This window comes from Rattus norvegicus, chromosome 1 (genome assembly GCF_021556685.1).
Source record: "Rattus norvegicus strain SHRSP/BbbUtx chromosome 1, alternate assembly SHRSP_T2T, whole genome shotgun sequence".
Taxonomy (NCBI): Eukaryota; Metazoa; Chordata; class Mammalia; order Rodentia; family Muridae; genus Rattus; species Rattus norvegicus.
Window position 1 is genome coordinate 265940526 of NC_141534.1, and position 70685 is coordinate 266011210.

At 49.0% G+C, this 70685-nt stretch overlaps 2 protein-coding genes, 2 long non-coding RNA genes and 1 pseudogene across 7 annotated transcripts; 3 read left to right on the plus strand and 2 right to left on the minus strand.

The window, feature by feature from the left end:
• Nucleotides 1-7706: 7706 nt before the first annotated feature.
• LOC134485250 (uncharacterized) lies at nt 7707-20735 on the minus strand. 2 transcript variants are annotated; one of them, XR_015653633.1, is made up of 4 exons: nt 16572-18142; nt 16135-16235; nt 14866-14984; nt 7707-11446 (listed from the first exon to the last, which is right to left on the minus strand). It is a non-coding gene; the product is annotated as an uncharacterized LOC134485250 (long non-coding RNA). The 2 variants fall into 2 exon arrangements; XR_015653631.1 differs by lacking the exons at nt 7707-11446; nt 14866-14984 and adding an exon at nt 18736-20735 and having other exon boundaries at nt 15402-16235; nt 16572-17756.
• On the plus strand, nt 13631-15503 carry LOC147997156 (uncharacterized). Its single transcript, XR_015653636.1, has 3 exons — nt 13631-13870; nt 14153-14273; nt 15227-15503. It is a non-coding gene; the product is annotated as an uncharacterized LOC147997156 (long non-coding RNA).
• Nucleotides 20736-20900: 165 nt separating the features above from the next.
• Nucleotides 20901-34346, plus strand: Dusp5 (dual specificity phosphatase 5). 3 transcript variants are annotated; one of them, NM_133578.2, is given in 4 exon segments: nt 20901-21453; nt 25736-25884; nt 29866-30085; nt 32826-34346. In NM_133578.2, coding segments are annotated over 4 exon segments (1155 nt in total). In that variant the 5' UTR covers nt 20901-21074; the 3' UTR covers nt 33233-34346.
• Nucleotides 34347-38102: 3756 nt separating this feature from the next.
• Nucleotides 38103-40346, plus strand: LOC148007930 (uncharacterized). The gene is made up of 3 exons (XM_087604399.1): nt 38103-38127; nt 38715-38995; nt 39590-40346. The coding sequence occupies exons 1-3, from the start codon at nt 38103-38105 to the stop codon at nt 39725-39727; spliced, it is 444 nt and encodes a 147-aa protein (XP_087460525.1). The 3' UTR covers nt 39728-40346.
• A 17546-nt stretch (nt 40347-57892) lies between these two features.
• Nucleotides 57893-58971, minus strand: LOC147997158 (pseudouridylate synthase RPUSD1 pseudogene; annotated as a pseudogene).
• Nucleotides 58972-70685: the final 11714 nt, after the last annotated feature.

Consider the following 70685-nt stretch of genomic DNA (forward strand, 5'->3'; position numbering starts at 1 on the left):
CTCCTTCCTTCCTTCCTTCCTCCCTTCCTTCCTTCCGTCCTTTCAAATAGTTGCTCACGCAGCCCAGGTTGTCTTCTGACTCCCTAAGTGACCGAAGATGACTTAGATTCCTGATCCTTCTGTCTCACCTCCCAAGCAAGTCCTGGTATTACAGTTATCCCCCACCTGAATTGCCTTTCTCATGTAGCCCAGGCTAGCCTTAGACCTGAAGATGACCCTGCCTCCATCTCTCCAGCATAGGATCCTAGGTAGATGCTCTTATGCCCGGCTTGGTCAGGAACTAAGCACTGAACCTTACTGTTTACTACTTAGCTAGTTCACCCTGACAGCTGTACAAAGGATGGACAGAAGGGGACAAACGTTTGTCAGGTTGCTCCTGTGACCTGGCTACTATACTGTCTGTGGAGAAGGAGGAAGGCAAAGGCAGAGATGGTGTGTGAAAACACCTCAGACCCAGCATGGGCCTGAAGAGACAGTCAACACGCTTGGGAGTCTGAAGAGGGCTGCTGGAGGCCACATGTGGCCATAACAGGGTTTGGGTGACTGGTTTCCCTTGCCTTAAAGCCACATGGAACTTTTGGAGGCACACTCACAGGCAAGATCTGTGGACACACATCCTTCTTTGGTTCCCAAAAGTGTGTGGCTGATTTCCATTCTTTACAGGTCACGGACAGAGCCGATATCTGTATCACACGAATGTTCTAGAAATACACAGGGAGTGGTCAGGACAGAAATAACTTATCTGCTCCCCCTCCATTTTTAAAAATATTGGTTTGTTTGTGAGACAGATTTTCCACAACATAGCACAAGCTGGCCTTGAACTCTCTATCCTCAGTCCTCTGCCTCATGGGTGTTGATATTACAGGCATACTCTAGCCCACCCGGCCTGCTTACTCCCTTTTTCTATTTCTAAATTTTGTTAACACTGCATATATCCGCGTGATAAACATTAGTGTACTAGGGCACACCATTTAAAACCCTCTCTCCACCTCTGTGTCGTCCACCCCCACCCCGCACCCACCCTCCCAGAAAACAATCTCTGCTCTCTGCTTGGTTTTTAGTTGGGTCCAGAAATATTCTATGTTTTAAAGGAGCATTTCGTAGTAATGTGTCATGAGTTTCTCACTGTTAACACCTATGCCTGACACACAACACACACACACACACACACACACACACACACACACACACACACACACACACCATGCATATATGTTCCCTAAAAAAAAAAAAAAAATCACTTGCCATCAATCCACAATTATCTAGCAGATCACTCCAGAGAGCTATGCTCACCCCTGGGGCAGCAGTCACCCACCCTGTCAGAGGATGAGTATGTAGACGGTTTCTAGTTTCTGCTACATCGTACACACTGTTGCAACAAAGGCGTGTGGATTTTTGTTCTTCTGTTTGGCCAACTTCCTAGAAGCGGGATTCCTCGCTCAGGATAATTACATCTGTGTTTTCTGTTTTGATAAGTGCTGACCCAGAGCCTGTCCTCTGCCCTCTCCATGCTGACAGAGGCCCTCGCTGTGTCAGTAGGAGCCCTGAACAGATGTTTCATCCACGTGTGTCACTCCCAAAACCTTACAATGTGCACGTTTTAGTGTGAGGTCACCAGCATTGATGCCGTAAGCATTATCACCTCAATTCTGCAACTGGGAAAGCTGGGGACACAAGAGCAGCACCCGGCAGTTCTTTAAATGACACAGAGAAGGCAAAAGCCACAAGCTGGAGGACCACAGGGCAAAATGGGACGGAAAAACAATGCTGGAAGAAATGGGCTTTCTCGGAAGACTCTCAGACCTTAGCCGGCCAAAAGAGCAAAGGACGCACAAGTGAGAGTCAGGGCGGGCCTGTAAAAGCACCCCACCAAGAGCACCCACAAGGTGCTAAATGCTTGCTTACACTCCTGCCTGGGCCAGCCAGAGCTCTGAATGTGGGTGTCTAAAAGTCAGATGGAGCTGCCGCCGGAAGTAGGTCACACCCCGCAGGAGAGAGAGGAGCAGAGATAAGAACCTGTGCCGAAGTTAGCACTGAAAGCCAAGTTTCCTCTCACTATAAACAGATTGGAGCTGGCAAAGCAAGAGAATGCAGGAGCCATTAAGGGAGAGGGGGGGGCGCGGCGGGGGGGGGTGTCGATAAATAAACCACGGTGGCTCGATGAGCCCGGGTTCAGCGGCATTCTGAGTCCGTTTGGAAGTCTCCTGACTGCCCGTGCTTCTAATGGGCTCCATTTCCGCACACTCAAAGGTAATGGGATGAGAATCAGCAAAAAGAATGTTCTAAATAAAGACACTCAGTCAAAGCTACTGACCTTCCACAGAAAGCCTTGGAGAGAGGGAGAGAGAGAGAGAGAGAGAGAGACAGAGACAGAGACAGAGACAGAGACAGAGACAGAGACAGAGACAGACAGAGACAGACAGAGACAGACACAGAGAAGACATATGCTTATTCTCCATCCTCCAGTGTGCATGTATCCGTGCCTGCGTGCATGCGTGCATGTGTGTGTGTGTGTGTGCATGCATGCATGTGTGCATGTATGTTCAAGGGTGTGTGAGTGTATGTGTGCATGTGTGTGCGTGTATGTCTGTGCAAGTATGTGTGTGTGTATGTGTGTGCATGCCTGTGCATGTGTGCTTGTGTCTGTGAGTATGTGCATGTGTGCTTGTGTGTCGCTGTGTATGCGTGTGTCCATGTGACTGTGTGTATGTGTGTGTGTGTGTGTGTGTGTGTTAACAGTGAGTGAGTAACACCATGTTACTAAGAGATGCTCATTATAACACAGCTTCTAGGAAGGTTTGTCATCATATATGAATATTCATAGCACCCAGGAAGCTGAGGCTGGAGGGTCAAGAGTTGGAAGCCAGCCTGGACAAGTTAGAGAGGGGTGGGGACAAGTTAATCAGGACAGTTTCTAAGAAAATCATGGTTTTAAAACTTTTTACATGGGCTGGAGAGATGGCTCAGCGGTTAAGAGCACCCGACTGCTCTTCCAGAGGTCATGAGTTCAATTCCCAGCAACCACATGGTGGCTCACAACCATCTGTAAAGAGATCTAATGCCCCCTTCTGGTGTGTCTGAAGATACTTACAGTGTACTTATAAATAATAAATGAATAAATCTTTAAAAAAAAAAAAAAACTTTTTACAGGGGTTGGGGATTTAGCTCAGCGGTAGAGCACTTGCCTAGCAAGCGCAAGGCCCTGGGTTCGGTCCCCAGCTCCGAAAAAAAGAAAAAAAAAAACTTTTTACAGCAAGAAATAATGTGCAACACCAGTGATAATTCGGTGCATTCTAGATCTTGGGCCACAAACTGAGCTAAAGGACTGACCCCCACCCCCACCTCAGACCGGGTCTTACTTTGTAGCTGAGGCTGGCCCCAAATTTCAGCAATTCTCCAGCCTTCACCGTCCAACTGCTGAAATGACAGGTGTGGACAACCATGCCAGAATTTTCTTCTTTTTTATTTTTCTATATTCCTTCATAGCCAAGAGCACACTTTCTGAGTACAGTGGCACACACCTGTAATACCCATGCTTAGGAGGGAAAGATGGGAGGGGCTTCGAAGTAAGGTCCGCCTCAACACAAACAACAACAACAACAACAACAAAAGGAAATGTAAAATAGACCTGGAAACACAAGGACAAAAGAATGATTGGCCAGGCTGGGAGGGAGGCCGGGCAAACAAAATGGCAGATGTGTACCCTAGTAGTTCCAACAGCTCGGAGAGTCAGGCAGAGACTCTTAGGAAGAGAAGCTCTTAACAGTGAGGTTGAAGGAGAACTTGGAACCTTTGGGGATGAAGGAAGGAGGCCCTGCCAGAGCCTGGCGGCAGAGACTGCAATGCAGGGATGGCTCTGGGGTACCTCAGGGGAGCCATTTTTAATTGTTCTGTGGGCTGCTTGGCTCCTGGGTGTAAAAAAAAAAAAAAAAAAAAAAAAAAACCCTGATGGGAGGAATTCCCTGGGAATGGAAAATAGGTATGCAGAAGGCAGAACACAGGATGTTGCCGAAGACCAGAGGACGCCCCCACGCAGGCCTTGGGCTGACTCAAGCGGAAGTCTGGGGCTGTGGAGGGGGCAGATTGGAGGCAGGATGGGAACAGAACGCAGCTCTGGGCCAGGAACTCTTCCTTCTAGGACAAATTGCCCAGCTGAGCTGCGGCGGCTCACCACCCCCAAGCCATGGCCCTCAACAGTTCACACTCAGCAGATATTCTAGTGCAGGTGGCCTTCTCTGTGAGAACCATCAGCCAGAGGCCTGGCTGTCATTCCCATGGCCTAAGGGCAGTCTGCAACCTCCAGGTCCCTCAGTTCCTGCTTCAGAGAAAAGTAACACTGGGAGATGGGCGAGAGGCGGCAAAATATATCAAACCGACCAAATCTTGGGTCTACCGAATTGAGGTGAGAGTTTCCCCTGGACTCACATCCATGTTCTGCCACTTGACAGGCAAGAGGCCCAGACAATTTGCTTAATTCGGAGTCTCAGGCTGCCTGTCAGTAAAATTCTGTGAGGATTAATCTTTACCGTCAATCTGACAAGAGTTAGAATCACCTAAGAGGCAAACCTCTGGGGTGTCTGCGAGGGTGTTTCCAGACAGGCTTAACCGAGGTGGGAAGGGTATCCTGATGTGAACAGCACTGACCTGTGGCTGGGGTTCCAGACTGAATAAAAGGGAGAAAGTATGTGGGGGGAGGGGGCTCGGGGGTTGTCAGTCAACTGGCACAGTGCATGCCAGGCATGCACAAGGCAGTGGGTTGGATCCCCAGCACCACCCACACTGCACATGTCAGTAACACCAACGCTTAAGTAACTGGCTGGAGGCTTCTTGTCCACACAACCATAGAAAGTTTGGGGCTAGCCTGGACTACATCTTGAAGAAGAAGAAGAAGAAGAAGAAGAAGAAGAAGAAGAAGAAGAAGAAGAAGAAGAAGAAGAAGAGGAGGAGGAGGAGGAGGAGGAGGAGGAGGAGGAGGAGGAGGAGGAGGAGGAGGAGGAGGAGGAGGAGGAGGAGGAGGAGGAGGAGGGGGGGGGAGGAAGAGGAGGAAGAGGGGGGGAGGAAGAGGAGGAAGAGGGGGGAGGAAGAGGAGGAGAGGGGGAGGAGGAGGAGGGAGGAGGAAGAAGGAGAGGAATAAAGAAGAGGAGGGGGAAGAAGAAGAGAAAAAACAAAAGAGAAGAAAAAACCCTGTAAGGCTCAAGTGAGATGGACTTATATTGGCATGTGGTTCTCCACTGCTGTCTGCCACAGCCAAGATACTATTTCATGATTACAGAGTCCCGGAAATTATAACTGTGAGTCCTCAGATGATGCAGGCAGATGCCCAGGGACACGATTACCTCTTGGGTAGGAGTATCTTCCTGCTTCGGCTCCTCTAGCGCTGGATCCTCAGACTCAGGTTTAGCATGAAGAGACGAAAGTGGAAAGACAAGAAAGTAGACGAGTTATACGGGGACGAGAAGGGACCCAGGGGATGGAAATGGGAAGGGTGATTTCATCAGAGTACGTTTTAAACACGTGAGATGGACACAGGCGTGTCAAGGCCCTCGATTTCATATGGGTAATATATGCTAATAACATACTGGGCAAGGCCTGTGTACTCAGGGTGAAAGGGAAGGTTGGAAGATTGGAGTTATCTTTAGCCCCACAGTGAGTTCAAAGCAAATCTGGGATGTGTGAGACATTGTCTCAAAAGAAAAGAAAGAACACCCATATAAGTCATCAGTGAAATAAACTCAAATAAACATTATTTAAGAAGAAAAAAATATCTAGAGCCAGGTGTGGAAACTCACACCTTCAATCCCAGCACTTGGGAAGCAGAAGCAGGTGGATCTCTGTGAGTTCGAGGCCAGCCTGGTCTACTCAATGAGTAGACTTAGTGAGTTTCAAGACAGTCAGTATTATATCGAAAGACCTTGTCTTGAAAAGAACAAAAATAAATAAAAATGAAAGGAATCTTGGCTCAGTGGTCCTTACTAAAAAGGAACTCCCTGCCCTCTGCCCTGTTACTCACTGATATTTTTCCCTTACCTCTAATATTAATTCTGTATTTTGTCTTATTGTCGAACCTCCCCAAATACATATATCTCTTACTGGCCAATGGTATGTGATTAAATATTCTCTTCGTTTGTTTGTTCTACATAAAGTTTTATTGGTATACAGCACAAATTCAAGTAACTATGATCCTGTAACCACAAAGCCGAAACTCTTCCAGACTGGGTAAATAGCAAAACGACCCGTAAGGGGCAGGCCTTGCACTCTAAGGCAGGAGAGGGGAAATCTGTCCAGACTGTAGAACTCCCACCCCACCCGGACTCCCATCTCCCCTGGCCTTGTTTGCATCTGAATCCTGCAGGCTCCTGGCTCTGAAGTCCTTTGAGAGCCACTTTCTAGACCCCCATACTACCCCAGTCCTCTGGGTTTACCTGCACCATTTAGATCTTTTCTATAGAGTTGGGACAAAATTCCCCTGTCTCTCATTGTATTTATTACAGGGAGCCTCCTGCAGGTTCATCTCAGGCCTAAAGATGAAGAGAGGGTGCATGACATCTGTCATTGGAGAATATTTGGTGTGACCTGGTGGAGACATGGCCTGTAGGACGCCATCCTGGACCATGCTACGTCTTCTCCACAACACTTTAGAGCTGCTTAATGTTTCAGTTTCTAACTTCCTGAGGTTAGAATGAGACTGCTTCCCATAGACTCATCCATTTGAAGGCTTGGTCCCTGGCTGGTAGAACTGTTTGGGAAGGATTAGGAGGTGTGGCCTTGTTAGAAGAGGTGTGTCATAGGGAGCGGACTTGTAGGTTTCAAAAGTTTATGCCATTTCCAGTTAGCGCTCGCTCTCTCTCCTCTCTCTCTCTCTCTCTCTCTCTCTCTCTCTCTCTCTCTCTCTCTCTCTCTTCCCCCCCTCTGCCTAATGGCTGTTATCTCAAAATGTAAGCTCTCAGCTACTGCTTCAGCACCCTGCCTGCCTGCCTGCCTGCCTGACTGTCTGTCTGTCTGCTGTCATGCCCCCTTACCATGATAGTCAAGGACTCTTCTACCCTCTGGAACCATGAGCCCCGAATTAAATGCTTACTTGTATAGGTTGGGCATGGTGTTTTGTCACAGCGATAGGAAAGTAACTGAGACTCCTCCAATAACAACTTCTGATTTCACAGGCACTGTGATAATCCAGTTTGCTGATCCGCAGGTCTCCCTGGTGGCCACTGTTTCTCAACGCATGGTCCATAGACCTCCTGCAAGTCACTCTAAAACACTTGTAAAAAGTGCACATTCTTATCGAGTCCAGACATGCCAGGTCAGAAACTTGGCCCTTAGCAGATACTAAATAAACATTTCCCCCTCTCTGGTATTTCACCTTCCCCAGTGGGACAACTAAGATTACATGGGGTCTCCTAGCACAAAGAACGACACTAACTAGACATTTCTCTCGTACTTTTTGCCCTGGTACCAGACCCTGAAAAGGGCCAATCAACTCAGCCCCCACTCTAGTCCCCTAAGCTGAGGGTTCTCCCTTTAGAAACCTTAGGCTTTCCTTGACTGGCAACCCCTATCAAGAAAACTCCCATCGTGTGCTGGTGATTCTAGAGTTCACCCTCACCCTGTCCCCTGGGCTCACATAGATACAGTTTCCTACTGCTGTTGTAATAAGGCTATGAACTTAATGGCCTAAAACAACACAAACACATTATCTTACAGTCCGGGAGGTCATAAATCCAGATGGGTTTTATTGGGCTCAAAAGCAAGGGGCCAGAAGGAATATCCTTCTTCAGGTTCCAGGAAGGAAAGTGTTCTTGCCAGCTCCTATATGTCCCAGCCTTAAGGTTCCTTTCCTCCATCCTTGCTTTCAAACATGGGCCACCAAGCTCAAACTGTGGATCCTCCCCCCCAAAATGGCCTGGGTGCTGAGAGTACACGCTCCACCACACCTGACTTTCCTCCCTCTCTATCTTAAGTAAACTCACAGTGGAGCCAAGGGCGATCCTTCCCTCGTGGGATCTCTCTGACTCTGTCCCTCCCTCTTAGGTTTTTAGAGTCCCTTGTGTTTGCAGTGACTCACCGAGATAATCCAAGATAACTTCCTGTTCTCCCAATTTGCGACTTAATCACATCTGCGAAGTCCCTTTCTCTAAGTAAGGTCACGAGTTCTTGAGAGCCACCACTGGGCCATTACTCAGCCTGCCACTGACGGCAGGCACACACTGGAACTCCTGGTTTCCCGCCACCCCTCATTCTGCACTTGTTTTGTTTTCTCTGTTCAGAAGGAGTATCCATCCCCTGAGTCTTGGGGATCTGGTCCCTTCCCTAGTGCCTCTGCCTTCACTGCTGTATCTGACCGGCTCAGCCTGCCTCTCTCAAGTTCCTCCCTCACACTTGTCCAAGCCACCACTGGTCACCCAGCGGCCTCCTAACTGCTCTCTGCTTCCACACTATCCTGTCTATTGTCTATATCCCAAGTGACTCTTGGGCTTCCATCTTCTCTCTTTGGCTTGCTTGGTTGGGTAGCTTGGGTTTGTCTTCGTGTGGCCCAAGCTGGCCTCAAACTCTCTATACGGCCAAGAGAATGACCTCAGACTCGTTCCTCCCTTACTCCCCAAGTGCTGGCTTATGAACCTGTACGGCCATGCCAGTCTCATGCCACACTGAGATTGACCCGTGGCCTTCAGACATGCTAGGCAAGTGTTTACTAACTGGACAGCATCCTTAGCCTATCGGTCTGCCTTTTAAACCTATCTGATGGCTTCCTACCTGGGTCAGAATCAATTCTCATCTCTTTATTGTGACCCGCAAGGAAGACCCTATATGATGCACCCTGCCTAACATCTCCTGGTCCATGCTCCCCATCCCTTACCGCCCACTGAGATGCAGCCATATTAGCATCCGTGAGTTCTAAATAGGCCACGCTGGCCTAGGCCTCAGGACCCGCTAGCTCATCCGTCAATCCACGGCCATCCGGAAGCTCACTCCTCAGAAAGCTCTCCATGGCCTCTGGTTCTAATGACCCTCCTTCCACAGACCCAGACCCAGCGTCTGGCTTGGCTGAGTGTGCTCCTCCTGTGTTTCCCACCGCTCAGAAGCTCCGTGACACTGGGAAACTCAGATGCCTTGTTTATTCCTGAATCTCTAGCACCCGAGCCCCGTACCCAGTTGGACTCAATAATAAATTAAATGCAAATGAATGTGAGTCAGAGCGAAAGAATCACACAGAACCCTTGGTCTACGGTCGAAGATGTCTGGGGTCTCTTTGCAGGGAGGTTATACGGGTGTTTGCAAAAGTCTGCGCATATGCACGCCTGTGCGGAAGTCAGAGGTCTAGTCAGCAACTGCTCCCCGCCTTAAGGTGTCCCTTTCTGAACCTGGAGCTCGCAGATTTGACTGGCCTGGCTGGTATGCTCAAAGACTCTGCTTGGTCCCTCAGGACTGGGATCACAGTCACGGGTCACCACGCCTGACTTTTTATGTGGGATCCGAGCTCTGATCCCAGGTCTGTGCAGAGAGCCACCACTCTAGCTTCTAAAGGCTTAATATTTATCAACCAGTTCCCTTGAGCCTACTGCATGCTGCTCTGGGAGAGGCGGCTGTAGGAAGCAGGCCTCACTATTCCTTCAAAAGGAAGGGAGAACTGCGTGTTCACATGCAAGGACCTTCTGGAAAGTTCCACAGAAGCTCCGAGGGGGCAGAGGGCATAGGACCTGGGGCCTCAGTCCAGTACTCTTTCTGGGAGGCCATCCCAGCTCCTTCAAGAGACATTGATCTGAAAGAAATCCAGCCATGAACCCAACTTTTGCCAAAGCGGTTTGCAATATAATGTCAAGGACAAGCAACAGATGGTCCCTCAGAGGGTCCAATAAATAGTTTGTCGGGAGCAAAGCAACTCGGGCAACTGCCAGAGAGGGTGGGTCTGGGGTCAGGTAAACCTACGTCTCTCCTCACTACGCCGGCCCAATTTCCCTAGAGGAATTTTAATTTCTTCATCAGCCTGTTCTGAAGCTTAGAAACAACAAACGTAAACTTACTGACCCGGCATGACAGCTATTATGCTAAGACAAATAGATGAGACACTAGGCCGAACACCTTTGAAATTCTAGGGCCTAGGGGCTAGTGCAGTGTGGCCAAAGGTGGATGTCTTCATCCAAGACTACCAGAAGGCCCAGTGCAGTCCACCGCACAGCAACCTCCCAACCCCCAGCACAGCATCCCCCGCCCCCATCCAGGAGTCTGTGAGTGGAAGGAGAGTGGTGGGATTCAGACGAGCACGCGTATGCGTGCGTGCATGCGTGTGTGAAGAGGCTCTCCCAGTCACGCCTGAGTCACACATGTATCAGTCTCTTCTCGGCTTCGACTTTCAGCACTGGGAGTTCTTTCTCTTGGAAGCACCATGCAAGGCTGGGTCGGTGACCCCATCTGCCATCTCCTGGGTTTGGGCTTTGAGATGTGAGCCCCTGCTTTGCAAGTCCCGAGGCTGTGTAAAATGCCATGGCAGCACTAGATCTAGGCCTTCCAGATAAGCCTAACCATTTTCTAACAAAACAGTTCTTGTTTGTTTGTTTATTTGTTTGAGGCAAGGTCTCCTGCCTGTAGTCCAAGATGGCTCTGAACTTATAATGGAGACAAGGATGACCTCAAATTTCTGGTCCTCTGCCTTCAGAAACCTCCCAAGCCTTGGGATTACAGGCATGCGCGCCCAGCTTACATGGGGCTGAGACTCGGCAGGCACCCAGTACACTATCCCTGGATGGCTGGATAAATGAGACAGCTCCTCCTCCCTCACTACGTGATACTCCGGGGAAAGAGAGAAGCCAAATCTTCAGTTTTCCCAAAGGCTAATCCACATCGGGAGTCAGGACTGTCTGCTGGGTCTGCCTGTGCTCCAACATCCATGTTTTCCTGAATTGTCTTTCTGGAGAACAGAATGGAACTTCATGTGGTGACGGCCTTCACAGCTGGCATTCACAAGCATCCCTTCACTCCCCCTTCTCCTTCCCAGGGCTTTCTTTTCTCCATCTCTTCCGTGTAGTACAATGGAGCAGAGATAGGAACCTTGGGCACGCTGGGCAGCTGCTCTGCGGCCAGACTGCATCACCACCCCTTGTCTGTTTTTCTGTGTGTGCGCTGTATGACGGAGGGAGGAAACACACACGCTGTGCATGAGTGCCTGTGGAGGTCAGAGGTTGACGAAGGCTGCCTTTCTTGACTACTCTCTGCCTTATTTTTCAAGACAGATTCTCACTGAACCTAGAGATCACTGATTTGTTCAAGCTGGCTGGGTGCATGTGTGCTGGTCTTAGTCGCTGTTCTATTGTTGTGAGGTGACTCCACGATTAACCATGGCAACTCTTTTAAAAGAATTGGGGTCTTGATTACGGTTTTAGAGGACTAGTCTATGATTGTCACTGCCGGAAGCAGATGGACATGGAGCTGGAGCTGAGAGTTTTACATCCTGCTTCTCAGGTAGAAGAGAGAGAGAGAGAGAGAGAGAGAGAGAGAGAGAGAGAGATTCTGGGCTTGGTATACACATTTAAAACCTTAAAGCCCACCACCAGTAACACACCTTCTCCAACAAGGCCACACCCACTCTAGCAAGGCCACACCTTCTCCAACAAGGCCACACCCACTCTAGCAAGGCCACACCTCCTAATCCTTCCCCAACAGTTCCACTATCTGGGGACCAAGCATTCAAACATCAGCCTATTGGGACCATTCTCATTCAAACCAATACACACACACACACACACACACACACACACTTACATTTGTATGTGTGTGCAAGTATGAATTCATGTTACCACATGTATGAACACAGGTTTGCACATGCCAGAAGTCAATGCCTGGTGTCTTCTTCAATTGCTCTCCACCTCAGGTACTGAGCTAGAGTCTCTCAATGAACCCATAGCTCACTGTTTATGCTACTCTAGCTGGCCAGATGGCCTTGGGGATCCCTACTCTGTCTCCTGGATGTTAGGATTACAGGCAGACGCGCTACTCAGCATCTCCTTGGTGCTGGGAGCCTCACTTCCTTACATAGCAGGCACTTTGCTCATTAGGCCGTCTCCCTAGTCCTGTGGGTTTTGTGTTTTTGAAATCTGGTCTCACTGTGTAATCTATTTATCCTCCCGTCTCCACCTTCTACATGCTAGGATTACGGCCACATGCTACCATGTAAGTATATGTATGTATGTGTATATATACATGTAATGTGTATCTATTTACACTTATATATTATAGATATACACGTTGTCCATATCTATCTACCTGGATATCTATAGACATAGACATAGGTTATTCTTCTTTTTGACGGTACAATGCCCAGCCCATTCCTGAGTGTTTACTGAATGGCACAGGTTGCGCTAGGTGTACAGAGCTCCTCCTTTAGCCTGACTGACAACCTCCTGAGGCCGGTTTTATCACTGCTGTCCTCCTACTTTGTTCTGTACAGGTCTGGGAATGGCCTATGACAGCTATACTGTAGGTCAGGAATGTGTGAATTTATTAAGTACACAACAAGCCAAAGTAAAGAGTAAAGAGCAAGGGATGGATGGATGGATGGATGGACAGCAAAACATCATCAAAGCGGACCCTCCAAACACCCAGCAGAAGTCGAATGGGAAAGCCTCTATAAGGTTGCCTGCAGGAATCCCCTACAGGGCAGAGGGAATTGTCCACTGGTGAGGTCTCCGAGTATGAGTGGAAAGGGTGCATAGAGATGACGTCATCGGCTTGGGTACTCCCAACACCCAGCAGGAACCAACAGGGGGAGTTGAGTCAATCTGCTGGACTTCCCAAACGAGTTTGCTCTCCATGGCTCAGCCGCCTGTGGCAGAACTTCTGTCTTCTTCCCTTATCTTTCTCGTTACAGGTATTTTTATATCATGGGATAAACAAAACATATCTGCTGGGGGAAAAATTTATCTCCTAGCTGTTTTTCTTTTTCAAGAATGCAATAGAGTTTTAAGTTTCTTTTTTGTTGTTGTTGTTGTTGTTGTTGCTGTTAAAGATGAACTTTTATTTTAATTATGTGTATGTGCATGAATAGTGGTCTGAACACATGAGTACAGATGCCCTCAGAGGCCAGAGGCATCAGATTCCCTGAAACTGGAGTTACAGGTAGCTGTGAGCTGCCGGGTAGGTACTGGGAATTGAACCTGGGTCCTCCAAAGAGCCACCAATGCTCTTACCCAGTGAGCCGTCTCTCCAGCCCCTCATTATTGTTTTTAAGATAAACTTTCGGGGCTGGGGATTTAGCTCAGTGGTAGAGCGCTTACCTAGGAAGCGCAAGGCCCTGGGTTCGGTCCCCAGCTCCGAAAAAAAGAACCAAAAAAAAAAAAAAAAAGATAAACTTTCAATAAACTCAGCTAGCCTTGAACTCCAGGTGATCTTCCTGCCTCAACCCTCCACACAGGTGTAGGCCGCTACCCCGACAACCAGTTTTCAACGTCTAATTACGCATTTTGAACGCAAGTCTTTAAAGTTCACTGAGTTGACGTCTCTCCTCTTACAGCACAGGCTGACACTGTGGCCGCTGATGCTAAGAGGAAGAGATCTGATGGAGATAAAAGTGAAAGAAGACCGGACACAGATGGGACACGGTGTGCTGGCCCGAAGAGCAGCAGGACAGGTTTGATTTGGAGCTGCAACTGGAAAGTGTTTGCTTCTGGTCGATTTGGCTTAGGTGGCTTCAAGCAACCGTCTCATCGGCTGAGAAACAAATAGGTTTTCCATCCTGGACTGCAGGTTCTCAAGCAAAGCTCTCAGGGGAGAAGCAGGAAGGCCTCCTCCCTTCCTAGGATCCTGGTGAATCGGACCTACAACTCATTGTTTGTTCTCCACATGTGCTGGCTGCTGAACTCCCCACACACAACCGTATCAGGTGACCGTCTCCATGACCCCTACTTATAGATGAGGAACTGACTTTGCCCAAGATCACACAGCCAATGAAGGGCGGGACAATGCATTCTTTACAGGGTCTAAGGAATGGTAGCCAAAGGCCTAAATTGTCTCAAACCTTATAACTCCAGCCCTTTTCCTTCACATAACTGAAACAGCCTCACAGGGCCCCCAACAGAGCTGGCTGCAGGCCACACAGCAGGTGTAAGGAATTGGCTGAGGTTCCCAGATTTTCGAATGACATTTGCTTTTGAAACACCTCCAGGGAGAGTGGAAGAGAATGGAGTTGAATCACAAGTGCATCCTGGTGCCCCATGGGCAGCAGAGTAACTGTCTTTCTGAAGAGGATTTGTCCAAAGAATCAAGCTGCTTGGCCAAGCACAAAGGTACAAACCAGAAATCCCAGCACTGGGGAGGCTGGGGAGGATTGCCAGGCGTTTCAGCCAGCTTGGGCTGAGGATGCAGTATCAGGGCTTTAAGGGTGGAACGCCTAGACTCTCCATCGGATCTCTCCCTCTTAGCATCAACAGCCAGAGCTTCAGTCTACACTGTAAGAGGAGAGCCGTCAATTCAGTGAACGTTAAAGACTTGTGTTCAAAATGTTGAGGCAGGAAGGGGAATAAAAGGGCTGGAAATGTAGCTTAGGGGTAGTGTGTCTACCACGCACAAGGTTGTCTGATGCCTGGTGTGACCATAGACACACATGCATGTGCCCTAGAGTGCGCACACACACACACACACACACACACATACACACACACACACACCAGAACCACATCTAATATTTGTCGAGGGGTGGCTGGTAAGGCTGGGAAGGGGAGATCTAATCTATAATTTCCCTCAAAGAGAGAAACCTCCAGATCTGCCCTGGTGAGTTTCCCTGTAGGAATGCTCTGAGGGGAATGGTAAGGGCTGTTGCATGGAGGTAAATTTTTCCCCAGCAGAGAAAAGTTTTGTTTATCCCATGATATAAAATACCTTCCAGAGGTCCTGAGTTCAATTCCCAGCAACTACATGGTGGCTCACAACCATCTGTAATGGGCATCTGATGTCCTCTTCTCGTGTGTCTGAAGACAGCATACTCACATACATAAAATCTTTAGAAAAAGAAAGAGAGAAAGAAAATGAAAATGAAAAATGGAGGTGACTAGGAAACCGCTCCTCCTGGTACCTCCTGTAGCTAGACAGAACCTTTGTTCTAGTTAAGGCTTTTCTCTGGGCTCCTTGCTGCCTGAGGTCCTACCGTAGAAGGTAATGCTCAAAGGTTGGTTGTTCAGGCTCAAATCCCACTGCACACATCCCCCACCTGGGTGAGCCTCAGTCTCTAAATCTGTTACAGACGGATGACCCCACCCTCTCAGGCTGTGCCGTGAATGTCACGATGTGTGGAAAGCCCGAACCGGTTAAGTAGGCAAGATCCAACATCACGCCACAGAGGACAGCTGTTGTTATCATAAACTGTCAGTTCCCTGAAGGTGTTACCGTAATTGACTGGGAGTGTTATCGAGTTTTTTGAGTGTCACATTTAATGGCTGCCGAGCGTTCTATTTTCTTTGACATTCTTCTAAATGTGTTGGCCGCTTCCAGTTTTACCATCTTATAAATAGCTATGCGATAAACACTGTCGTGGGTCTACTTTCGCCTCCCTCGTATTTAGATTTTTAAGATTGCTTCCCAGAAGCGGAATTACTAGGTGAAGGGAAATAAACATTTTTAGACTTTGGGCGCACAATGCCTGGTGGCACGCAGCAGGTGTTCTTTCTTCTATCGTCCCCACCTCCCCTCCTCAAGACACGCACCTTCTCGGCATTTTAGAGCATCCCTGCCCCCACCAAGAAGGCTTCATCCTCCCAGGAAATGACACAGGCCTTCTTCCTTCCTCCCACTCCCCGTGGGATAGTCTCTTTCAGTTATCCTCTTTCCCCTCTCTGTGCAGCAGCAAATCCTCCCTGGGTTTCTACCTTTCTTCCAGGCCTCCCTGGTAGGACCTAGTCACCACAATTCCCTAACAGGAGAGAGAGGGTCACTTAATTTGAAGGCGTTGGTTTGCGGGATGTACCCGTTGCACGCCTCCTGTACAGTGAGCAAGTCGGCATGTTTCTGAGAAAACGAACCACTTTGCAAACAGTGGACTTCATTGTCATTCGGTTCTAAGATCCAGGGGCCTAGACTGCAGGGCCTCGACAGGGAGGGAAAGCAGACACCATAAATAGACAAAGTAAAGATTAAACAAGGGGCAACAGAGACCCGAGAGCAATCCAGATCTTTGGTTCTTAGTGCAATTCCTGTTCCTTCTAACACTGAAGTCAAGCGTCAGGTCCGGATCTGCCGGTGTGAAGAAGCCGTACCTTAAAAACAAAACAAAGGCACTGAGAGATGGCTCAGGGGATAGAGGTGCTTGCCACCAACCCTGAGGACCTGAGTTCAATCCCCAAGAGCCACATGGTAGGAGAGAATTCCACAGGCATGTTGTCCCCCACCAGTAGATAAACGAATGTCATAAAAAGTTGAAAACAAAACCCCGCACATTTTACCTCATTGGCGAGCACGCACTGCTCTTACAAGGAGAAAGAAAGAACTGAATTAACTGAGGGCCAAGGCAAATTCATCTTCCCAGAACTGGGGCTCATGGAGGCCCTGGGCTCACCCCCAGGATTGCTCTGGGCTCTGACCTGTGGACACACCTTTTAAACCATTTCCACCATCTGCCAGGCCCACCTAGGGATGTGAGCTGTTTTCTAAAGAGAGACCCACGACGTTGTCAAAGGCCTTCCAAGTCCAGGACACTGAGGTACACAGAACGAGGCTCCAACAAAGGCCGGAAACCCTCAGAAAATAGGAGCTCACTCTGAAGACAGCTGGCTCAGGGAAGAAAATAACAAAGGGGACAGGATCCGGCCTCGTGGACACATCATAGTAAACTCTTTTGCCTTCAGTACACCATCACATTTCAGTGCAGCGGGGGACGGTCTTGGTTTTTATGCCACTAGACCTGTCCTCTCCTTCCGCTGAGACCTGTGAGTGTGGGCTACGGATCCTCCATCTTTCCTCCTTCCCGATGTCTCCGGCTTTGGTTTTTGTTGCTTGCTCTCTGAGTGCCTTAGGGCCAGCTGCTTCATATCTCTCAGCAAGCCCTGACTGACAGGCACTCTGTGAGGGAGGCATCAGATAGGCTCTGTGGCAGGAGCCGTAAGAATCTGGGGAAGCGGGCGAGCTGAGCTATGTTCTCTTAAAGGCGCTGCAGCGGTTGGAGCTGTGCAGAGGTGACGGATTCTTACTCGGGGACAGGAGAAAGGCGGTCAGATGGCACTGGATCTGTTACTTGTTGGAGGCAGGTTCTCCCTTTGAAGCTCTGACTGGCCTGGAATTCCCTCTATAGCCCAGATTCCTCCCAAACTCACAGAGACCTGTCTGCCACTCCCCAAGTACTGGGATTAAAGGTGTGTACCACCATGCCCAGTGGAATTTGGATTTTTTTTTTTTTTATCTGCAGGCCATCAGAGGTTTTTGAGACAAGCAGGCAGGCCCTCTGTTCAAATTCATTCTTAAAACTAGGCCGCAGAGGATAAGGAATCCATAAGACTTGGAAACGGGAACACGAAATGCTAGTCTTGTGGGGTCTGGGAAGGGCAGCAGATCTCTTTCATTCCAGCTGTGAGCAGCATCGGCTACATGATGGATGGGACCAGACTGCAAATTAAAAGTTCAGGGTCTTAACCGTTTCCAGACGAGCGCGTAGGATTGAAACTCTGGAGCGTGCTTCCAAATACAAGGCTGTATGGAGCAACAAGCTATGCTGGCGAAGCCAGCCCTTGTTCCATGATGAAGAGTGAAAGTCAGAAGACAGACCGACACAGCAGCCTTGGGCCCTGGGAAGACAAGAAACAATGTACCTTTGTGCCTTGCTTTGCAAGACCTTTGTGCCTTGGTTCCTGGGCTACCCTACTGTTTACCGGATGCCCTTCAAAGAAGCTACCACAAGCTCTAACTTGATAGTGTGTCTACACCTCATCTCCCTCCTTCCCTTCAGTCCCTAACTCTGTTGCTATAGGGTCTGTCGTAGCACTACCATTCACTCAGGCATTGATTAACAACTTTGATGTCACCTCCCATGAGGTCCTGCTCCCCTTGTGTCTCCATCACAACCCTGTGTCTCCACCACATCCCTCTGTGTTCATCACAACCCTGTGTCTCCACCACATCCCTGTGTCTCCACCACATCCCTGTGTGTCCATCACACCCCTGTGTCCATCACACCCCTGTGTATCCATCACATCCCTGTGTCCATCACATCCTTGTGTCTCCATCACACTCGTGTCTCCATCCCGTCCCTGTGTCCATCACACCCCTGTGTGTCCATCACACCCCTGTGTGTCCATCACACCCCTGTGTGTCCATCACACCCCTGTGTGTCCACCACACCCCTGTGTCTCCACCACATCCCCTTGGACCTTTACTTTCTAAATCTCCTCCCATTCGTGTGGCGTTTTCTCAGCTATGACCACTGACTGCCAAGTTCAAGCAAGTCTTTACCAGCTCAGGCTGTATTAGCTACACAAACCCACTGTCCCTCTCCCTGACCTCAGTCTGGATCCCACCCCCACTCTCAGATAAATCCTCCATCCTCCACAGACCCTCTTCACTGATGACCCCATACCGCAGTCCAGTCACTATGACCCAGTGCCTAAGATCCAAACGTCTTAAGTCCTCTTTAGTCTTTAAGAATGGGACAAGTTTTCTTTGGCTACTGTGGGAAGAGGCAAACGGCTGGGCAGTATAGAGTAGCATATGCAACTGGAGACAATGGGCCTCGTGGGGCAAGGTGACAGGATATTTCCTTTGTTGTACCTTCCAGCTATATAATTCATGCTTCTTGAAGGAGGGCAGTCCAGATTGACCGCTGTGCGACTCTAGGGCCTTACTGTGAGCCACCGAGAACTGAACTTCCAGTTGAGCGATCTCTGCTGTGTAGATCAGGGAAGTCTGGTCCTAAGTGAGGGTCTCAGGGTGCTAGGCTGTGTACCTATGTGGTACCATTCCAATCTGACCTGGCCTCCATGATGATTTCAGGCAGCCTGCAAGCTCTCTAGGAAGAAAACTCCACCCAAAAATATGTTTCCATGGGCGGTGGGGATGGTGGCTGAAGGCTCAGAACCTGAGTTTGATCTCCAGGTCCCGCATGGTGGAAGGCAAGAAAGGGTCCCTTGTAAGCTGTCCTCCAACCTCCACACAGGCACCCCAACGTACAAGCAAACAAAGTAAGTAACATTAACATTCGTTCGAACAAAACCGTGGATTTACGGACGTCTTCATTTCTCTCTACTGAGCAGGAGTCTTTCAAACACCTCCGGTACTGAACAGACTGGGTTGTTTGTTTCCTTCACAGCAAGTGGTTTCTACCCATTCTTGGAAGTTTGTCTCAGCTCTCGCCGAGAAACTTTCTCTAGCCTCCACTTCCACCGCAGCCCACACACCATGGGTGTGCAGACACAGACACTTAGAGAGGCCCCAGACTGGATCAGGCCTCCTCCCTGGGCTGATGGAGTAGAGTCCTGCTTACAGTGGTGTCACCAAGCACCTAACACAAGACTGGCCCCTGTGGGTGCTAAGCATTATCTGTGAGGCCCCAGAATGAAACTGGCGAGGGTGGAGACTGCTAGCAACATCTTTGCATGGCTTGGTTTTTTTTTTAAGACAGGATCTATATTGCTTAGATTGGCCTCAGTTTTGTGATGCTTTTTTTCCCACTCAGTCTCGAAAATGTTGAAAATGCTAGAATTACAGAGTCTATAATGATTGAATTGACTGCTTGAATGAAGAAATGACCCAGAAGCAATGCCAGCCATTACTGCTGTTGGGAATGATTGATTTGATCTCAGAAATTAGATTTCTGCTTTCTCCTAAAGGTCTCATCCCCTGTAGAGTTGTAAATGGATGCAAGGGTTTTCTTCATGAAGAGATAACAGTGAAATAGTTGGCAAAGGGCTTGGAGGCAGCAATGCATTTGCATCCCACGTGCCCTGACAGCTAGCAGAGCCCTCAATAAATACTCGCAGAGCAGACGAATCCGGGAATGGGGGCGGGCAGCACGAAGCTCCAGAGAGAATGGTGGGGGCAGACAGCCTGGGATTACACTTTATCCACCATAATCCCACAAATCCAGAAGCCACCTGGACAACAGTTTACTGGACTGAGCCTCACAGTTGCCCACAGGCTTCCCAGAACCACAGAGCCCCGGAGTCAGTGCATTGCTCCTGTGTGTGTGTGTGTGTGTGTGTGTGTGTGTGTGTGTGTGTGTGTGTGTGTGTGTGTTTTGCTCTGAGGCAGCATTCACTATGAAGCTCTGGTGGTATACTGTCCCTATCTTTGGAGAGAGACAAAAGGGGGCCGTCAATCCATCCGAGGCAGAATCCACTTGAAGTCTCTGTCTCACCCATTCACAACTCCTCCTTTTTACTCTCAGGAACTTTTATCACGGAAAATTAAAAGATAGCAAAAGCGGGGGTAGCATGTTAGAAGCCTCCAGCATCAAGATGACCAAGCCACGCCGCATCTCGGCTCATCTCAGATGCTATCTCCTTACAAGTTCAGACACAACAGCGAGCGACCGGAATCCGGGATTCACCCGGAGGCCCAAGGGGCTCCACGGCGCGGCCCCGGTCAGGTTCTAACCGAATTTGCTTCCTCCTCTTCCCGCATGGCGTGGGTCACCTCGCCCTGGTGGCGTTCCTGACACCCCACCGGTAGTCCCGGGTGATGTGTCAGTGAGTCTCTCTCCGCGCGGGGCCCCCGAGAGAGACAGCGGGCGCCCGCCACTTCCTTTTTCTCGCTCTGACTAAGACGCCCTCGCTCGAGCCTGCTCCCCGGGTGGAGGCGGGTGCCCGCACGCCCCGCCCAGGGGCGTGGCCAGGGCAGAGGGGCGGGGAAACACCCATATTTGGCCTTATATGGGCACTCACGTCACAGGACGCGCACTCATTCACATAAAACGCAGCGCTGCCGGCGGAATCCCCAGCTTTCCGGGGCAGCGAGTGGCGGGGCCGGGTGCTGAGCGAGCGGGGCGTGGAGAGCGTCGCGCGGCCCCTCGCGCCGGGCTCCGTTTGCAGGCCACAGCCCCCGCGAGGTGGCCCGCCGGCCCTGGGCCGCCCGTCCTCTGGCAGCTGTGGTGAGCGCAGCGTCGGGCCGGCATGAAGGTCACGTCGCTCGACGGGCGCCGGCTGCGCAAGATGCTCCGCAAGGAGGCGGAGGCGCGCTGCGTGGTGCTCGATTGCCGGCCCTACCTGGCCTTCGCCGCGTCGAGCGTGCGCGGCTCGCTCAACGTCAACCTCAACTCCGTGGTGCTGCGGCGGGCCCGGGGCGGCGCGGTGTCTGCGCGCTACGTGCTGCCCGACGAGGCGGCCCGCGCTCGGCTGCTGCAGGAGGGCGGCGGCGGCGTGGCGGCGGTGGTCGTGCTGGACCAGGGCAGCCGCCACTGGCAGAAGCTGCGGGAGGAGAGTGCCGCGCGCGTCGTCCTCACCTCGCTGCTGGCCTGTCTGCCCGCCGGCCCGCGGGTCTACTTCCTTAAAGGTGAGCTTGTTCGGGAGCAGGCTGCCCCTTGCCACCCTGTGCAGGGACACCGGGGCCCCAGGGTTACCTTCCTGCCTAGGAACTCTGCACCGGAGAAAGTCACCACTTGCGGGAGTGTGCACCCGGGGTTTGACGTGCGCTTGGGAGGTCTTTGCAAACGTCAGCTCCCAGGGCTTCCTTCTCCCCACCCGCCTTTCCTCGAAAGCTCTGGCATCCTCTCTGTCCTCTGGTCTGGGTGGGCTGAGAAGGTGCTGCGGGCGATGCTCCCTAGCCGTTCCGGGGGCCCAGAGCTCATGCTGGTCTCTGGCGCCGTTTGCAGACCGCGGGAGTGTGGGGGGCGGGTCGGAACCTTTCTGTACAGATCTGGCGTGATCAAACAGGTCGAGACCCTCACCCAGGAGAGTGGCGCCGCGGCGTCCCCTTTATTCCCGCCTAGACAATTAGAGTGCGTTAGGCTGTGTCTTGGTGGGCCTCTTGCCTTTTTGACCCTGGCAAGTCCCTCCCCTTCCTCTCCCTTTATTGCTTTTTATTGTTAGCCTCCAGCCTCCTCCTCCTCCCCCATCTAGGCCGTTCTCAAGCTTAATTTGGGAGCTGACTGCTTTCCCTCTCCTTTCATCCCCCTCTTCCCCAGCAGGGGATTATCCCTGGGGCTGCCTCCGAGAGACTACCAAGACTACCAACAGGCCAGCCTAGTTAGGAGAGGTGCCACGGGGGCTGTAAGATACGAGGAGATTCTGTGGCCTTTGATTTTAGGCCTTCAAGAGCCGCCTCCAGGCCCAACTATTTCACCTGCTGGGGAGATAACTTTGGCTTCCGGTTGTGGGTGTGTGATTACTCTCAAACCCCACATCATTGATTTCTGGGTCATTTCCTGTGACTACTCCTGCCTTCTAACCTCAAAAGTATGGGAACCCTGGCCTGGGTGCAGAGGAGAAAGCTGACGCCGGTTAGGGCCCCAGAACTCTGATATGGTTCAGAATTCAGGTGCAGTGAGCTGAGCCCGGTGTCAAAGCCATGCAAGTTGGAATTTTCACACTGTAGGCCAGGAAGATTCGAAGGCCAGTGGGTAGCTTCCCAGCTATTAACACCTCTTGCTAACTGTCCCTTGTTGATCCCATTGGGAGATAACAGGTGGATGTTGCTGCAATCCCAGCTGAGCTAGGTGGAAGGGTGGGTGGCCTTCTCTAAGCTCTGCAGAGGTCTCTCTCACGGTTAAAAATGAAGTAATGTGTGTATCCAGAAGGCAATCTGAATAGGGCCGAGGGTGTTTAAGGAAATAGTGTCTTTTTCACACCCTAAAACCTAGTTCCTCTCCAGAAACAGCAACAGGGATTTCTTGTTGGATAATTTCTCTGGTAGTATTCAAAAACAAATTAAATCCATATCCTTCCAGACCCTGCCCCTTTTCACCCGAGTGGATTTTGGAGACATCCACACTATGTGGTAGTGTCTGGTGATAACCACTAGGTTGCTCCCAGCCTGGCCGTGTGAAAAGCGGTTAAGGGGAGGGTAGATGTATGTCCTTGTCATGTGCTCTGGTATTGTGCAGTCTTGTCCTCCTTTCAGACCGTGGAAGCTGAAAGATCAAAAGTGATATGCATTTGGTATTCGGTAAATGTTGCTGCCCAAACTGTTGCAAAGGAGGATCCCTTTCTCTTCAACAGAGCACTCCAGATGTGCATTCCACTTTGACCTGGTGGCAGTTCCCTTGACCACTGACAGGAGATGCTCAAGACCAATTGGGTGGCTGGCCCTTGTTTACATATAAGTGCCGGTGTGCTGCCTCTGTTCCTTTGGCAACACAGGGATGACTGCAAGTAGACTCATTCTGAAGAAGGTTGAGGCGGCCTTAGGAATTGCTAGCACTCTTGCAATCCGAGTGAGGCACAAGTGAGACAGCAGAGAGGAATGTTCTGTCTCCACACCTCCGATGGGAGTGGGCAGAAGACAGAGACCTAATCTCCTGACCCCAGCCTGAAGAGGCAAACCCTGTCTGTCTGTCCTTCAGCTAATCTGAGATACCCTGCCTGTCTCATCTTAGGTTGTCAGCAACACCTCTTTCTGCCCCTCTTGCCCGCCAGCTCTAAATGGTCTAAATAAAGCCTAGGGGTGAGGTAGCCCTAAGGCCTCTCTTCCTCAGGTTTGGGAATGCTTGGGCTGATCTTTCTCAAACCCACAAACCTTTTATTTTGTTTCCTCGAACCCAAACTGTTAGACCCAGGCCTAACCCTATGATTTATTCACTAGAAAGCACTGCCCTCAAGGATATGCAGATTAGCATCATTCTGTAAGGGGCTGCATGGGGGAAACTAAGCCACTAACACCTTCACCTCTACTCCCTGATCCCTTCTAGCAGGCACCCTGTCTTCATGACAGAGAATGTGACCATTTGTGGAAGACCAGAAACTTCTCCAGGGAGCTGTTTGTCTAGTGACCACAGGGGAGATTTGGGGAGAACTAAATGGGGACAGGGGTGGCAGAAGCTGAGAGGAAGCCAGAATGACAAGGTGACTCATCCTGGGAACTGGCTGCAGCTCTGGGGAGGGAGTTGGAGGCCTCATGTAATCCATTAACCATTTGCTGCCTGCAGGAGTAAGCCCTCTACTATTGGGCTGTCTAGTACCAGAAGACAGAAATGAAAAACAAAAAAAAAAAAAAAAAAAAAGTAAGGACGTTGTCTCGGGATTCGTACTTAACTGGTGGCATGACACCAAGCGAATCCTTGAGGCCAGCGAAAGACAAGCAAGTTTTCTGGAGGCTCTCTGAAGTACCTCAGGGTGATGTCTGTCAGAACAGAAGGTTCCTAGGCAAGAATGCCCTGCCTACCTAGAAGCCCTTGGCTTTCTAAGGTTCTTGAGTTATTGGCTTTTCCCTGCTGGTCCTGAGTCTAATGTGGATACATTTCTGTTACCTTGTTTTTCTTTTTCTTGTTTGGAAACAGTCTTCAACAGCTCCTGTTCCTCTCCCTCCTCTTCCTCTTCCTCCTTTTCTTCCTCTTCCTCTCCCTCCTTTTCTTCCTCCTCTTCCCCTCCCTCCTTTTCTTCCTCTTCCTCTTCCTCCTTTTCTTCCTCTCCCTCCTCCTTTTCTTCCTCTTCCTCTCCCTCTTTTTCTTCCTCCTCTTCCTCCTTCTCTTCTGCCTCCCCCTTCCTCCCCTTCCTCTTCCTCCTCCTCCACTGTTAAGATTATAGGCATGTGTTCCCATGCTCAGCTTTAGAGACTCCCCTTAACCCTCAAGTGAGCCTTCTGGGGGAGTTGAAATATAACACGGACATCCTCACATGTCCAGATGTCTGCATTTCCCCTTTGGTTTAGAATGCGTTAACTTGATTTACGACTACATTGGCGCTGGAGAGGAGCTTGTCAGTGACTTCAGGACCGTTCAAGTGAGAAAGGGCACGTTCCCTCATGACCAGGAGAGGGTACAGCTGCAGTTTTACTTAGAGCAAACAGGCTAGGGGGAAAGCCAGTTTAGGAGTCTTAGAAAAGCAAAGAAATTTTGCATAATCACACCTTTGTTTTACATAAACAAGAGAAAAAATAGCTTTTTGTTTTTTGAAAGGATATGGCTAATATTTACCAGATGCCAGATAAGCCACTTCTGATAGACACAAGATGTTAATCGTTGCCTGTCTTTGAGAGACCTCTAAAAACTTATTTATTTATGTATTTATGTGTTTATTTATTTATGGGGGGTATGTGCACCATGTATGTATGGGAAACCAAGAGGGTCAGAATAGGTGTTGAACACACACACACACACACACACACACACACACACACACACACACACCAGCTTGAGTTACAGGTGTTGTGAAATGCCACCATGTAGGTGCTATGAACTGAACCTAGCCAGGTCCTCTGCAAGAGCAGTTAAGTGCGTGCTCTTAACAACTGAACCGTCTCTCTAGCCCCAAACGACAGACTTTTAGAAGCATGTGGTGGGGTGTGTGTGTAAAAGTCTGATTTTTATTCTAAAAGTAGTGGTTTTGCTCAGCGTTTACCTACTGCCTGTGCATGTGTCGTAGGTAACCTGCAGCATTGACCTCTCCTCCCTCATGTGATTCTCAGGGGGAATCAGGTCGACAGGCTTTGTGCTTTACCCACTGAGCCATCTCACCTGCCCTGACTCAGTTTTCTTATATAACTAGAAGTCGTATTCTTACCTTAGGGTCATTGTTTTAGCTCTCTTGTACTGGGGTGGGGGTGGGGGTGTTCTTCTGACAGCTTGAAAACCCAGTGCTTCTGCCTGGCTCACGTCTAGCTTGTCCCTTTATTTCTGAAGGTGGGTACGAGACCTTCTACTCACAGTATCCTGAGTGCTGTGTGGATGCGAAGCCCATTTCACAAGAGAAGCTCGAAGGTGAGAGAGGCCTCCTCAGCCAGTGCGGAAAGCCCATTCTCAGCGTCGCCTACAGACCAGCTTATGACCAGGTATGTGCTTCTCAACTGCTGCCTGCCTCTGCTCCTTCCTCACATCCCATTCGGTCGGGCTCTGTGTGATAAGGAAGCTAAGTGTTCTTTAGTGTGCTGCTGTAGCTTGCCTGCAGGGGCTCCCATCCGAGAGTAAGTCGGCATTCTTCCAGCAGCCCAACACAGCTAACTAAAGTCCCTGGGCCGCAGGATGCTGGGTAGCTTCTGGAGTAAAGGGGAAGTAAGAGATAACATTATTATTATTAGCTGGCTTGGGAGGTTCGGGGAAACTTGGAAATGCTGCTTTGGGTTTCCCTGAAGACATCGAGAGCTGACTTTCAGGCTTCCTGTGGTGTTTGGTTTTTTTTTTTTTTTTTTTTTTTTTTTTTTGGTTCTTTTTTTTCGGAGCTGGGGACCGAACCCAGGGCCTTGCGCTTCCTAGGTAAGCGCTCTACCACTGAGCTAAATCCCCAGCCCCTGGTGTTTGGTTTTTTAAGATTATTTTACGTGTATGAGTATTTCGCCTGTGTGTATGTACGTGCATCTCGTGCCTGCCTGCAGAGGTTAGAATCCGGAGTTAGAGAGGGTTGTGAGTCACCACATGATACCGGGAATCCAACCCAGGTCCAGGTCCCCTGCAAGAACAATTGCTCTTAGCTGCCATCCCTCCAGCCCCATTCTCAATTTTATTTGTGTAGGGGTGGGGGGCTAGGGATAGGCTTGCTTCATAGATCCTCCTCCCGAAGGCTGGGGTTGTAGACTTGGGCCACCATACCTGGCTGTCTCCTCTAGGATTCTCTGGTACCAGAGGAAGTGGAGATACTAGAGGCCTGGATGTCTCTGTAAGCATATGAGGTCTTTTGGTTTTTACTCTACAATAGACTACTTTGTACAACTCACTGACCGTTAGGAGAATGGACACCTGCAGAACGATGGGGGAAAGCTGGTGAGCGCCCAGGCCTGGCAGAAACCAGACTCAGACCCTTATTGGTTATCAGTTAGTGGGATGACTGTCAGTGTAAGGCCAGTTTACAAAGACTCCAGCTGCTGGTTCAAGGCCGCCCTGGGCTTATGGCTGTTCTTCAAGTCTGTCTGATTCCTTTCCCGTTAGCTGAGACACCTGACTTGGAAGGAGGTTTTCAGACTTTCCCCCCCCAAAACTAAGAGCATACCTACTAAAGAGCCTTCTAGATGTGGCTGAAACCGTCAGCCCCCTGCCATGGGTAGAGCTCAGCCCCTGGACAGAGTTCTAAATAGGTGGCCTTGTTTCTATGGGATCCTTGGCCATTGGAAGTTTCTTACCCTGGCCAATGCTAGGGTCATGGGTTCTGTTTGTTTTCTTTCATGGAAAACCAGCTTGAGGGATGAGCCTGCGGCCACAGCATCCATCTAAGCTGGAGGCCTGTTTGGTTGGTTGTTTTGTTTGTTTTTAATTTGGGCTGTGTTTTGCCCCTTTCTCAGAAACTGGAAGAGTGGTAGCAGGTTGTGAGAGCTCTGTAGACCTCTGGCCCACTGACGGTGGGATGCTGTGATATGCCTTCAGCCCTCACCATGGGGAACCCCGGACATCGAGAGAGGCCCAGGCGAAGCTGTCATATCCTCCGGGTTTTCTGACAGTCTTCGGTGTCTTCCTCTCGAGTTAAACAGAAGACTCAGAAAAGGAAAGAAATAGAATTTCACAAGTGTGATGGGCCAAGCGGCAGGGGGAAGTTGGAAGGTGTCCCAGGCTGGTGTATCAGCATTTTCCAGGCACTCAAAGGAGTGTCCAGTCTGCTTCTTTGAAGGTGTGGCCGTGGGGCCATGGTGGTGGGTGTCTGCTGGGGCTGTAGCTGATCAAAGGCAGAGCCGAGTCTTGGACTTGAGTCTCTGTCTTCTTTTCCAAGAAGGAAACCATTTTTCCAGTTTCTAAGCAGTGGGGAGCTTGGGCTAGACTAGGTTGAACTGGACCAGGCAGGCCCAGGGAGGAGTCTGCCCTCAGGCCAAGACCAGACCTGTGGGGGTTACTGAACTCCAGTATCTGCCCTGTGTCCTTCTTCCCCAGGAGGGATGCTGTATCCTACTTACTTATTCATTCTTCACCTGAATGAACATAGCAGCAGCTGGATAATATGCACGCTAACAGTGCATTGGTTATCTCTTATGTCTTACCCGTCACCCCGAGACATAGACATTGCTCCCAGTTTTTTGTTTAGGGGCCATCAAAGCTGCCCAAGCCCCTATTGGCTGAGAAGCTAGGAACTCACCGAGAACTCTTCTCTCTCAGATGTTGGTTCCTAACCTCCGAAAGGCTGCCCTGTGTGTGGCAAAGGGGAAGGGTGCAAGTGGAAAGACAAGAAAAAAGTATTTTCTTCCTGTTTTTGCTGACAGACTGGATAGGTGAGCCTGGCACACACCCATAATCCCAGCTGTAAATTCAGAGACAGCCTGAGCTACACAGTGAGTTCCGGGCCAGCCAGGCTCCACACCGAGCACATGTTTCAGGAAGGAGGAAAACAGAGGCAGCCCTTGTTTCCTCATCCTGAGCTGTACAGACAGTCACTCAGCTAGGACCTGCCATTCCTGCTGAGCAGTCAGAGTTGGGGTTCAGTCCCAGCTCCCCCCTCTCACTGCCTCTGACATGGGTACCTTGTTCAATCCCATCTGAGCCTCAAGTAACTGTAAAATGGCATTTTTACCTACCCTGTATATCTGCTGTAAGATTAGGAGCTGTAGAGTTCATGGGAAGGCTGGTTGTCCGTCTGTAACTCAGTTGGTAGACTGCTTGACCACCACACACGGAACCTCTGGGTTCAGCCTCCAGTACCATGGGAACTGGGCATGGAGGTACGCGCTTCAATCCCAGCATCTGGGAGATGGGAGCAGGACTGTCAGACTGCATCCTGCACTCAGCCCAGCTTAGAGTGCGAGGTCTGTCTGAGGTACATGAGAACCCATTTCAAAACATACGTGCGCGTCTGTGCGCGTCTGTGTGCGTCTGTGTGCGTGTTCCCGTGCAAGTTATCATTAGCTTTGCATAAATTCTCTGTTACTTTTGTGTGTGTGGTTAAATTTGCTTTTGCTCAAACACCTCGAGTGCTAGATAGGTTACGACCTGCCTGCTGCTGACCCCCCGCCCCCTCACTTGATCCCTTACCTATCCCTTACTACTGGTCTGGCTAAGAATTTCCACTCTGTTCTTTTTCAGGGGGCAGGAAATAGGGGGCTCTAACAGTCACTGGCCTCCTCTTGGCACCTTAGAACACTTAGATATGCAGATTACCAAGTCTCTCTAGCCGGGTGCTCCAATCAGTCTCACCTCAGGGGTAGACGGTCTTAGGCTCTGCATCTGCAGCTCCAGACACCTGGGTGCGGGTGATGACCTCAGCCCTAACTCCTACACTCCGTGTGAAGGTGGGGGTGTGGGGAAGCCCCTCTGCCTGTGACCTAACAGCTTCTCTGAGTCTGAATTCTGAGTAGGTCGTGGTTATTTTCAGTTCTGAGAAACATTCTTTTTGTGGGGGGAAGAGTAATGATATAAAGGGCTGTGATCGAGGACCCCCATCCCGTCCAAGCATTTCCCTCCGTTTGACCGATGGATTACCTAGGAAGCTGCCCTCAGGTGCATTGGCTTGCGCTGATTCTTTCTCTCTGTGGAATATGAGCCTAAACGAGGGCCCTTTCGGTCCCCACCTCTTCCCATCCCTGCTAGCATCAGAAGGCTGCTAGGAATTCTAACCTCCTCTGTGTGTGTGCAAAAAAAAAAAAAAAAAAAAAAAAAGATGAAAGGAACTCTGGTCCCTGTGAGTTTTGCTGTCACTGAGTCACGAGAGTGGAGAGTTTGCCAGGATGGAGGCACCACCCACACTCTTGGCTGGATTGCCCCGGCCCTGAACTCTCTCTACCTGGAAACCAGAAAGGGAACCTCCCATCTTAAGACACAAATAGGTCAGGGTTGTTGTTTTTCTTCTTCCAAGTGAGCAAACTAACCCGATATTTCCTGGTTGTCCTTTGTCCCTGCACCAGGGTGGCCCAGTTGAAATCCTTCCCTTCCTCTACCTTGGAAGTGCCTACCATGCATCCAAGTGCGAGTTCCTCGCCAACCTGCACATCACAGCCCTGCTGAATGTTTCCCGCCGGACCTCTGAGGCCTGCACCACCCACCTACACTACAAGTGGATCCCTGTGGAGGACAGCCACACCGCCGACATTAGCTCCCACTTTCAAGAAGCAATAGATTTTATTGGTAGGTTCAGTCCCCCCCTCCATCGTTTTGGGAGCCTCCTTGGAGTAGAATATATATTTTTACCTTTCGGTATCTTGGTTTGGTTACCTTCTTTTCTTGGAAAGGAACGAGTCTGTTTTTTGGTGGGCAGCAACTTCTGTAGCCCTAGGTAGCCTCAAATTTGCTCTAGGATCAAGAATGACTTTGAGCCCCCAATCTTCTGCCACCTCCCAAGCAGGGGAACCAGGAGTCTGCCCCCGTGCCTGGCTTAAGGAATGTCTTGTATATGCAGCCTGTAGAGTTGGAGCCTCCTTCTACGTAGGCTAGGCTATTTTTAAAGCAGGCGGAAGGATGGAGGGAACATTCCTTATGCACCAGTCCTCGAGGGCCCAGCAGCTTTGCATGGTTCTGGAAAGCGGCTCTGGAGGTGGTTGGTTTTGTATTTCCAGCTAACTATGGATTAAAGACGGCCCTGAGTCAAGCCCGGTGGCTGGTACAGGGAAAATCTGGCGCCTTTTGCATGACTCCTCTGTTCCTATGAGGCAGTTGTCATCTGCTCCATTGTACAAGCCTGAGGCCTTGGCCTCTAGTTGGACAGAGCGTGGGCTGCCAGTGCTACCTAGTGTTGCCGTCTTTGCTCTCACACACCAGATCTCCTTCCCCCGTTGTGGCTAGCTTGATCTCTGCCTCAGATGTGGAGATAACACTCCTCAGCTGTATGGCCTCACCTCCTTCTCTCCCAACACGCGTACTTGCTAGGATTGAGACATCATTTTCCTAGAGCTGGTTAAAGGCAGGTGTGAGGCACAAGGGTAATTACTTAGCACAGGTAGCAATTAAAGGGCCCCATTCAGCCACGTGGAAGGAAGGGCCTGCGCTCACCACACACACGATGTCATAAGAAGTGTTGACAAACTCACCAGAGGCACAGGCCGAGGCTCTCCCTGTCAGCTAAGTCTCTGGGCTCAGAAGCAGCCGAGATGCTGGGTTGTAGGTGGGAACTCTTGACTTTCCTTCATGCCCTGGGGAGGGCTCTGCCCTCCTCAGTCTGTTATTTAATTACCTGGATGGCTACTGAATGAAGTCATGCAACCTGCGCCCGTCCAGTTCTGAGAAACCTCCCTCTGCATCCTGTGTGTTGCGTCTGTTTGTGGACACAGTCACACAGACCCAGTGTTTCATAAGCGCCCAGTATGTGTTTTAAACCCAGACACATGCCCTGCCAATGGAAGGAGGAGCCTCCCCAGTGGCCTTGTACTCAGATTAGCACTGGTCCCTTCTAAGGAAGCTGGAGACTGAGGGTGGCAGGGGCCTAAGGTTTAGAAAGGTCCAGAAGCAATGCCTTAAGATTCCTTTCTTCTGTTCTTGAAGGAGACAGTGACCCACTACGTGCTCACAGCCAGTAGAGGAGGAGGTGGAGGAGGAGACAAGATTCTGTAATTACCTCAACCCCATACTACCAGGGACTGGGCTCTCCTCTGAGCTCACAGTCCTTGTTGGGGTTTATTATTCCTTCTGGATTGAGGGGCTGCCTCCAGGAGCTCCCACGGGCTTGCTCTGGGGTTTTGTTGCTCAGATTGGAAATCTTAGAGGCTCCTCCCTGACCCCTTAGATATTTAATCTTTCAGATCTATATCCATTTTCAAACTTTTTGAACTTGTTAAGCTCTCGGGTCCCCACCCACGTGGTAAGAGGGCATTTCCCTCTTGTCTGTCTGTTTGTTTTTAGTACTATGGTCTTAAGCAGTAGCACTTACGGGTACATCTAACTTCCTGTGAGGAATTATTTCCTCCCTCTCTACAGAGGGGATTGGGGAGGCTTTTTGTATGGTTTTGACTTGATACAAACTCACCTTTAACCTTTCCTATTTTTAGCAGTTTTACTTGGAAGGGTAGGACAGTAGCAGGGGACCCTTCTCTCTCTCTCTCTCTCTCTCTCTCTCTCTCTCTCTCACACACACACACACACACACACACACTCTTTGTCATAGTGATCGAAAGAATGCTAACTGATGGTGACTTGAGCAATGACTCCCACTGTTGAGCAAGATGGAGTTTGCAAAAGCCATTAATATTCTCCATCTAGTAAGCGTCACTTAAGCAGAACTATAATTAGTGGCCGGGCACTGCTTGTTATATGTTTGGTGGTGAGAACCCTGAAACCTCACCAAACATCCTGCCCTGGCCAAGCAAGACAGGGTGCCCAGGGAATGCAGAAGACTTCTTCCGGGATGGGGCCTGTGTCATCACCATTAGACGAGAACTGGAGAGACTAAGTTGTTTTTCCAGGTTGGTCTTTGAGCCTAGGACACTCTCAGAAAAATTACACACGTGCCCAATAATGAAACCCGCCTGTGGTTTCGAGGATTTTCCCAATGCCTTTGAACCCGATCCTGGAACACAGGGTAAGGTGGCTGTCCCCAGGGAGGATGTTTCCAGGGCTGGCACATGCAGTGAAAGGATCTGTGCAGGTGTCCTCGGAAACAGCTCCGAGGATTATAAATACACTCTGTTGGGACATGTGTCACTGGGATTCAAAAGCACTGCTGCAGTGTCTTGTTACGAGCCCAAGCTTGCCCTGAGCCTATGGTCCCCCCATCTATGGCGCAGATACTGGTTTTACAGACCATGGGATGTACCCCTGTGCAGCTGAGGACCAGGGCCCTTACACTGGCACAGTGAAGGACGGCCAGTTTGCACAGGTTGTGCTCTGTGTGCCCTGCCTCAGACTCTACACTGACTTCCTCTCTGCTTCATTACAGACTGTGTCAGGGAAGAGGGAGGCAAGGTCCTGGTTCACTGTGAAGCCGGGGTCTCCCGGTCGCCCACCATCTGCATGGCTTACCTCATGAAGACCAAGCAGTTCCGCCTGAAGGAGGCCTTCGAGTATATCAAGCAGAGGAGGAGCGTGGTCTCTCCCAACTTTGGCTTCATGGGACAGCTCCTGCAGTATGAGTCTGAGATCCTGCCCTCCACACCCACCCCCCAACCTCCCTCCTGCCAAGGGGAGGCAGCCAGCTCCACCTTTATAGGCCACTTACAGACACTGAGCCCTGATATGCAGGGTGCCTACTGCACATTCCCTACCTCAGTGCTGGCACCGGTGCCCACCCACGCCACCGTCGCAGAGCTCCACAGGAGCCCCGTGGCCACAGCCACATCCTGCTGAGACCGGTCGGCTACCAGCGCATCCCCAAGAGCAACTGTGACCTTTGGATTTTTTAAACTTGTGGACATTTCATACCCGTGCAATACTGAAGACCTCTCTCTGTCCCGCTGCCCCGGTAAGATGGTGAGGGGTCAGCAGGCTTGCAGATGCACTTCAGGCTAACCCGGAGGATGGTTTCTCGCGATTGTAGGAAGGCCAAGCCATGCCCCCCTAGCACAGCGGCGTGCTAACTACTGTACTTCCAGAAGCCCCGCCCACTCAGGACCGCCTCATCCTTGCACCTCAGAAGTCCCGGCTTCTCATTTCAAGTGTAAGGCAATACACAGTCGCAGCAAAGTAGGAGCAAGCTGTGCTGGACCAGGAGGGGAGGAGTCCGCCCGTCTGGGAGGAAGCACAAGTTTCACTGTTAATTTGAATTTCGGCCAACTTTGTCTGTCTCTGTCCTCTGTCACTTCAGGGAAGAGAGCTGGTCACCGCTCAGTCAGAAAAGTTAACCCCGCTGGATTTGTCAAGACAAAAGGACCTGCCCGTCTGAACCCAGTGTTTCTGAGGTTCTGTCTAGGATCCCATGGAAGCTGTTGGTGTAAGGAGAAGCTCCTGACTCATTGGAGTTTCTTGCTCACCGAGGGCTCCTTGGTGACCTTGGACTTTGGCATGGTTTTTACAAATACTTGAACCTGTCCCATTGTATCTCTCCCTAAAGCACCTCTGGTGTCATTCAGAAAGTTGTCAGACCCTAGACCAAAAACCACCCCTTTGAGGGGGTAGCAGGAACTGCCTGCGTTCTGGGTCAGTGGTGGTGACTGACATACTTTTTCAGTTTAGTGTCCTGTGTGCTTTTTTTGTCATCCATTGTGACAATGTTTCCCTCCCTACCCTGGGGAGTCGTTTTCAAACTACTGATTCTGGGGTCTGCATCGTTTGCAATGTGGTACTACTATGTCCTTCGTAGATTGTTTTTCCAAGGGGGGAAAGGCAATAAGTCACCCCCAAACCCATGTGAATGTGAAGAAAAGCAGTGTTGATGTTTTTATATATATATATATATATATACATGTAGTACAAAATTAAAAAAATGTCAAAAAATAAAAATAAAAAGTGCTTGTTCTTGTGAGTGGTGGCTTGGGATAGTCAGGCTTGCTTTTGGGCGAGGACTGAAGTCTGCCTTGTTGTTCTTCTGTGTGGCCTGTAAGTATACCTGGGTGTCACACGCACACCCGGTATCTGCAGAGGCCAGAGGACGTCGCGTCCCCTGAGCTAGAGTTACAGATAACTGTCAGCTGCTGTGTGGAAGCCAGGAGTCAAACTCGGGTCCTCTGGAAGAGTGCTCCTAACTACTGAGCATCTCTCCAAATGTAGGGTAGAGTGAGAATGCCAGATGGGAAGCTCTCCGCGTTTCCTCAAGTCTGGTTCTGACAAGGACACAGAATGCTCCTAGAGAAGTCCTGGTGCAAGCCAGACCTCCTACCCAGGCTCCCCCCTTAACAGCCTGCTTTGACTTTTGGTTCATCACTCCCGACGTGGATCAAAAGGAGCCAGAGGTCCTGCAAAGTTCCTGGAAATCCAAAACCCTTCCTTCCCAAAAGCCCAGGTGCCAGGCTTGTGGCCAGCCTCCCTCTGCCCTGCCTGGCGTATGGTAGACCGAGGAAAGGCTGGCTAGAGATAGTTGAGGGGAAGAGGTTCCTCTTGATGGCCTACCCAACTCTTTACCTTGTATCTAATTCTCACAGATAAAGCCCTCCGGAGTTCCTCACATACACCTCACACATACTCACACACACATACATACACATACACATTCACATATACCTCACACACACACTCACATACACCTCACACACATACACACACATACATACACATACACATTCACATATACCTCATACACATACACACACACACATCCCTCAGTGAGTGGGTTTCGATCCAAGTGACACTCACTTGCCCTCTGAGTAATGTCTTCTATGCTGGTCGAGGAAGGAAGAAGCAGAATCAACTGCTTGCCTGCTACAGACCAGGCAGGGTTGTGACTGAGGGTTCCACTCAGTGAGGCTTCCAGCCTAACTAACCTCTCACTTCAGCAGGACCCAGAGGGCTCCGGCTACCCTGGTGCATGCTTTGCAAGGTAACAGCAGAGTAGCTGTTTCCTCTGAACATCACCCTAAGACTGCGTGAGACAGTCTTGTTATCTTCCTTTCTGAAAACTGAGCTCAGGTGCCTGGAAAGGTCACCCGGGTCAAGAAGACCTAGTCACATCCAGCCCTACCTCCCTTGCTACATCCAAGCCTTCCTCGGGGTAGAGCAATGGACAGGAGGAAGAGGCCTCACTGACCCCTAACTCCTGTGCTTTAGACTTCAGGGCTCGGCTTACCTGACTCATGACCCCTCCGAGTTCCACATCCCTAAAGCCTCTAATCAGCCCTGGAAACCTACTGTGCAGGTTTGCCTAGAGGACAGTGTAGGGAGAGCGGGAGAGTAGGAAACCAGCTGCAGGCTGGACTGGTGGGCCGAGCAGCAGCCACCCTTGGTCGTCATTGCTTTAGTGCATCAGAGTCTGTCTCTAATGGGTGAGTAAGTCCTCCAAATCAGGCATGAGGATTGCTCATATGAGCCTTGTGAGTGAGTCACGGTGGGGCCGAGGGGGCAGACCCAGTGAAGCCCCACAGCCGGGGATGGCTCTGGGACTCTCACTCCACTTGCCAGTCTCTGTCAATCACACCTTCACGTCTGCTGGCACTCAACTTCACACGGGTGTGAGCGTTGAAGCCAGCGCTGCTGTTGGTTAGAATCCTCTGGGGCTGGTCTCCAGGGCTGTGAAACTGCATCTGAGTCTGAGAGAAGACCATGCTCATTTCTGAACTACTTGGATGTTCAAACCTCTTGGGTTTATCCTAACTTCTGAGCTGGGCCTGATGGGCGGGATACACACACACACACACACACACACACACACACACACACACACACACACTCACATACACACATACACCTCACACACACACCACACACATACACACACCTCACACACACACATACATATTCACATATACCTCACACACACACATAGACACACACATATACCTCACACACACACACTCTCACATACACACATACACCTCACACACACACACACTCACATACACACATACACCTCACACACACACCACACACTCACATACACACACCTCACACACATACACACACATACATACACATACACATTCACATATACCTCACACACATACACACACACATACACCTCACACACACACACTCTCACATACACACATACACACCTCACACACACACTCACATACACCTCACACACATACACACACATACATACACATATACATTCACATATACCTCACACACATACACACACACATACACCTCACACACACACTCTCACATACACATTCACATATACCTCTCTCACACACACATACACACTCACACACATACACTCACATACACATTCACATATACCTCTCACACACACACATACACTCACATACACATTCACATATACCTCACACACATACACACACACACATACACCTCACACACACACACTCTCACATACACATTCACATATACCTCTCTCACACACACATACACACTCACACACATACACTCACATACACATTCACATATACCTCTCTCACACACACACATACACTCACATACACATTCACATATACCTCACACACACACACTCTCTCTCTCTCACACACACACACACACACACACACACACTGTGTGTGTGTGTTAGGAGCCCTGTGCACTCATGTGAAGGCCCCTAAGGAAATGTCTCCCCAACTTCCAGCAGCCTGAACAGGTACCTCTCTGAACTCCTGGTGATTTATCTTCAAAACCTCCTGAGGCTCAGGACTGCCTGTCTCCCTCTCGGCATCAGGCTGTGTGGCAGCGCAGACAGAAACTTTTAACCCACCTCTGGCAGTTTCACAGGAGTTGAAGGCACACTTTGCCTCATGTTTTATTTTTGTTTTGTGACAGGATCTTGCCCTGTAGCCCACACTGGCCTCAGACCCAGTCCACTGCCTGGGCCTTCTGAGTGCGAAGATGAGGGAACCACCACCAGGCCCAACACGGAGGAGGTGCTGTCATCCATGCCGCCTTGTTTCCACGAAGGACTCCCAATTTCCTTTTCCCTTACTTCTGTTTTCTCAGAGACTTCAAGCCACCACAAGACCTTCAAACTCCATTTAAAGACTAAATATACCACTTACGAAGTGAGGTATGGAATAAATAAATACCTAAAGTGTCACCTTTGTCGACTGAGCCTGGTGCCCCGCCCGCCATGGGATCCTGTTTCAAATGCATATTCTGGAGATGGTGGATATGCTTAAGGAGGCCTGAGCCTTTGGAAGGTGGGGTCTAATTGGCTGAAATAGATCCCGGGGGTGGGCTTTTAGCCTTACTGGCCTCTGATTGCTGTCCTCTGCGTCCTGGTCCTCCCTACGTCTCCACCACCTTCTAGCAAGGCCTTCTGCCACGAAGGACTGAAACGCGAGGCAAAGTGAGCCTTTCCTCCCTTAAGGTGTCTGTCAGGAACTGAGGTTTCAGAAGGCAGAAGTAACTGATGCTCTGTTCTCTCTCTCTCTCTCTCTCTCTCTCTCTCTCTCTCTCTCTCTCTCTCTCCCCCTCTCTGTCAAGGATTCATTGTTGTGACGTGATGGGGTTTCTCGTTGATTTGGCCAAGCTCTTGGTTGTATCAGACAAGGCTCTCTAGGGGCGTGAGATCAAAACAATACGAATGTCTTATTTAAAAGGCACTTGTCAGACGGACTTGTGTGACTTGGCTAAGTAGTTCAACAGCGGCTCTCTTGGGGTTTCTATCAGCGCGATGACACACCCCATCACTGAGGGAAGTCAGAACAGGAAGTCAAGCAGGGCAGGAACCTGGAGGCAGGAGCTGATGCGCAGGCCATGGAGGGGTGCTGCTTACTGGCTTGCTCATCATGACTTGCTCAGAACCCACTGACCAAGCAGGATGCCTGCCTAAGTTTGGTCCCCAGTCCCCAGTGGGCGGAAGGAGAGAAGAGACTCCTGCCAATTGTTCTCTGACCTACGTATGAACCCCACCACATACACGAAAACAGATGTGATTGTTTTATTATTTTAAATGAGTATGTGTGTGTGTGTGCGCGCGCACACACACACGCACGCATGAGTGTGTAGCAGTTGCCCATGGAGGCTGGAGGTTTCAGATCTCCCTGGAGCTAGAGTTACTGATGCTTTTGACCCACCTGATGTTCATACTGGAAATCAAATTTGGCTTCTCTGGAAGAGTCGTGCCCTGTGCTCGAAATGTGGCACCGTCTTTCCAGCCCAGTAAATTTAATTTTAAATTTTAAATAAATAAATAAATAAAATAATTGGAGAGCATTTTTTTTCCTTGCCCAGTTTCTGTAAGCAGTTGCAAAGCCTTACTATTATTTCTCCCTTAAATGTCTAGTAGAATCTGCCAGGCAGTCCTGTGGGCCTGACATCATCATCATCATCATCATCATCATCATCATCATCACCACCACCACCATCATCATCATCATCATCATCATCATCATCACCACCACCACCATCATCATCATCACCACCATCATCATCATCATCATCATCATCACCACCACCACCACCACCATCATCATCATCATCATCACCACCACCACCATCATCATCATCATCATCATCATCATCATCATCATCACCACCACCATCATCATCATCATCATCATTTTGGTAAGTTTGAAAGCCGTGCAGTTCTTTTCCTTAGTGAAGAGGGAGCTGTTCCATGGCTCGGTTATTCTTGAGTGACTTGTAGTAGATTGGCATTTTTCAAAGAATTTGGTCACTAAAATTGTTTAGGGCCTTTTGGAGGTTGCCTTTGTCCCCAAGAGTTGCCGTTGTTTTTACCTTCTTGAGAGCAGGTACCTTTTTGGGCAGGGCGGTCCTCTGAGCCAAAAACCTGCAGTCTTGGCCATTCAGCTGTGTCTGATTGCAAACGCTCATCCCAGCTTTTGACTGTTCACGTCCTGTGTGTGTGTGTGTGTGTGTGTGTGTGTGTGTGTGTGTGTGTGTGTGTGGTGGGGGGGGGGTCACAGACCTCACCAGGCTTGAGTGATTTTAAAGATTTATGGGGCTGGGGATTTAGCTCAGTGGTAGAGCGCTTACCTAGGAAGCGCAAGGCCCTGGGTTCGGTCCCCAGCTCCAAAAAAAAAGAACCAAAAAAAAAAAAAAAAAAAGATTTTTGTATTTAGTGTGTATGTAGGGTGTTTGTGCACCTGAAGGTCAGAGGACAACTTTTGGGAGTCTGTTCTTTCCTTTCCATTGTAGGTTCTGTGGACTGAATTCATGCCTTCGTGTTTGCACGCAGAGCATTTTTACCCACTGAATCATCTCTCCAGCCCTAACTCGACTCATTTCAACCGGAGGGTTTTCCAGGTGCCATTTCATTACCGGTTTCTAGTTTAATCCCGTGGTGGCTAAAGAAAAATACACTTTGTCTGATCTTAAGTCCCGTAAATTTATCGAGATTTGTTTGATGACCCCAAATGTGGTCTATCTTGGTGGCTACTGTATGCACATGATACAAGTCAATTAGGTTCAGTCGATTGGCAATTTGGCTTCATTCTTCCTCCTCATCCTTTTTCTTCTCTTCCTCCCTCCTCTTCCTCTTCTCTTCCTCCCTCCTCTTCCTCTGCCTCCTCCTCTTCACTTTATGTAGCAGCCCTGGTTGATCTGACCTCTCTATGTAGATCAGGCTGGCCTTGAACTCACAAGTGCTGAGATTAAGTTCTGTACCACCATACCTAGCCTGCTCATATATAATATAATACGAATCATAACAATATAAGTTTAGCCGAGACTTACAATACACTCCTTAACTTACCATTACTTTCAAACAATGCCATCCCTGTACTCTGTACAATGAAAGACATAGCAATTCACCATGTGACTCCCTTCTTTAAAAGTGCATGGTGATTGCTGTAATTAGTTTTAGCACACTCGCTTTGATACATTGCAAACCCATAGTAACTTATTATCATTGCTATAAACCGCTGATTGTAATTAAAATGGATCTTTAATGTAGAAAAAGAAGACTTCCTCGACCTTTAATTGGCTAAGTGGCTGGTCCAGGGAATACGGGTATGACCTCACTGCTACATTTTGGGGTGGGAGTACCTCTATTGAAAGTCCTCCAGGGGTTGGGGATTTAGCTCAGTGGTAGAGCGCTTGCCTAGCAAGCGCAAGGCCCTGGGTTCGGTCCCCAACTCCGAAAAAAAGAAAGAAAAAAAAAAAAAAAAAAAAAGAAAGTCCTCCAATCCCGAGAGCCCACAGCTTCACCAGGCTTTGTCTTTGTTAAAACACTCTGTTGGTCACTGCCCATCGAGTGGACAGGGCTGGCCTAGCACCCCCAATGGCTTTCTTCTCAGCCTTCCCTTAAGGATGCCTGCATTGACCTCAAGCTCCTCTTAAAGGTCACTGGGCAGGGCCTTTCTGTCAAAGCATGGATAAGCACAGTAGCTCCTGCTTCCTCTGGTCTTTCCACATGCAGACACATGGTCGCAGCTTCTGTGTGCTTTCTCTTAATTCTCTCTGCGCCCCACAAGGGAGATGCAGCTGCCCTCCCTTTCTCAGAGAACAGCCCGCGTGTCCCTCTGCTCTGGGCTGCATGCCAGCTTGCTGTGACTAGAGCACTGTCAGTCAGGGCAGTCGGGCTCCAGAGCATAGGCTGGGGTCAGTGGCTTGGCTTCCCAGTCCTGCTCTTCAGATGCCTTCCCCTTATTTTTATTTCTAATTATGTGTATGTGTGGCTATGTGCACTTACGTGAGTGTAGATGCCTGTGGTGGCCAGAGACGTCAGAGCCCCTTAGAGTTGGAGTTATATCCAATTGTGAGCCTTCTGACATGGGTGATGGGAACTGAACTCAGGTCCTCTAGAAGAGCCTTGTGTGCTCTGAGCCACCTATCCAGCACCCGTTTCTTCCTCCCTTTCCTTATTTTATCTTTTGTTTTTCTTTCTTCTTTTCCTTTCTCTCTTCCTCTACCTCCTCTTCCTCTCCCTCTTCCTTTCCCTCCCCTCCCCTTCTCCTTTTCGCTTCCTCCTCCCCCATTCCTATTGCTTTTTCTCCTCCTCCTCTTCCTCCTCCTCCTCTTCTTCCTCCTCTTCCTCCTCCTCTTCTTCCCCTCCTCCTCCTCTTCCCCTCCTCCTCCTCTTCCTCCTCCTCCTCTTCTTCTTCCTCCTCTTCTTCCCCTCCTCCTCCTCTTCCCCTCCTCCTCCTCTTCTTCCTCCTCCTCTTCCCCTCCTCCTCCTCCTCTTCCCCTCCTCCTCCTCTTCCTCCTCCTCCTCTCTTCTCTCTTCCCCTCCTCCTCCTCTTCTTCCTCCTCTTCTTCTTCCTCCTCCTCTTCCCCTCCCCCTCCTCCTCTTCCCCTCCTCCTCCTCCTCTTCCCCTCCTCCTCCTCTTCTTCCTCCTCTTCTTCTTCCTCCTCCTCTTCCCCTCCTCCTCCTCCTCTTCCCCTCCTCCTCTCCTTCTTCCTCCTCCTCTTCCCCTCCTCCTCCTTCTCTTCCTCCTCCTCTTCCTCCCACTCTTCCTTCTGTTTTTAGTCCTGAGGGTTGAATCCAGAGCCTGGCACTTCCTAGGCAAATGCTATCACTGTACTATACCCCCAACCTTCCTTTTGCTTCCTTCTGAGACAGGGTCTCGCTGAATACCCCAGCTGGCCTTGAACTTGCTCTGTAGCCTATGCAGGCCCTGAGTTTGTGAATCTCCAGCTGCAGCCTTGTGAGTAGCTGGGACAGCAGGTTGTCAGGCCAGTGCTGCCACTCCTGCAGCACCTCCTCAGGTAGGCTCTGTAATGGCTTTGGCCTTGTAGCTTCTTGGCCGGAAAGTAAGGGGGTTGAATTCGATGACCTCAGAGGCTCCATCAAACACCAGTCTTCCAGGGCTCTGCATTAGTGGCCTTGCTTGCAGCTAATGAGCACCTACAGTGGCAGCGCAGGGCGAGATTTATTTACTTTAATAATATCAAAACCACGGAACTCGCCTCACACTCATATATCATCCCTGCCTTCCTGTTTATCCCAAAGGTTATCTTTGCAAACGGCCCTTTGGGTTTATAAAAGCACCTCTGTGCTCACCACATATGATTAAGTGAGGGAAAAGCAAGTTATGAAATTATGACTCCCGTCTCACTAACAGTGCATACACATTTCTCTCTCTCTCTCTCTCTCTCTCTCTCTCTCTCTCTCTCTCTCTCTCTCTCTCTCTGTGTGTGTGTGTGTGTGTGTGTGTGTGTGTGTGTGTGTGTGTTTAATTTAGATCATGTATAAGTATTTGGAATATTTTAAGTATTTTCGCACGGATGCAGTTTATAAACAGAGGTATTTATAATTATGTTTATGCAATCTGAGAGGTTCTACACACTAATAGTACAATATTACTAAGTAGCCTTCCCTTTCCTTTTGAGACAGTCTTATGTAAGGGACACCGTAGCACACAGACAGAGCAATCTGATTAATCCCTGGGAAGTCAACCTCAACTTCCAGCTGTCCTCACATCCCTCATGTAGCCCAGGTTAGCCTCACACTTACTATGTAGCCAAGGATAACCCTGAGCTCGGGGTCCTCTTGCCTCTTCTCCTGAGTACTGGGATTACAGGTGACTACCATCTCTCTTGCTTCAGGGGGTGCTGGAGTTGGAACCCAGGACTTCATGCATGCTAGGCAAACACCCTGCCAACTGAACTGGAGCCCTAAATCTGAGCGGTGAAATAGCTGCTTATTCCCCTTCACACCCCAACTACCCTGTGTACTGGGGATTGATCCTAGGGCCTCATGTACTCTGGCTAAGCACTGTGTCATGGAGATATGTTCCCTAGTCCATTTTGTTTGTTTGTTTGAGACAGGGTTTCACTAAGTTGCCCAAGCTGGCCTTGAATTCACTCAGTAGCCTAGGACCCAGGCAGGCTTTGAACTTGTGATCATCCTTCCTCTGCCCCTCTGCCTCTCTTGCCCCTCTTGCCCCTGCCAAGGAGCTGGGATTATGGGCCTGTGGCACCAGCCCAGCATGTTTTTTGTTGTTCGTTTGAAATAGTCTCAATGTATTGCCAAGGTTGAACTTAAAAGTTGTATTCTATTATTAGTGCGCATGTGTGAGTATGTTCTCATGAGTGCCGTGTCCTTAGAGGCCAGAGGGTTCCCCATCTAGAGTTGCAGATGTGAATTTATAGGTAGTTGTAAGCCCAGATGGATTCTGGGGCTGGAACTGGGATCCTCTGCAGAATCAGAACTTGTGCCTAACTGTTGGGCCATTTGAACTCAATTAAGATGACCTACCCATCTCAGCCTCCTGTGTAGCTGGGATTGAAGTTAACCATCATACCCAGCTTTTTATATATATAGTGTGTGTGTCCCTTTTATGATAATTTTTGCTCAGGGAACTATTTATCTTCTTAGAAATAGTAAAGTCACATAAACCAATAAATATTATCTCCATTGGAACCAGAACCTTGGTGACCCATCAACTTTGTCCCTGATGCCTTTTCTCAGGTTCCTATGTGCTTTGGAAGAGGTTCCACATAGCCCAGGACAGAGCAGTCTCCTCCCTGGACCATCATGAGCCTCAGCTGTCCAGCCACCCTCCCTCCCCTCATTTCTGTTCCTGTGCCATCCTGTGTCTTTGTCTTCTGGGTTCAGTGAAGACCCTTCCCCCTCCAGTTTCTCTCCTGTAGTCAATCTTGTACACCGGCATTCGTCTATTTATCCTAGAGATTGGGTCAGTGGGAAGTGTCATGGCCAAGGTTCCAGGGTCCCGTGGGGAAACCACAAACAGCCTCTACCCAAGGAGCTTGTAGTTGTTGGGGAGGTAGAAGCTATATGGACAGGGGAAGGGCTGGGAGGGTAACAGAATCAACACATCTAGACAAAGAGATGGCTAGGTTCTACACAGGAGGATGAGTCAAGCATCACCATGGGGCCTAGGGGCCTAGGACAGAAATAGTGGTACCATGATTCCATTTATCCATCTATCTATTCATTCCACAAATACACTTGGAGCATCTGCCTTGCGCCCGTCACAGTTGCCAGAGAGGCTATAGGGAAGGAGACAAGATAACGATCCCCTACCCACCCTATTTTGTTTATGTTCTGTGAGACCTAAGGAAGGAAGTAAGCAAGTGCATAAATGATCGTTGCTGAGGGGGTTAAGTACCATGGAAATAAAACTGGCTAGTGTGTCAGAGAGCACCGGGGGAGGTGACATCAGTGCTGGCGTGTCATTAACGAAAATAGAAGTCAGGGGCTGGTCTGAGAGCGAAGGCAGTCGACTCCCCTCCTGGAATATCACACCTTCCTCTCAAGCTTGCCTCATATCCTCCCATGGCTCAAACACTTTGCAGGGGCCTCTAGAGTCTTCTGGGCAGGATTCCAGATTTCTAACCCAGATTTTAACTGCGGGGTGCCTCCGTAGCCTTGCCCAGCCTGCCTGTACGCCGGCGCCACCCTCTCAGGAGCCTCTTCTTCTGACAGCCATGGGCTCTCTTCATGATGTCCACCTCAGCTGCATGCCTCTGTGCCTTGACACCCAGAGCCTGGGACAGTTTCCTGACTTCTCCAGCACAGGCCTGTCTCCACTGCCCACCGTCTGAGGTGGTTTAAAGACCTCAAGTGCAGGAGCCGAGGAAAACCCAATGGAGACTTCAGTCCTCTTGAGGGAGAAGCTGGAGCCTTCAAGATCCTCTCGTTTATGGAAGACCATGCCTGTAACTCCAGCACTCAGGAGGAAGAGCCAAGAGGATTGAAAGTTTAGGTCAGCCTGGGCTACAATACAAGACCCTGTCTAAAAAGGAAGAAAAGAAAAAAATGTAATTAAAAAACATTGTTTTAAAAAGTAAACAAAAAGTTGTGTGGTGGTGTAAATCCATAATCCCAGCACTTTGAGGTGGGGGCAAAGTCAGGAACTCTCAAAGCCAGTGTCAGCAACCAATCAAGTTCAAGGGTACTCTGGGGACCAAAACTAAAACAAAACTAAAACTTAAAGACAGCCAGGCATGGTGTTCAATGCCTTTAATCCCTTCACTGGAGAGGCAGAAGCAGGATCTTTGTGAGTTCAAAGCCAGCCTGGTGTAAAATCGAGTTTTTGGGCCAACCAGAGCTAGGCAATGAGACCCTGTCTAGATTAATAAACCAAAGACCTCTTCCCCCGTAGGACTGACTCCGTCTACCTGGCTGGGAATTTCACACGGGTTTACAGTTTATCTGCCATTTTGTATGAAACAAAGATAGAAAGGCAAGCTGAGAAGAGGCAAGGACGCCAGAGTTCTCCAGAAGACGGGAGTGAGCAGGACTCAGCAGTGGTCAAAGATACTCAGGCGCAGTGAGCAGTCAATGCACTGGGCTGGAGGAAAAGGCACTGCAGTGAACTTCATCTGATGTCAGCAGCAGGAGCTAGCTGCTGCACTGACAGGGTGGGGCTAGACCATTCTGGAATTCCTCTGGTGCCTCAATTCTAAAAAGAGGTAAAGTTCAGGACCCTAGGACTATCTCAGAATGTCCCATAACCCCTCTCTCCAGGCCTCCCCTCAGTTCCCTAGACTTGCTACAGGCAGTCCCCTCCTGGGAGTTCCTCCTGGGACAAAGATTTAACTATCTGCAACCCAGGATGCCACCTGTCTCCTGTCCTTCTCCTCCTCCCTCCTCCCCCACTTTTGGTGCTGATTCAATTCTGAAGTTCAACTTCTGACACTTTGAGGCAGGATGTCCGGGCAGTGGGAAGCTAGGGGAGAGACATGTGATTGTCATGACGGATGTTTGGGATGAAAGTCAGTACCATAAACACATATTCATCATGAGTCTGCTTCTCCTGGGTCTTTCATCTGGGGAATCTCAAAGTTCCAGACAAATGGTAATTAATTTTCACAACAGCTTCCACAGGAGGATGGTACCAGCCGAGGGCCAGGAGGCATTTTCCAGCCTCCTTTCCCACTCCTTCTACCTACTACCAGTGGGCTGTCCGCCCTAAGGGGAAACATGGGTAGGAGGCTAGATCTTAGACTCCTACAGCCAAGAAGGCTCCAGGGCAGAATGAAGTCTTTTCCAGTTAGCTTCCTACTACTGCCCCCTGCCCTGATCTCCCAAAGGGTGACTCAGAATGACCCAGGCAAGAGTGGGAACATTTCTCGCCTCCACTGGCTAAACAATGAGTTAGCTGACTCAGCAGAAACGATCAGGCTCTAAAACTAAGACAGCCTGCCGCAGCTGTGCGCCCACCCTGGCTTCCCCCAACCTGGAAGGGGAAGATGCTACTTGAAATGATTTTGACTTTAATACACATTATAGAGAAGGTATAAGGTACTAGAAAATACTGAAAAAAATTACGAGGCAGGAGAAATGGAAACAATATTTCAATAATTCCGGGATTATCAGAAGAACCCCTGCTGAGATCTTGCTACTTTCTGTCTCTCTGTTGCCCGTGCTATTTTTGTCTTTTTCGTTGTGTTTTGTTTGAGACAAAGTTTCTCTGTGTAGCTCTGGCTGTCCAGGAACTCACTGCATAGACCTCAACCTCACAGCTCCGCCTGTCGTTGCCTCTGAACTACTGTGTGTATTACCATACCTAGCTGTCTCTGTTTATCTGGTGTTCCTAGAAATAGTAATATGTACACATAGTGGAGTTGGAGAAATGGCTCCATGGGTAAAACCTTTGCTGCTCAAGCAGGAGGAACTGCGTTTGGATCCCAGCTCTTACCAGGCATTGTGGCATTTTGTAATCTTAGCCTTGGGGAGGCAGAAGCAGGAGATCTCTGCAGACTACTTGCTGGCCAGCTAGTCTTGAGGAAATCAATGAGCTCCAGGTCCAGAGAGAAAGAAATAAGGTGTGGGGAGCTAGAGAATGGCTCAGCAGCTAAGAGTGCTGGCTGCTTTTCCAGAGAATCCAAGTCTGATTTCTAGCACCCACATGGCAAATCATAACTGTGACTCTAGTCCTGGTGCAAGAGTACACATACATACATTCAGGGAAAAGTACTCATGTTCGTACAGAAAAGAAAAGAGGTGGAAAGTGATGACGATGACACCCAAAGTGACCTCTCTCTACACCCCACACTCTACACTAACATGCACACACATGCGTACACATGCAAAAGTCACACAGATGTGTGTATACACACACATAATAAAACAGACATGTATGTGCACATGTGTGTGCACGCTCTATGTGTGCACACGCACAGTAAAGCACAGCTATTGCTGCACACCCAAATTCAAACAGAACACACCGCTGTGAAGTGCAAAGTCAAATTTTACCCTTTGCTTTGCATAGAAGGAAATCATTTAAAGTTTCTTGTAGACTCTTCCTGAAGTTGTCTATTGCATATACCAGTCCAAGTACACACAGCATCACATGTATACGTCACCTTTTTCTGCTTCACGTGACTCCTGTGCCATTGAAAAAGATCACCAGGCAAACCTTGTATTGACTGCTGATGTTCTTTGTCCTGCTGGTAGACTCGAGTGTACTTAACCTTTCCCCATTTTTGGACTTTTACTCAGGTGAGGAACAGGAAGGACCGATTGAGTCAGAACAAAGTGTGGGAAGAGGAAGCACGCCAGGCTGCCCTGAGGGCCCACCAGCAAAGGCACGGGTACTTTCCTAGTTTTTCTACCCCACCCTCCAGATGAGGAGAACGAAGCACTGGAGAGAGAAAAGAGGAGTCTGCTTGTACCTTAGAAGCCAGAGTTCCAAGCAGTTTATCAGTGCTAATGGCCATGGCTGCTGGACTTAACCAAGACTTACTGAGAAAAATCCTAGGTTTTATGGTGGCCCGCTTGCTTGGCTAGAGAGAACATGAGCCCTTCATTCGGTCTGTCTCTCATTCACCTCATAACGTTTTGTGCCGGGCATCAGGGATTCAGGGTACAAAGGGGCATAGTCTTTGTCCTATAGAGGTTAATAGTTTCATGCAAGTGGACATACAAACAAGCTGTCACTACCCAGCATAGGAGAGGGGTCTGCAAGGGGCCGAGGGATCCAACCCACCAAGGCTTCCTCTTTCAGACAATCAAGTCTGAGACCAAGGTCAAGGAAGGCAGGTAGGAGGCCTGTCCTGAGTCAGGCCTCTGGTGCCAGGCAGGAAGTGCCAGGGAGGCTGACCCATCCTACACTCTCCCGTCTTCTGCATCAGCATCCCCCATCCCCCTTCCTGGGCTGGTCCCTGGCTTCCTGCCCTTTCCACGGTCCCAGGGCAGTAGAGTGGGTGGCAGGTCTCCAGCTTCTGAGAATGTTTTCGAGAAAACTATTCTGGTTTATTTTCTAGAAATTCAGGACATTTTCCACCACACTTAGGAAAGGAGTGGGAGGCACGGGGACTGATTCCAGTCTGACTGGAATCCTGATCTGGAATACTGGAAAGGGACTGGTGAGAGACTGAGACTCAAGCTGGCAAGCCGTAGAAACACACCCTGGCGATCTTAAACGACAGAGGGGTCCACTCTCTCGAACAGGCAGGGATCTGGGAAGTGACGGTCTTGCGAAATAATCCAAAAATTAAAATACACAGGCCCAGAGCAGCAAGGGGGTAAAGCTGTCATTACACGTACATACGTGTGTGTGCTCAGGATGGGTGACCGCTGCAGCCAGGTGGTGTAGCGAAGGCGGTGGCAGCAGGGTCCCCTAGGGTCCAGGAGCCAGGCCACAGGCTGGAAAAGAGGGCTTGATTGACTTTGGTCTGCACCCAGGCCTGCTGCACTAGCCTCAAAGGTTGCTGGTAGGCCCTTGGCCTTGGGTGGGTGGGAGGAGATCCTCAGGTACCCAGACTTCTGCACAAGGGAAAGTCCTGCCTACTGGACAAGGGTCTTTGGATCCTGTACCACCGAATCTCGGTGATGCTATGGAGATTTAAAAGAAATCTAAGGAGAGAGATTTGCACAGGGCCAGAGGTCAGTCAATGTTGGCAAAGGGCACTTGGCTACTGTTGTTGCCACCGCTGTGCACCCCCCCCCCAGGGCCTTGCGCTCTACCACTGAGCTAAATCCCCAACCCCTGTGCACCTCTTCTTGACTGATAGTTTCCACTCTAATTGGTGGCACCACATGCCTTTAATACCAGCCCAGCACTCAGGAGCTTTTCTACAAAGCGTGTCCCAGAACACCCAGGGGCTACCCAGTCTTGGAAAGTCAAAGAAAAACAAAACAAAACAAAACAAAACCAACTTCAACCCACAGAAAGTCACTGTCAGTATTGGGTGTTTCCAGCCAGTCTGGTTTCTGTGCATTTGATGTAGTCCTTCCTTGCTCACTCCCTTCCGTGTTTCTTCCTCCCTCTCACCTTCTTCCCTCCCCTCCTCCCTCTTTCTCCCCTCTTTCTTCTAAGTTCCTGTGAACAGTTGTTATGGTCTGTGTACATAGCTGTGTGCCCTATCTTGTACTGTTTGCACTTCTCCGCGCCATTAACACTTGGTAATCTCCCTTCCTTAACAGCTGGGTTTAGGAGGATCACGGAGTGGTACTTGTTTATAAATTATGAACACCCTTTAACAAAAAAAAAAAAAAACCATTTCAGATTCTGGAATTATTGTTTGAAATGCTAATAGATTTAATTGACATTTTAACTCTGTTAATGAAGTTTATCTCTAGGGCCTTTGGGGAAGCGGTTTGCTTCAATCCCCACAATTCAGAGAGGATAGAAGGAAAATGCAAGGGGACCTTCCCCCTCCCCCTCCTCTTTCCCTTCTTCCCCCACCCCCTCTCTTCCAGGGGTCCTTTTGATGTCACCAGAAGAAGGGTGTGTGCACAGGTCTAGTGTCATCCTGATTCCACTAGCCTGCCCACTGCTTTCTCACGTTCTCAATATGCTCAACCACTGATTAGGCTGGAGTGGTTTTTCCGGCCTATGAAATTACCTGCCATTAGTGGAAAGTGTCCCAGCCCCGTCTCTTGCCAGCTTGGGACTTCGGGCAATTTTGTTAGATTTCTCAACCTGTTTTGGTAAAATAACCTGTCTGCTAGGATTAAAGAGACGCAAGGGGCACCTAGATGGCAAGTTTTTCCACTCAGTCTTCCACACTCCCCTCTCCAAACATGTCCCCCAAACCCCTCCCTAGCCAGCCCACCCCTCCTAGGCTCCTTGCTTTCGCAGGGTTCCCGCAAGTGGTTCAGCGGAGACTGCCTAGGAGCAACTGTAGAGTCAGGTGACCCAGCTCCCCGCAGGGGTGACTAAAATACCAGCGATGCCGATTATTTGGACTTCCTGGGCAGGGCCTGCCACCGCTGTGACTGGTGGGACCTTGGAAGCAACAGTAATTAATATTTTGCCAGGTGTGATTCCAATGGCCCCGCCAAGCAAGGGGTCCCACCCTGAGCAGGGAGCCCGTGGGAACTGCCTGCGCTGCATTCCCAGGCTGGTGATTGTGCCGAGCGCTCCTCCTGGGTTCCAGGATGCGTGCAGGGGATGTCTCGAGCCTTGCCTCAGGGTTCAAATGCCGCAGGGTGGAGCATTCCACCCCCATCCCCGCATCCCCAGACTCCAGGGGGGCAATCTCAAGTAGTCCCCTCCTGATCCACTTGACTTGTCCCTGTAGCCCCTAGAATAGATGTCCTGGCGACTATGGTAGAGAGGGCATGGTAATTGGGGTATCATTCTTTCCCATACACACCTTACAAATTTCTAGGAGCCGGAAACGCAGAGGGGTCTGGGACCATACTCTCTGTCTTCCTCATTTTATAGAGAAGGATACCAACGCTCCCGAAAGTGGATTGTTCTTCTTAGAATTCTATGAAAAACCACTAAATGAGGACAGTGATTGGAAGCTGGGTTTTGTTGTTGTTTTTGTTTTTCTAGACAGGGTTTCTCTATGCAGCCTTGGCTGTCCTGGAACTCATTCTGTAAACCAGCCTGGGCTCTAACTCAGAGACATCTGCCTGCCTCTGACTTCCGATGCTGGGATTAAAGGCATGTGCCACCACCATCCAGCAGGAGTTTTGTGTTGTTGTTGTTGTTTTTTTTTTTTTAATATATATGAATGTTTTTCTGGCATGTATGGGCATGCACAATGGTACATACTGTTAGAAGAGGACTTCTAGCGCCGTGGAACTGGAGTTACCGATGGCTGTAAACAACCACATGGATGCTTAGAATAGAACCCAGGTCCTCTGCATGAACACGTGTGCAGCAGCTCCCACTTTAAATAAAGGTTTCCCTGGGTAACCCTGCCTAGCTTTAAACTAACAATCCTCCGGCCTCAGGCTCCCTAGTGTTAAGTTATAGGCGTGGTCCACCCTATTGTGACCAGGCTAAACCTCCATCCTCAGCTAAACTTCAAAAGTTTGCTGCTAATTCAAAGCTTCTCCTGGTAGGGACCACATTGCGGTTGAAAGTACTGTTTCTGTGGGCTGGAGCGATGGCTCAGTGGTTTAGAGCACTGACTGCTCTTCCAGAGGTCCTGAGTTCAAATCCCATCAACCACATGGTGGCTCACAACCACCTGTAAATGAGATCTGATGCCCTCTTCTGGTGTGTCTGAAGACAGTGACGGTGTACTTATATATAATAAGTAAATAAATCTTTAAGAAAAAAAGAAAGAAGGAAAGAAGGAAAGAAAGAAAGAAAGAAAGAAAGAAAGAAAGAACTGTTTCTGGACCCAGGCAGTGAGTAGTGGCATATGCTTTTAAACCACAGCCCTGGGGACGCAGAAGCAGGTGAATCTTGAGTTCAAGGCTAACCTGGTCTATAGAGTGAGTTCCGAAGCAGACAGGGCTACACTGAGAAACTCTGCCATAAGAAAGTGTATCTGGAATGATGGACAGAAAGAGGGAGGGAGGAAGGGAGGGAGGGAGGGAGAGCACACAGCCAAAGCTGCAGGAAGCCTTTGGAATCTCCATGAAAGCTGAGTTCAGATTCCACAGCAATCTGTCTGTCACCTTGGGGGGCAGCAGGTGTCCTCTCTCCGAGTTTGATCAACAACTGTGTCTCTGGATATTGCTGTGTTTGTTCAAAGAACAGGCCTATGTGTTTTGCATACAAGAAGACTGAGGCTGATGGCAGTTACAGGATATCTTGAATACATAAATAGTGGTAGAGCCTCGACTTCAGAGTTCGCATTCCAAGGCTGGAGTCCTTTTCACTTCCTTCTATCTATTCACCCAACTATGAAAACGCCTAGCACACTCCTAGGTACTGTGCTGGTCTGGTAATACAAACAGATCAGTCCAGGACCAGACAAGTGAAGCACTTGCGTTGGGCGCAAAGTCTTCTTGGAGAATTCCAAAAGCCTCCCAGTAATCAAAGTATGTGATAATATTTTTAAAATGTATTACCATTTAAAAAATATTATCATTTGTATCGGGGTGGAGCAGGTGTGATAACACGCATGTGCAGGACAGAGACAGCTCTGTGAAGTCAGTTTTCTCTGCTTCCAACCTTCTGTTGGTCCTAGAGACCAAACTTAGGTCGCCAGGCTTGGGAGGCAAGTGTCTTTACCTGCTGATCCATCTCTCTGGCCCACGGTAAATGATGCTTTAAAGTGACATTATTAAAAAAAAAAAAAAAAAATCAAACAGGCTAACTGTGGTCCATAAGTCTACAATCTGGTTTTGTTTTTTGCTGTTGAGTCAGAGTTTTGCTATGTGGCCCAGGTTAGCATCAAACTCCTGACCAATCAGAACACAGTCTATGATTGAAGCTGTCTGGGGAGATTTCTGAGGCCTGGTGAGAAAACTCCAGGTAAACAAAACAAGAGTCTTGCAACCTCTGTTCCTCCATTATATGGATTTGTTCCTGGAATGTCCTTTGGGGCCCTTCCCACATGTAGTAAATAGAAATGGACTCTATGTGGGATTATCCACCAGTATCCAGAATGGGGTTTCCAAGCACAAATTACTCTGCGACCGTATACAGACCACAGTCATGTGACCTTTGTACATGACCTTGCTTAACCTTCAGAATACCCTCATTCTATAAGGGGTCTGGTGCCCTGGATAGAGTTAGCTATTGCATGAGACTTTGGTTCCCCTCACTTTTAGGCCCTGCTCTCCTGGCTCAGGCTGTCACAACATGGACTCTGCCCTTCCAGGGCTCACAACACCAGCCGATTAGAGACGCGGCACCGGCTGCTATAACTCAGTCTCCCAATGTTGGAATTACAGGCACATCGTGGCGCGTAACTGGCTAGCAGTCCGTTTTGGTTCTGGTTATGTTTTTTTTTTTTTTTTTTGGTTCTTTTTTTCGGAGCTGGGGACCGAACCCAGGGCCTTGCGCTTCCTAGCCCCAATGGTTATGTTTTAATAAAATTATATTGGTTGTTTTTAAATTTTCTTATGTGGATAGTGGTGGTTTTTTTTTTCCTATATGTATATCTGTGCACAGACTGTGGAGTCCAAAACGTGCATTCAGAACCCCTGGAGCTATTTTCATAGATGACTAAGAGCCATCCTGTGGGGTGTCAGGAATCAAACTCTGGTCCTCTGGAAGAACAACCAGTTCTCTAAACGTTTGGGCCACCTCTTCAGCTCTGTTTTGCTTTTGCTGGCTAGATTTTTTTTTTTCTCAGCTTTACACAAACTAGAGACATCAGGGAAGATGAGAAGATCATCACTTTGGCCTATGGGTCAGCCTGTCACACATTGTTTTTTCTTTGATTAATGATTGATGTGGGAGGGCCTAGCTCACTGTGGCTGGTGCCACACCCGCATATAAAGAGCAGGCTGAGCAAGCCACGGGGAGTAAGCAGTGCTCACCACAGTCTCTCTAGCTCCTGCCCCTGGGTGCCCTACTTTAGCTCCTGCCCTAACTTCCCTGCATTCTGGACTGTAACCTGTATGATGACATAAACCCTTTCCTCTCCGGGTGGCTTTTGGTGATCATCAGAGCAACAGAAAGCAAACCAGGACAGGGAGTCTCATGTAGCCCAGGCTGGCCTTGTATTTTCTATGCAGCCGAAGACAACTTTGAACTCCTGGTCCTCCACTTCCCAAATACTAAAACAGCAGGCATGCATTACCACGCCTAACTTCGAAATAAAGCCGGGTGTGTACTCATCTTTGTAGGCACTCGTATGTGGGTGCATGTGATTGCATGTTTATGTGTGTTCAGGTGGAGGCCAGGGCGGCACAGTCAGCTGTCTTCTTCAACTGGTTTCTGCATTATGTTTTGAGACAGTCTCTTGCTGAACCTGGAGCTCATTGATTCTGCTAGAGGGGCTGGCCAGGAAGCCCGCAAGGATTCTTCCTCCCTCCACTTCTCCAGCAGGGAGGTTACAGGGGCAGGTGCCACCACGAGGGTCAGGAATGGAGTCTAGGTCCTCACACCTGTGTGCAAGCACTGTGTTAACTGAGCCCTCTCCCCAGCTCCCTACATAAGTTTGATGGAGGCTAAACTGAGGAGATAGCTCAGCATCTAAGAGCACTGGCTGCTCTTCCAGAGGACCAGGGTTCAGTTCCCAGCACTGCCATGGAGGTTCACAACCATCTGTAACTTTAATTCCAGGAGCTTCTGGCCTCTGTGGAGACTGCATGCATGTGCTACAGAAACATACATATAGGTAAAACACCTACCACATAAAATAAAACTTGGTTTAAGTTTTTTTTGTTTTTTGTTTTTGTTTTTAAAAAAGACTAAATTCTGAGAGTGGAGAGATGACCACGGGTTAAGAGCACTTGCCCAGTTTGGTTCATAGCACCTGAATGGTCTCTAGCAATTGTCTGTAACTCCAGTTCCAAGGGATCCAACACCCTCTTCTGGCCTCTGTGAGCACAAGGCACACATGCATTGCACACACAATCAAGCAAAACATTTATACACATGAAAATACATCTTAGCTGGATGTGGTGGTGCATGGCTTTAATCCCTGCAGAGGCAGGTGGATCTCTGTGAGTTCGAGGTCAGCCTGGTCTATGAAGCAAGTGCAGGAGAGCCAGAGTTTGTTACACAGAGAAACCCTGTCTTATAAAAACCGAAGACAGAAAAAGGCAAAAAAATCTTAGGAGGAACAAAAAAGTTTGGTGGTGCAGGCCTGTAGTCCCTGCTGCCTGAGAGCTGAAGTTCAAAGATGGGAAGTTCAAGGCCTGTCTGGACTGAGTTCAAAGACAAAGAGAAAGTAAGAAAGAGCAGGCTTGAGAGATGGACTGACTGCTCTTCCAGAGGATCTGGCTTCAGTTCCCTGCACCCGAAGGACATCTGTAACTCCAATTCTAGGGATTCTCACACCAATGCACATGAAATAAAATTAACTAAATTATTCTTTTTAAAAAAGTAAGAAAAGAAAAAGTAAAAGAGCAGCAGAAGCCCAGTGTGTGTTGATGTACCTTAAATCCCAGCACTGGGAGGCAGAGGCAGAGCTCTCTGAATTTGCAGCGCGCCTGGTCTTACATATCGAATTTCAGGACAGCCAGGGCTGCATAGTGAGAACCTGCCTGAAAACAAAGGAAAAGCTAGCTGGGGCGCAGCGCGGTGGTGAAGAGATGGAGCAGGCCACATTACCACCGAGAACGGAATCTCATCTCCTGCTGTAGGAGCTTTAATCCGGGGAGACAGGGGTGCAGGGGAAGAGAAGCGCTGTTCAGAAGCCCAGTCATGTGACAACCAGTTCAGAGGGCAGCTGTAGGGCAGAGGAGGCGGCTGGCAGGAGCCAACAGAGGAAGTGGTTGGTGCTGATGACGAGGCTAGAAGCGGGCGGAAGGGCCTCTAAAGATTTACTGTGGAGGTGACAGGGCTGACGACTCACAGGCTGACCCTGAAACTGCGGGAGTCAGATATGAATCAGGCAACAGATCCTTCACTAAAAATGTGCTTAAAACCCCAATGACTAGCCTCGAGATTTTGGCTGTTTCGTGTAGCTGCTTTCAGACCCTTAACCTGTGACTGAGATCCTGTTCCAAGCTGCAGGCGCCTTGGCTGAACGACTTGAAGTCGGGGGAAATCCAGGAGTTAACTGGTTGAGGAGGAATTCTCCTTGCTTGCGGAGAACATGAAACATGAAGATGTTTCATGGAAAGCACTTAGGGGGGGGAAAAAGCACTGACGTAAAACATGGAGGAAAACATGGCAGTTTAAACTTTAATTCCTTTTTATAATTTTTGAGAGGGTTATGATTTGAGGGATCCTCCTGCAACCGAAAGATATCTTCCTCTTCTTCTAGTGTTTATTGGTTACGGATCGTTGAACTTACTAGAAAAGGCTGTGTACAAAGGGCTGGGCATACAATCGTGCATCTGTCTGACTACGGTGATACCTGACTTTCGCTGTGTATTTTAATGCTAAGTGCGGCCCCCAATAGCCTTTGTGACCCCGCCCCAAGTTATTTCTGATTGGTGAATGAAGATGCCGACAGCCAATAGCTGGGCGGAAGAGACATAGGCAGGGTTTAGAATTCCTGGGCTTGGGGGTTGGAAGAGAACCATGAGGGGGGAAAAGAAGGTGAAGGAGGAAGAGAGCTACACCATGGGTTAGGAGTCAATTGAGAAAGCATGGCCCTGAGGGCTGGCCAATTGGAGCTAAAAGAGCAGCCCAGATGAAACATACTAAGTAATATGTATATACAGAGAATATATAGTCTAATAATACAGAGGGTAGATATCCGCCAAGCTCTTGTGATGATAAAGGCTTATTGTAAATAATTAAAGTTGTGTGTCTTTTATCTGGGATCCAAATAGTCAAAGATGGGGTAGAAATCCCAGATTGAATAAAAATTTCTACAACAGGGGTTGGGGATTTAGCTCAGTGGTAGAGCGCTTGCCTAGCAAGTGCAAGGCCCTGGGTTCGGTCCCCAGCTCCGAAAAAAAGAAAAAAAAATTCTACAACACCTGGGGGACATCGGGAGCCTTTTAATACTTCAGATCGTTTTTCGCCTGATAGCGGATGATTTAGACTAAGGTCTCCGCTTCTAAGAGGCCTGTTTGTAACATAACTATCACCGTGTACTACTTCCACCTACCCCAGATCTTTATTTTGGGGTGCCTGTGTGTGTGTGCATGCCTGAGTGTTATTTGATTTTCACGACAACCTTAGTAATAGCTACAGACTTGGCATTCCTTATGCCGAAAACAGAAGCAGGGAGAAGCCGAGTGACGTGTCCCAACAGTAGCTTTCTGTCCGTAAGGAAAACAGTGAGAGTCTGCCTTTTAGGGACTATTCTTCTTCATGACTGAGACTGGCTGAGGCTGGCCTCAAAGTCTTGGAGATGCCCACGTAGCAGGAGGCTGCCCTCCTCCCTAGGTTTGCTGCTAAGTTTCCGGTCTTCCAGCTACTCTCTAGTCTCCACACGGTGACTTTCCCCAAAGACTGTGTCACTCTCAAAATAATCACCCTGCAGGAAAAGCTTCGTAGTTGAATCACAGTGACCACTTCCTTCCCATTTAGGGTCCCCCGTCCTCCAGTGCCCTGACTTTGCCACTTAGAAATCAGTACCACAGTGATTATGACCTCTGGGTGGCTCTGGAGACCTAGTCAGCCCTTCTGTAGGCTGATTCTATACAGCTCGTCCTGTAGGCTGAGACACAGGCTTTCAACTTGGCACCATTCCACAACCATGTCTACAAGGGTCCTTGTGGGAGACCCTGTTCATCTTGAAGACTGGTGGGGACAACCTCAGCCATGAGGTAAAGGAGGGCAGTCCAGGTGGGCTAATGGCAGGATGGCCCTTCCCAGGCACTGTGAAGCCCTGGAGGGTCCTTGCTCCTGGCTTTGCCCTTCCTGGCTAGGGGCTTGGGCCAGCCTGGGGTAAAGCTAAGGAGGCAGAAAGCTATTCCAGAAGGAACGGCCTTAGCTCCCCCTGGAGGAATGCTGAGGGCAAGACTTACCTACTGGACATCTCTCCTACAGCCTGAGTACCCTGTCCTCTAGCAATCATGGCTTCCTAGCTGCTGAGTCTAGCAGCTCTCGACCCCCAAAGCTCAGAGGCCCTTAGTCGTCCGGCTCTAGCGTCCACTCCGATAACCACTGCAGGCACGACGCTCTCTGTGCCTCAGTCTCAGGAGGCGGCCGACCTGGCCTGGGCTGTGGGGTGGAGGGGCTGCAGGACCTTGGCCCTCCAGCCACCGGGTCAGGGTCAGGGTCAGTCCTTAGGGCCTGGATGAGCTATTCAAGGGGTTGAATGCAGGTACTGGGACTCCAGCAGGCATCAAGGGCAGGTAGGAAGGGGTCAGGCATACAGGCCTCCACGCACTCGGCCCGTGTGGGGATGCGCAGGTAGAAGGTGTGCGGCATCATGCGGAACGGTTGGTCCTCCTGGTCGTCAGCCTGTCCGTAAGTCAGGTCGCCCACGATAGGGTGGCCGAGAGCAGTGCAGTGTACGCGAAGCTGGTGTGTCCGGCCTGTAAGTGGCTTCAGCAGCACTTTGGACACAGGGTCACCAGAATGTAACCCATGTTCCAGGACCAGCAGCTCTGTGAGACTTGGCTTAGAGTTCTCACAACCGTGAGTGCTCTCAATGCACATGGTGTGGGTCCGCCCCTCTGTGCTGTTCCTGCCAATGGCATAGTTGATCGTCACTTGGCTTTCCTGGACATGGCCTCGGACCAGTGCCAGGTAGGCTTTGGTAACTCGTCGTTCCTTGAAGCACTTATAAGCGCTGCCCGCAGCTGCTTTATTCAGGGCCACGCACAGCGCCCCACTGATGGAGAAGTCCAGCTGGTGGCAGAACCTGCAACAGGGCCAAAGGACCAGGATGTCACGTCTCAGCCCTGCATCCAACCCAGCTTTCCTATACGAGGAACCAGGTCTTGGCCTGGCTGGCACGCAGCTCTGCCTCCAGCTTAGAACTCTTAAAATTCTAAGGGTTAAGGTATTTCTTGCCTCAGAGCGGCCCTCAAGGACAAAAGGAAGCTATCTAAATCCTCAAAACAGCTGGAGGTGGTCACACACACACACACACACACACACACACACACACACACACACGCACGCCAAACACATCATACACACACACCAAACACACCAAACACACCATACACACACACCAAACACACCATACACACACACACCAAACACACCAAACACACCATACACACACACCAAACATACCATACACACACATATACACACACACACACCAAACACACCATACACACACATACACACACACCAAACACACCATACACACACACCAAATACACTGTACACACACACAAACATCACATGCACCACACACACCATATACACCCCCATACCACCACACACCATGTGCACACTCACACACACACACACTCACAAAACACACCATATATACATACACACACACCACACAACAATATATACATAAACACCACCCACATGTATTCACATACACACAACACACACATACCATACACCCCATACATATACCCACACATACACCATATGCACACACACACACTAAACACACACACATCAAACATACCATACACACACACATACACCATACACAAACATCACATGCACCACACACACAATATACACCCCACACACACCATATGCATGCTCACACATACACATGCACGCTCCCTCTCTCTCTCTCTCTCACACACACACACACACACACACACACGCACCAAACACACCATACAACACACACACATACACCACACACAACAATATACACACAAATACTCACCACATGTACTCACACATCCACACACACACACCATATGCACACACACACACACACACACACACACACACACACCATACATACACATACATAATGACAATTTTGGAATTCTTGGTTTCTTTAAAAACACATACTATAAGAATGTATTTTCGTTTTAATCCCAGGTATGGGACACGGAGCTGCTTTGAACTGTCCATAGCAGCTGACTGTGATTTAACCTCCTGCTCTAGCAGAGGCATGGTTTTGCCAGCTGCAGATAGTCTGTATGATTGTGTGATGTCTGGAATTCTGGGAATTTCCAGAGGATACATAAATGTTACAGTCTGAATAGGTGGGGCTGGTGGTGGTTCCTTAGTAGCTGTGCTCAAAGAAGAAAGGAATTAGATCCAGATCTCCCTCTCCCTCTCCCTGCCTAGTGAGACCAGAGGGATTAACCAGGGAGTGAAACCAGGGGAATTCAAATAAAAGGTGGGAAAAAGAAGGACCCACAAAGTAGCAATAAATGGTGCCTTAAAGTGGGGCTCAAAAGTTACAGGTAGAAATGGGAATTTTGATTTCAAATGCCATAGAGGAAGTGGCAGAAGATGAAGGAATCGATATACTTTTTTAAGATGGCACAAAAAGTTTATTGTGACCACTAGTGTTGGTGTATCGCTGGCTGACTTTGGTCCCAGAGGGGGATCATCTTTCTTCTCTTCTTCTCCTTCTCCTTCTCCTTCTCCTTCTCCTTCTCCTTCCTTCTCCTTCCTTCTCCTTCTCCTTCTCCTTCTCCTTCTCCTTCTCCTTCTCCTTCTCCTTCTCCTTCTCCTTCTCCTTCTCCTTCTCCTTCTCCTTCTTCTTCTTCTTCTTCTTCTTCTTCTTCTTCTTCTTCTTCTTCTTCTTCTTCTTCATATATTCTGTTTCAAAAGGGTTGGAAGAATGGCCAAGGGATTGAAAAAAAGTGCAGGTGGAATTGGAGGGACCCGAGTTGGGGGAGGGAGGATGTCCAGAATGAGAAAACAGCAGGGGACACTGCTCTCTCCTGTCTGAAAAGGTGCAGAGTTGTCCGTGTAACTGGAGCAGCTGTGGGTGGAGGTGGAAGCTCCTGGAAGGCGAGGAGGGCCCAGGAAGGAAAAGAACAAAAAGGTTCCATCCCAGCAACCAAACAAAACAGCAGGAGTTTCCCACTGGAGAAAAGAGGGGATGGAACTGTGCAGGAAGGCTGTTGGTCAGAGAATGGCTGAATGGGTGGGAGAACAATTTGATGGATTAGCCCATTTCGGAGGGAGGGGGGTGAACAAACAAAGGGTTACTCTCTAACCAACTGCACAACCAGAGTGGGAGGATGGGCAGCATTGGGTGATGAGATCATCATCAGCTTTAGTGGTGTGGAACAAGGTTATGATGAGAGAGGGATGGCCTCCTATAGCAATGATAGATCTAAGGAGTTTTAAAGAGGCTGTGATTTCATATGGGATACACTAGCCTTATGTGAAATAAATGCTAAATAGCTGGGCTACTCAATAGAATTATTCCCCCAGACAGGAAGGGATTGTTGATGGCTGTGCTAGAGGCTGGTCCGCAGTTAACGTGGTGGAGGGAGGAAGCTGCAAATACTGAAGAGGCGGAACACAGCGAGGGGAATGAACACAGTGAAAGATCAGTTGCCGGGTGAAGGATGGTCCTCTGATATACAAGGACAGATTCAATCCGATGACTGGATGATAGAACCATGTAGCTAGCTGGCTTTGAGAGCTTGGGGCAAAACTGAGGAGTCCAGGAAAAAGTCCACATCATTTACAAAGATTAGACGAGGCTCCTGAGAAGCCTATGCTGATTTTTGTTTCCCACAAAGATTAGTCTCAGTTGTGAACAAAGCCACATCAGACCCTGACTCGAGGCAGGTGTTGATAGAGAACTTGTATGAAAATTCGAATACTGATGTAAAAAGGTCTTGGACCATTAAAGGTGTGGGCAGCACCTATGGAGAGTGAATAGGGGAAACAACACACATTGGTTCTAGTGTGTACCATGCTAATATCCAATATCAAAATGCCTGGTGCTCCAACTGCAGGAAATACAGTCATTTGCAAAGAGACTGTGACCCAGACATTAAAGGCCTCAGATCTCAAATGCCCATTGGTTAGTTGTGGGAAACGTTGTTATTGGCAACAAAACTGTGAACAAGCATCTCTAGGGGCAATGGCTTTTTGAAATAGAAACCAGAAAGGAGGCACTGGCTCCCAGTACCAGGGGTGTGCAGCCGATGTGGTTGACGCTGGACCAATGAGTGTAGGTCCAAAAGACATAGTTAAGGTTATCATTGGGAAACAGCCTTGGGGGTGTGGCTTGTGCCCCACAGCAAAAATTACAAACCATTTCAGTCAAGGAACTGAAGTCAAGAGACACCAAATTATAGAAAAACCTGCAGAACTAAATCAAGGATGTGTTAACATCGGAATGTGTTGTAGACCTGGATCTGTTTATATTTCCACAGGAAAGAAAAGCTTATAAAGATTAGAATTGAGCAGGAGAGTTCTCCTGAAATCCTTGGCCATTGACCTGAAAAGTGCTTAGTGCATTGAAAATGTCTTTGTTTATGATCTCCTGCTAAATACACCACAATTAACAGCTTAGAACAGAAGGGGAGGGGGAATCTAGTGACAATTCTGGAATTTCAGTTTCTTTAAAAATACAGAAATACGGGGTTGGGGATTTGGCTCAGTGGCAGAGCGCTTGCCTAGGAAGCGCAAGGCCCTGGGTTCGGTCCCCAGCTCCGAAAAAAAGAACCAAAAAAAAAAAAAAAATACAGAAATACTATGAGAACATGTTTTTGTTTCAATTCCAGGTGTGGGAATGCAGGGTTGTTTGGACTGTCCATAGCAGTTGACTATGATTTGCCTTGTGCTCTAGCAGAGGCATGGTTTTGCCAGCTGCAGATAGTCTGTGTGACTGTGTGATGTTTGGGATTCTGGGAATTTTCAGAGGGGTTGTTCAGAGGGGTTGGCTCGAGTTTGTTAGTAGCTGTGCTCAAAGAAGACGGAAATTAGATTCTGAGATCTCTCTCTCTCTCTCTCTCCTTATCTCTCTTTCTCTCCTTATCTCTCTCTTTCTCTCTCTGTCTCTCTTTCCTCTCTGTCTCTCTCTGTCTCTGTCTCTCTCTCTCTTTGTCTCTCTCTTTCCTCTCTGTCTCTCTGTCTCTCTCTCTTTGTCTGTCTCTCTCTCTTTCCCCCCTCTCTCTCTGTCTCTGTCTCTGTCTCTGTCTCTCTCTCTTTGTCTCTCTGTCTCTCTGTCTCTCTCTCTCTTTGTCTGTCTCTCTGTCTCTCTCTCTTTCCTCTATCCTTCTCTCTCTCTCCTATCTAGGATAGGGGATGAAACCAGGGGTATAAAGGGTAGAAAAAAGAAGAATCCACAAAGCAGCAAAAACCAGCTACACACACATATCACACACACACACACATTCACCTACACACATACATGTGCACCATATACACACCCATACACACACACATACCACACACACACATTCACCCACACACAGGTACCACACACACACACATTCACCCACACACACAGGTACCACACACATACATGTGCACCATATACACACCCATACACACACATACCACAAACATACACACCACGCATGCGCCACACATACCACACACACACACACACATGTACCATGTATATACATGTAAACATACAGCACTCTCACAGCAATCTCTTTTACAAACATGCTCAGATACCTACACACACACACACACACACACACACACACACACACACACACTCACAGACACTCACAGACACATACAAATTCACTCACACACACACAATGAATTTACTTTCAGTGAAAAAAATGTCTCCAAGAAGAATCAGAAAAAAAGATAATTTGGGGGTGGTGGTGCATGAATTGACAGTCTCAAAATGACCATGAGTTATTAAGCGGGGGAAGATGTTACAGTAATAATAAAAAGTAGGCACTACCAATTCCCACACATCACCACTCCACGCTGGGCCCCTGGTACTCCTGGACCCGGGCAGTCACTCCCTGGCATTAGTTCTGGTGCTGTAGGCTATATAGAACTAACATTAATTTACCTCAGTGGTGGCTGGCTTCAGTGTGGCACCACTCCATGCCTAGCTATCTTCTGGCCCCAGCAGTCTCTCTGCTCCCATTGTTAGTCACCCTGGCCAGCCCTGGCCAGTCGGTAACTCTCGGGTTCCAGCCACCCACCCCGGTAATATCAAGACTCAACAAAATTGTAACCCAACAATCAGATCTACACGTTTAATACTCAATCTGCAATACATCCACAGAATAAATTCACCGCCAATTAATAAAGATAGAAACTGCCCACCTAAACAAGATAAGATTGACCCAGACCACCTGGACCGGAATCATCTTCCTCCGTCATCTCCATCCTGATTCCTCTCCTCTATAGACTTTTCCTGCCTACCATTCCTTCTCATCCAATAGTAGGCTACGCCTTATCCTGGTCCCGCCTTGCTGCATAACGACATCATCCTACAGGAAGAGACATTTCATTATCCCTTGTAGTCCAGGTTGGTCTATAAGCAGCCAAGGTCCTAGGACTGCAGGCTGGAGCCACCACTCCTTGCTTCTGAAGGCTTTCCTAGTATACCAGGGTAGACAGCACTGGTGCTGAGACGCTCGCCATCCACGGTGAAGCGGAGTGTTCCACTTCAAGGCCCAGCCCTGGGAGTCCGTGGTCACTGTATTAGCCCACTGACTTGAGTTCCATCCCTGGAACACCTGTAAAGGTGGAAGGAGAGAACCGACCCCACAAAGAGTCCTCCGGTCTCCACGCATAAACTGTACATGCATTCTGTACACACAGAATTCAGTTCCTCTGTCCTGAGTCATTACTCAAATTCTCTTCTCCTCAATTTCCTTAGTATACAATTAGAAATTAAAAGTCCCATGGAACCAGGCGGTGGCGGCCCACGCCTTTAATCCCAGCACTTGGGAGGCAGAGGCAGGCAGATCTCTACGAGTTTGAGGCCAATCTGGTCTACAGAGCAAGTTTCAGTACAGCCAGGGCTACACAGAGAAACTCTGTCTCCAAAAAAAGGGGGGAGGGATGCTAGAAAGATGGCTTAATAGTTAAGAGCACTGGCTGCTCTTCCAGAGGACCCAGGTTCAACTCCCAGCACCCATATGGCAGCTCACAACCATTTGTAACTCCAGCTCCAGGTTGACACCCTCACATAGTCATACATGCAAATAAAACACTACTGGGGCTGGAGAGATGGCTCAGTGGTTAAGAACACCCGACTGTTCTTCCAGAGGTCATGAGTTCAATTCCCAGCAACCACATGGTGGCTCACAACCATCTGTAAAGAGATCCGATGCCCTCTTCTGGTGTATCTGAAGACAGCTACAGTGTACTTATATATAATAAATAAAATAAATCTTATGTACAGTAGTGTTTTTTTTTAAAGATTTATTTTATTTATTATATATGAGTACACTGTAGCTGTCTTCAGATACACCAGAAGAGGGCATCGGATCTCTTTACAGATGGTTGTGAGCCACCATGTGGTTGCTGGGAATTGAACTCATGACCTCTGGAAGAACAGTCGGGTGTTCTTAACCACTGAGCCATCTCTCCAGCCCACACTACTGTACATAAAATAAGAATAAATAAATAGTTTTTAAAAGTCCCATGGGTATTCTGCATCCTGGTTGGAATGCTATCTACGTGTGTGTGTGTGTGTGTGTGTGTGTGTGTGTGTGTGTGTGTGTGTGTGAGAGAGAGAGAGAGAGAGAGAGAGAGAGAGAGAGAGAACACATAGGCTTGCATACAGGAAGGAAAAATTTGATTTTGCTGTGTGGTTTTTCTTTAAAGATTTTTCTTTTTTTTGGTTCTTTTTTTTTCGGAGCTGGGGACCGAACCCAGGGCCTTGCGCTTCCTAGGTAAGCGCTCTACCACTGAGCTAAATCCCCAGCCCCTCTTTAAAGATTTTTTTTTCTTTTCTTTTTTTCGGAGCTGGGGACCGAACCCAGGGCCTTGCACTTGCTAGGCAAGCGCTCTACCACTGAGCTAAATCCCCAACCCCTTAAAGATTCTTTTTAAAGCCGTGCATGGCGTTATACACCTACAACCTCACCACACTCAGGAGGCAGAGGGCCAGCCTGGTCTCTGTATGTGCTCCAAGAGTGCAGTGCAGGATGCTGGTAGACAGTGAGTTTGAGGACAATTAACACACTCAGGAACAGCTTTGGAGAACTGGTTCATTTATTGGTGGGGAAAAGGGGGTATTTATGCCCATGGGGAGGTGGTCAGGGTCTCTATGTGACCGGATACCATTGGCCAGGGCAGGAGTGTTGGAAGATGCTTCATTTGCATGCTCAAGGACCGTAGGGTCTGGGGGAGAAAACTTTATAAGGTCAATAAAGAGTGGCGCCTGATCACCGTCAGGGTGATGAATTCCTGCAGGGGTTGATGGTGGAGGAGACAGCTTTACAGTGCCAGCTTAGGAGAGGGGGAGTAGCCAACTCTTGTCTCATGTTTGAGGTATCCAGGGTTGAAGCTCCCTCGACCCTTCCTCAGGAACCCTGGGCCATGACAATCCCCCAGTTACCTGGCTGGTTTCTGTGGCCAGGGATGAAGTCGTCGAATGTTAATGGTTCTATAACAAACACTGCATGAGTAGTATGGGCACCTACTCTAGTCTGCCAAGTGTCTCCTTTTGGTTACTTCACAATGGAAACCAACGTTTACTCAGGGTCCTAGCTTACGGCAAGCTGGAGAAGTGGAGCAGGTCACTGGTACTGGTATCTACAGAAGAGAAGGCTTTTTTCCAACGCCCTATGTTCTAGGACTCAGGATGAAGGAGGATTATAGGAAAGCATCTAGGACAGCCAGCCAGAGCCTGTAAATTTGCCCCGCCCCCAGGTCCCATGCTATGCTAGGGTACCAGCCCCCTTGTCCCCAATCTACTTTCAGAAGACTTAGTTTATTCTGATTTATCAACAAGAATGGAAGCAGTGAAACAGGAGACAGATGCACGTTGGTTTCCAAGACCAAGGCTCAAGTTCAGAAGCAGCAAGACGACTGTCACAGAATTGTCTTCTCTCCTGAGAGGGAGGCAATATTCAGAAGGCTGCTGATTCACACCTGCAATCCTACCCTAGGGAGCAAAGGCAGGATTGCTGTGAGTTCCAGGGCAGCCTGGACTACATACTTGGCTCAAGGACAGCCAGGGCTGTAGGGTAAGACTGTCTCAAACCATCTCCACTCTCCTGCTAAAACGTTGCCTAGAACAAATTGCAGGGGCCCTGGGAATTCTCTAGATGACATAAGTGTTTGGTCTTAGCTGGAAGTGTTGGCTCTGGCCCTTGTGTACTGGGTGTTACTTGGTATCTGTGTCCATCTCCACACAGTACAGCGAGCCGGATAACTTCTCCCTACAGGGCTCTTCTGAGAGTAAGCAAGACAACAGGCAGAAAGATCTAGACACAAAGTGGGTATCAATAGTTTCCTCTTAATTGTTTTATAGATAATTTGCCTTTATCACGTTAGTATTAACCTGGAGACTCTTTGGTAAGCCAGAGGAAAACCTCTGATGTTTCCTCTAACCCCATCAGCTAGAGATAATCCGCAGAAGACTTTTATTCTATGTCTTTCCAGACTTTTAGTGTATTGTTTTTCTTAGAGATGGGATCTCAGGAGATGGCTTAGTGGTTAAGAATGCATGCTGCTCTTGCAGAGGACCCAAGGTCACTTCCAGCAATCGCGTCAGGTAACTCACTTGCACCTGCAGCTCCAGGGGCTCTCTTCTGCCTTAGACACACATAAAAATACACAAAAATCTTTAAAACCGCGTTCTCCTCTCATGCTGCCTCGTGCTACGCGCCTTTTCCTGAGTGTGTTTTAACATCGGCTCGGACCTCTCAGTCTTCCTCCAGAGCATCAGCTTTTAAACCAATGTGAGATACGGCGGCCCGTACAGTCCTACACCATGTGTTTAACCCACATGCACTGCCCAGCAGTTCCCATGGTGAACGGTATTCAGTGAGCGTCCTGGCAGCGTCTTCTCTATGACAGATGTGCTGAAGAATTGGTAAGCCCTACTGACAGACAAACAGCCTTCCAGAAACTTCAGGTAAGTTTATCCCCACCCGACCTGGCGTCATGTATTATGCCCACGAAAGGCCAATCCTGGATTTTGTCGTTTCTTTTTTCTCTCCAGCAGCAACAACCTGATCCTTTCTCTTTCTCTCCTGCAGGGACATTTCTGTCCAAATATAATTGCCCCTCTATTGCTGCAAGGCTCTGCACTCCCAGGTCTAACTAATCTCAGGTTTTGTGGCAAATGCCTGTAATCCCAGCATTCAGGAAGCAGAGTTAGGAGGTCCAACCTGGTCTACATTGTGTGTTGCTGGTTAGCCTGATCTACAGAGTGAGGCCCAATCTCAAAGTGCATGCCTGTACTGCCAGGGCTTGGAGGGAGAGTCAAGACAACCAGAAATTCAAGGCCACCATTCTGTGCTTACCAGGGAGTTGGAAGCCAGTGTGGGCTACGTGAGACCCACTCTCAAAACAACAAAGTATAAAACAAACAAACAGAAACTAGAACAATTTTAAAGCTTGTGTCTAAAGCAGGGTGTGGTGGCACACACCTTTAATCCCAACACTCAGAAGGCAGAGGCAGGTGGATCTTTTATGAGTTCAAGGTCAGCCTGGTCTACATGGCAAGTTCCAGGACAGCGGGGACTACTTCTCAAGCAACAACAATAACTTACGTCTGAGATGGGCGTGGTGACACGCTCCTGTAAGTCCGGTACTGAGGAGGATGAGCCAAGTGGTCAAGACTAGTTAGAGAGGGCAGCCTAGTTTACATAACAAGTCCCAGTCGGTCCAAAGTTACACAGCAAGAGCCCGAATTAATGACAAAAACATTTACAAGAAAACCAACAGTCACTGGTGTCTACTGAGCATGCCCTAAACAATATGAAAGGACAATCGCATAGCATCTATATTAATTGTCATAAATGATTTGAGGATTTGAGGGTGAGCGTAGTGGGAAAGCAAACAGGATTCCATTTTATATGGGACTTGAGCTTTCACAGATTTCGGGTGTCCAAAGATGGGCCCAGTTCCCTCAAAACCAGCCTCAACAGGCCTCTTTGCCCAGGCAGCGTTCCTCAAACCTCATCAGCTTTGGTGGTGCATCTCGCCCAAAGGTGAGTTCTCTCCCAAGGTTCCTGACCCCTGGCTTTCTGATCACACCCTGGCTTCTGCTACTGAGGTAAGGCTCTCGAGTCTGTTTCAAAGGCACAGGGAGGGGGCACATTTTATCAAAGCTCAAAGTAAAAGCTTGGTGCCTGGAACAAAGAGCAGGAAAATAAGGGCTCAGATCAGAAGGGGAGCATCGGGAAGGGGGTGTGGAGAAAGCAGAGGTCCTGGTCACATACACAGACCTTGGCTCCTTGGTGCACACCACCCCAACTTCCAATGTTCTCGTCTTCCTTTTCCCTCCTAAGAAACTTGTGATGACCTTAGACCCACCCTGATAAGCCAAGAGTCTCCCTCTTTAAATGTCCCTCTGACATACAATGTCTGACATCCATAGAGATTGGGATACGGACCTGTTTGAGTGTTATTATTTGAACTTCCTATTGACTTTCCTCTCTGAGTTTCTTTACCCGCAAACTAAGAGTCAACAACGTCGTTCCGCAGTCCTTCCCAGGCATGGCTGTTGGGAATATTTTGTGAGATACCGGTAAGCTGAACACGGGACCACACACGGCTTCTCATGTTCTCTATTTCCCGTTCATTTATGCTGCCATGTTCTTATTAATTAAGCAAGCAAACAAACACTCACAGAGAACTTCCCGAGTGCCGGGACCCAGTCTAAGTCCTTTACCAAAACTAAGTTACTTGGTATTCAGGGCAACCCATGAGTGAAGCACTGTGGACACTTTTGTGTGGGAGCACAAGACGCAGGTCAGGATTGTATAAGATATCAAGCCAGCAGGGCTTACAGCAATCTCAACCTTCTGGCCCCAGTGTGTGTGTGTGTGTGTGTATGTATATGTGTGGCATGGGAGGGGCATGTACATATAGGTACATGCAAGTTCATGCATGCACTTATTAACATAAAATGTATGTGTGCACCTGTTTGGGAGTGTGTGGGTATGTGGACCAGCAGTCAGCTGTGGATGCTGTCTCAGCTGTACACCTTGTTTGGTGAGACAGGGTCTCTTATTGGTTTAGAGCCGACTAGCAGGCTGGGCTGACTGACCAGTAAACCCAGAGATCTTCCCTTTTCTGTCTTTCTAATGCTAGGATTATAAATGTACGCCACGATCCCAGGGTTTTTTTAAATGTGAGTTCTTCGTGATTGCATAGTAAGTACTTTATTAACTCTCTAGTCCCAGGGTCTATACTTTTAAGAGCTGGCTAACCATATCGTTCTCAAAGTTCCTGGCTCAAGTCCTGTGGCCATGGCTTGTCTCTTGCTTTGTGTTGAAGTGAGGTCTCAGGTAGTGTAGGGTGGTGACTCTATACACAGCAGAGGATGACCTTGAACTTATGGCCTTCTTGCCTCTACCTCCCAAATGCTGGGATTGCAGACATGTGCGTGTTTGTTTGTTTGTTTGTTTGTTTGTTTTTGCAGAGCTGGGAGCAGAACTCATACTAAACTAGCACTTTACCAAATTAATCTACAGCCTCAGCCCCTCTGGACTTCGAGGAACAGGAGAGCAATCGTCTCATTGAATCCTGTAAACTGCAGCTGTGATACCAGCCTCGCACACAAAACCGTGACGCAATTGGTGAATGAATATTAACATTACACATATCCACCGGAGAGTCTCGTTGATCAGAGCCATGGTTGCAAG

Excerpts from the sequence above, each read along its gene's own strand:
- LOC148007930 (XM_087604399.1), top strand. The coding sequence starts at position 38,103 with ATGACACACCCCATCACTGAGGGAA. Across the intron at positions 38,128-38,714 it reads ACACCCCATCACTGAGGGAA|TAGAATCTGCCAGGCAGTCC; the intron begins GTCAGAACAGGA and ends TTAAATGTCTAG. Across the intron at positions 38,996-39,589 it reads TCATCATCATCATCATTTTG|GTTCTGTGGACTGAATTCAT; the intron begins GTAAGTTTGAAA and ends TTTCCATTGTAG.
- Dusp5 (XM_087606026.1), top strand. The coding sequence starts at position 21,075 with ATGAAGGTCACGTCGCTCGACGGGCGCCGGCTGCGCAAGATGCTCCGC. Across the intron at positions 21,454-25,735 it reads GCGGGTCTACTTCCTTAAAG|GTGGGTACGAGACCTTCTAC; the intron begins GTGAGCTTGTTC and ends TTATTTCTGAAG. Across the intron at positions 30,086-31,435 it reads AGAAGCAATAGATTTTATTG|GAGACAGTGACCCACTACGT; the intron begins GTAGGTTCAGTC and ends CTGTTCTTGAAG.